This window comes from Lethenteron reissneri, chromosome 25, assembly GCF_015708825.2.
Source record: "Lethenteron reissneri isolate LAM-NWPU_2019-01 chromosome 25, ASM1570882v1, whole genome shotgun sequence".
NCBI lineage: Eukaryota > Metazoa > Chordata > Hyperoartia > Petromyzontiformes > Petromyzontidae > Lethenteron > Lethenteron reissneri.
Window position 1 is genome coordinate 13709529 of NC_083803.1, and position 72089 is coordinate 13781617.

At 46.3% G+C, this 72089-nt stretch overlaps 1 protein-coding gene and 1 long non-coding RNA gene across 2 annotated transcripts; both read left to right on the forward strand.

Moving 5' to 3' along the window:
- Positions 1-11883: 11883 nt before the first annotated feature.
- On the forward strand, positions 11884-16009 carry LOC133347277 (uncharacterized). Its single transcript, XR_009755698.1, has 3 exons — positions 11884-11911; positions 12196-12424; positions 13913-16009. It is a non-coding gene; the product is annotated as an uncharacterized LOC133347277 (long non-coding RNA).
- Positions 16010-19182: 3173 nt separating this feature from the next.
- LOC133347276 (cubilin-like) lies at positions 19183-56410 on the forward strand. The gene is made up of 23 exons (XM_061559407.1): positions 19183-19341; positions 19473-19647; positions 21267-21469; positions 22497-22647; positions 24489-24715; positions 26360-26492; positions 29092-29270; positions 30116-30229; positions 31024-31325; positions 32194-32281; positions 33652-33790; positions 40303-40493; positions 43319-43472; positions 44387-44568; positions 47279-47423; positions 48127-48305; positions 49246-49396; positions 49942-50108; positions 52242-52295; positions 52500-52668; positions 53854-54128; positions 54443-54588; positions 55844-56410. Exons 1-23 carry the CDS (start codon positions 19302-19304, stop codon positions 56006-56008), a joined length of 3729 nt encoding a protein of 1242 aa, XP_061415391.1. The 5' UTR covers positions 19183-19301; the 3' UTR covers positions 56009-56410.
- The last annotated feature ends 15679 nt before the right edge of the window (positions 56411-72089 follow it).

Sequence of the window (72089 nt, forward strand, 5' to 3'; positions counted from 1 at the left end):
ATCACTAACTAGCCAACCAGACCCTAGCTCTATCACTAACTAGCCTACCAGACCCTAGCTCTATCACTAACTAGCCTACCAGACCCTAGCTCTATCACTAACTAGCTAACCAGACCCTAGCTCTATCCCTAACTAGCCAACCAGACCCTAGCTCTACCACTTACTAGCCTACCAGACCCTAGCTCTATCACTAACTAGCTAATCAGACCCTAGCTCTACCACTAACTAGCCAACCAGACCCTAGCTCTATCACTAACTAGCTAACCAGACCCTAGCTCTATCACTAACTAGCTAACCAGACCCCAGCTCTATCACTAACTAGCTAACCAGACCCTAGCTCTATCACTAACTAGCTAACCAGACCCTAGCTCTATCACTAACTAGCTAACCAGACCCTAGCTCTATCACTAACTAGCTAACCAGACCCCAGCTCTATCACTAACTAGCTAACCAGACCCTAGCTCTATCACTAACTAGCTAACCAGACCCCAGCTCTATCACTAACTAGCCTACCAGACCCTAGCTCTATCACTAACTAGCTAATCAGACCCTAGCTCTATCACTAACTAGCTAACCAGACCCCAGCTCTATTACTAACTAGCTAACCAGACCCTAGCTCTATCACTAACTAGCTAACCAGACCCTAGCTCTATCACTAACTAGCTAACCAGACCCTAGCTCTATCACTAACTAGCTAACCAGACCCTAGCTCTATCACTAACTAGCTAACCAGACCCTAGCTCTACCACTAACTAGCTAACCAGACCCTAGCTCTACCACTAACTAGCTAATCAGACCCTAGCTCTATCACTAACTAGCCAACCAGACCCTAGCTCTATCACTAACTAGCCAACCAGACCCTAGCTCTATCACTAACTAGCCAACCAGACCCTAGCTCTATCACTAACTAGCTAATCAGACCCTAGTTCTATCCCTAACTAGCCAACCAGACCCTAGCTCTACCACTAACTAGCCTACCAGACCCTAGCTCTATCACTAACTAGCTAACCAGACCCTAGCTCTACCACTAACTAGCCAACCAGACCCTAGCTCTATCACTAACTAGCTAACCAGACCCTAGCTCTATCACTAACTAGCTAACCAGACACTAGCTCTATCACTAACTAGCTAACCAGACACTAGCTCTATCACTAACTAGCTAACCAGACTCTAGCTCTATCACTAACTAGCTAACCAGACCCTAGCTCTATCACTAACTAGCTAACCAGACCCTAGCTCTATCACTAACTAGCTAACCAGACCCCAGCTCTATCACTAACTAGCTAACCAGACCCTAGCTCTATCACTAACTAGCTAACCAGACCCTAGCTCTATCACTAACTAGCTAACCAGACCCTAGCTCTATCACTAACCAGCTAACCAGACCCTAGCTCTATCACTAACTAGCTAATCAGACCCTAGCTCTATCACTAACTAGCCTACCAGACCCTAGCTCTATCACTAACTAGCTAACCAGACCCTAGCTCTATCACTAACTAGCTAACCAGACCCTAGCTCTATCACTAACTAGCTAACCAGACCCTAGCTCTATCACTAACTAGCTAACCAGACCCCAGCTCTATCACTAACTAGCTAACCAGACCCTAGCTCTATCACTAACTAGCTAACCAGACCCCAGCTCTATCACTAACTAGCCTACCAGACCCTAGCTCTATCACTTACTAGCTAATCAGACCCTAGCTCTATCACTAACTAGCTAACCAGACCCCAGCTCTATCACTAACTAGCTAACCAGACCCTAGCTCTATCACTAACTAGCTAACCAGACCCTAGCTCTATCACTAACTAGCTAACCAGACCCTAGCTCTATCACTAACTAGCTAACCAGACCCTAGCTCTATCACTAACTAGCTAACCAGACCCTAGCTCTACCACTAACTAGCTAACCAGACCCTAGCTCTACCACTAACTAGCTAATCAGACCCTAGCTCTATCACTAACTAGCCAACCAGACCCTAGCTCTATCACTAACTAGCCAACCAGACCCTAGCTCTATCACTAACTAGCCAACCAGACCCTAGCTCTATCACTAACTAGCTAATCAGACCCTAGTTCTATCCCTAACTAGCCAACCAGACCCTAGCTCTACCACTAACTAGCCTACCAGACCCTAGCTCTATCACTAACTAGCTAACCAGACCCTAGCTCTACCACTAACTAGCCAACCAGACCCTAGCTCTATCACTAACTAGCTAACCAGACCCTAGCTCTATCACTAACTAGCTAACCAGACCCTAGCTCTATCACTAACTAGCTAACCAGACACTAGCTCTATCACTAACTAGCTAACCAGACTCTAGCTCTATCACTAACTAGCTAACCAGACCCTAGCTCTATCACTAACTAGCTAACCAGACCCTAGCTCTATCACTAACTAGCTAACCAGACCCCAGCTCTATCACTAACTAGCTAACCAGACCCTAGCTCTATCACTAACTAGCTAACCAGACCCTAGCTCTATCACTAACTAGCTAACCAGACCCTAGCTCTATCACTAACTAGCTAACCAGACCCTAGCTCTATCACTAACTAGCTAATCAGACCCTAGCTCTATCACTAACTAGCCTACCAGACCCTAGCTCTATCACTAACTAGCTAACCAGACCCTAGCTCTATCACTAACTAGCTAACCAGACCCTAGCTCTATCACTAACTAGCTAACCAGACCCTAGCTCTATCACTAACTAGCCAACCAGACCCTAGCTCTATCACTAACTAGCCTACCAGACCCTAGCTCTATCACTAACTAGCTAATCAGACCCTAGCTCTATCACTAACTAGCTAACCAGACCCCAGCTCTATCACTAACTAGCTAACCAGACCCTAGCTCTATCACTAACTAGCTAACCAGACCCTAGCTCTATCACTAACTAGCCTACCAGACCCTAGCTCTATCACTAACTAGCTAACCAGATCCTAGCTCTATCACTAACTAGCTAACCAGACCCTAGCTCTACCACTAACTAGCTAACCAGACCCTAGCTCTACCACTAACTAGCTAATCAGACCCTAGCTCTATCACTAACTAGCCAACCAGACCCTAGCTCTATCACTAACTAGCTAATCAGACCCTAGCTCTATCACTAACTAGCCAACCAGACCCTAGCTCTATCACTAACTAGCTAACCAGACCCTAGCTCTATCACTAACTAGCTAACCAGACCCTAGCTCTATCACTAACTAGCCAACCAGACCCTAGCTCTATCACTAACTAGCCTACCAGACCCTAGCTCTATCACTAACTAGCTAATCAGACCCTAGCTCTATCACTAACTAGCTAACCAGACCCCAGCTCTATCACTAACTAGCTAACCAGACCCTAGCTCTATCACTAACTAGCTAACCAGACCCTAGCTCTATCACTAACTAGCCTACCAGACCCTAGCTCTATCACTAACTAGCTAACCAGACCCTAGCTCTATCACTAACTAGCTAACCGGACCCTAGCTCTACCACTAACTAGCTAACCAGACCCTAGCTCTATCACTAACTAGCTAACCAGACCCTAGCTCTACCACTAACTAGCCAACCAGACCCTAGCTCTATCACTAACTAGCCAACCAGACCCTAGCTCTATCACTAACTAGCCAACCAGACCCTAGCTCTATCACTAACTAGCTAATCAGACCCTAGTTCTATCCCTAACTAGCCAACCAGACCCTAGCTCTACCACTAACTAGCCTACCAGACCCTAGCTCTATCACTAACTAGCTAACCAGACCCTAGCTCTACCACTAACTAGCCAACCAGACCCTAGCTCTATCACTAACTAGCTAACCAGACCCTAGCTCTATCACTAACTAGCTAACCAGACCCTAGCTCTATCACTAACTAGCTAACCAGACCCTAGCTCTATCACTAACTAGCTAACCAGACCCTAGCTCTATCACTAACTAGCTAACCAGACCCTAGCTCTATCACTAACTAGCTAACCAGACCCTAGCTCTACCACTAACTAGCCAACCAGACCCTAGCTCTATCACTAACTAGATAACCAGACCCTAGCTCTATCACTAACTAGCCAACCAGACCCTAGCTCTATTACTAACTAGCCAACCAGACCCTAGCTCTATCACTAACTAGCCAACCAGACCCTAGCTCTATCACTAACTAGCCTACCAGACCCTAGCTCTACCACTAACTAGCCAACCAGACCCTAGCTCTACCACTAACTAGCTAACCAGACCCTAGCTCTATCACTAACTAGCTAACCAGACCCTAGCTCTTCCACTAACTAGCTAACCAGACCCTAGCTCTATCACTAACTAGCTAACCAGACCCTAGCTCTATCACTAACTAGCCAACCAGACCCTAGCTCTATCACTAACTAGCCAACCAGACCCTAGCTCTATCACTAACTAGCTAACCAGACCCTAGCTCTATCACTAACTAGCCAACCAGACCCTAGCTCTATAACTAGCTAACCAGACCCCAGCTCTATCACTAACTAGCTAACCAGACCCTAGCTCTATCACTAACTAGCCAACCAGACCCTAGCTCTACCACTAACTAGCTAACCAGATCCTAGCTCTATCACTAACTAGCTAACCAAACCCTAGCTCTACCACTAACTAGCCAGCCAGACCCTAGCTCTATCACTAACTAGCCAACCAGACCCTAGCTCTATCACTAACTAGCCAACCAGACCCTAGCTCTATCACTAACTAGCTAACCAGACCCTAGCTCTACCACTAACTAGCTAACCAGACCCTAGCTCTATCACTAACTAGCTAACCAGACCCTAGCTCTATCACTAACTAGCCAACCAGACCCTAGCTCTACCACTAACTAGCTAACCAGACCCTAGCTCTATCACTAACTAGCTAACCAGACCCTAGCTCTATCACTAACTAGCTCTATCACTAACTAGCTAACCAGACCCTAGCTCTATCACTACCTAGCCAACCAGACCCTAGCTCTATCACTACCTAGCCAACCAGACCCTAACTCTATCACTAACTAGCCAACCAGACCCTAGCTCTATCACTAACTAGCCAACCAGACCCTATCTCTATCACTAACTAGCTAACCAGACCCTAGCTTTATCACTAACGAGCTAACCAGACCCTAGCTCTATCACTAACTAGCCAACCAGACCCTATCTCTATCACTAACTAGCTAACCAGACCCTAGCTCTATCACTAACTAGCTAAACATACCCTAGCTCTATCACTAACTAGCCAACCAGAGCCTAGCTCTATTAGACATTATTGTAAAAAGTAAATAAAAAGTCCATCCTATGTGTTAGTGATTTTTTTTATATTTTAGGCAGAAAATGGCAGGAAATTCGTTTTCAAATTTAGATTTATTTCTGGGGGGGGGGACCCCAGACCCCCTGGAAGATTTGGTCCCCCCCACAATGCTTCGGTGTGTTGTGTATATGCCCCTTTTTCCAAAAAAATATATAAAAATTAATTCGGCCAATATTTTTTTTTGGTTCACATGACTATAGCGCAAACACCCATTTTACCCATCTCCGCGAGCAGCTGCTCGGACACGCTCGCAACAAAAGGCCATAGGGCAGGAGATGAACCATAAACCCCTCCCCGTACACACAGAGAGACAGAGCGGGGGGGGGGAATCGCAAATGGGGTTTAAACAATCACCTCCACTTCAAAAGGCCCCCACACAATACAGGCAGTAGGCGCCACGAGGCATATATATTAAAAAATGTTTTAACTCCCTTAATAAAACCCTACGAAATACATAGTAATAACAGGCTAAGTCACAAATCTTGAATAAACACAAACCAAATAATAAGTATGAAATATTAGATCAATGATCTAGAAGAATTAAGGGCGAAATAAGTCAGTCATACACCCCAAGATAAATGTATCCCACAAGAGAAATCCTCCCCTTTGTATTCCCGCAGCACGGATAGAAAGATTTGCACACACAAGCAAATAACATCTCCCCATAAAGAAATTAAACCACGATGGAAATACTGTGAACACGGCTACAACCTTGAATCACTTACAATCAAATTAAAGTGAGTCTAATTTTTACTTCCAAACAGAAAACGAAAAACTTAAAAAGTTCTGTGTAACGCCCAGAGCGAGGAAGCCAATTATCACCCCAATAAAATGGAACAACACATACCACTCCCGCTCCACACGGCACGGTAACAATAAAAAAAAATTGGGCTTGTGTGAACAGAGAGAGAGGGGAGTAGACATGTTTCTAAGTACGTACACGAAACACAGAGAGTCAGTCTTGCTCGGGCTTGTGGTGCCGTCGCGAGCGCGCCGGGCACCGTTATGTCTCGCAAATAGCAGTAATGATGGGTGTTTGAGAGTTGGGTTCGGCCCTGATGTGTTAATTGCTAAGCCTTCACAGTTGTTTAAGAGGTGTTTGTATACGAGTCACAAACTACTCAATTGAGTGAGCGCCAGCAACAGCGCCAGAGACCATCAGCTCATCGGAGCTCAGCTCATCACCTCCAACGGAAGAGCTCTCTCATCACCCAGAATGGCGATGAGTAGCGATGTGCCTTAGCACGTCGCTACTCATCGCCATTCTGGCCGAGGTCCCGCGAGTCAACCCAGCAACGAACAAGAGCATCGTTGATGAACAGCCGCGTCGTCCAGAGCCTGAACCAACGCAAGGGCGGGTGTCCGTGTGAAGCTGGCAGCTGCACGATCAAGGAGAGAGCACGGAGAAAATGAGAGAGAGAGAGAGTGACGAGCGACAACAAGCAATCAACCTGGAGAAAAGGGCGGAAATCGCCAAGCATCGACCAAGCGAGCATCAGCAGCGGATGAGCGACGAGAGCAAAGAGCCAGATCGCCCGTGAGGAAGAGGAGAGCGCCATCGAATGTTTAATACACACTCGCTAAGATGTCACGTCTATCTGGTGGCTTTTGGTTTGGATAAAGGTAAACCTGGATTTCCTTTAATTTGGGATTGCAAGTGAAGGTGATGAAGAGATGGGGCGTGGCATATTGGCTGATGTCCGTCATGGCATCCTGAGTCTTCTCCTGCATGTATCTTGGTGGAGCTGCGAAGGATCAAGACAAAATAACTAATCAGCCAACATTGTGACCGTTTGCCTCTCCTTCGGCCTCTCCTTCGGCAATGATGTTCACACGCAGGCAGTTTTGATTAAGTTGAATGTAAAGAAGGCGCACACTCTCAATGTTGGCATACTCATCGACAACATGCTGGTGAAAGAGGTTGGAGCACAATAATACGTGGTTTCTGCCTCTGTCCATGATCACGAAGGAATATACGTTTATTTTATAGGAGACAGTTTTGTGAGGATGTCTTTGTCCTGCAGCTTTGTAATTGACGTGGTACTCATCTTGGCCTTGCGACAGGAAAATGTGTTATTGTAGGGCATCGTTAGGGTCAGGAAATCGTGCGATGGTGTTTTATTGATATGGAAGAGGAGCTGCTCTTGAGTTTCCAAGCACTTGGATGTAGAATGAGCACCAAGGTTCACTACTTACATAGTCACTTGGCCCAGTTTCCAGAGAACATGGGTCACGTGAGCGAAGAGCAAGGTGAACGCTTTCATCAAGACATTCAAGTTATGGAAGAACGTTACCAAGGCCGATGGGACTCAAACATGATGGCAGATTACTGCTGGTCCTTGATGAGAGCCATTCCACAAGCTGTACATCGGAGATCTTCACAATTCAATTCTTACATGGTAATATGCATTCACACACATTGATATGCAGTCAATCTCACACCTTTGTGCTATGGCTCATTAAATGTGTGTTTCATTATTATTGTATCTTATCTTATTCTTGTATGGATGTCTATTTAGATATTCGTATATGAGCATACATTTGCTGTTTTTATTTTATTTAAAAGGTTGGAATACCTTATTCCAGAAAAAGTGTGTTGACCAGTGTTATCTAAACACAACGGGTAACTCTTAACATTAAGAGGTTAACGACATAGGGTGGTAACCACCGTTCCTAACTTAGCTAACACACGGGGATACAACATTTCTGGACTGGAGACCGAGGATCGTAGATAGTGGCTTCATCCCAGACTTGACAATGCAGAACAACCCAGCTCTCCATCCACACCACTCCGGCGTAGCTGGCTCCGCCCCAGGCTACGCCCCCGGCTACGCCCCCCTTCCCGATCCTTCGGGAAGGCCCGAGCCCTCAACCACGTGACCCCCTGTGGGGCTCCTGGCCCCCCTTTATCCGGTCACGTGTCCTGTTGGGTTCACGCAGAGTGTCACGGCCTGACACGACCTCCGTGACACCCGCCTACAGCCCCCATACCGAGCCACAGTAGTTTCGTTCTACTACACTACACATGCAAACAATTATTGTCCTGGATCGAGACGGTCACGTCATGATCAAGTGGCCCGCCCTCCTTTCTCTTTCTTTGATCGGCTAAGCGCTGCTTTCACGTCAGTTCGCTGTTACTTCAGTTCGCTGTTACTCCAGTCTGCTTTTATTTCAGTCCGCTTTTATCGTATTACAGCGCCGTGTCCAGGTGTGCGTCAATCCCTTGATCGCATCAACGGTGACAATTCCTAGCGCTCATTCCGGTGCAGATGGAATCTGCATTGATTCTCCCCTCATACCGATACCAATACCTGTTCAACCCCTTATTAGTACCTACTTTATTGCAGACCAATTCAGACCTTGTTGGTCACCCCGTGCCCTTATAAATCTCAAAGTTAATCCTACAAAGTCCCATCACAAGGGAGAAACACAACCAAATAAACAATTTTATTTTTGCTCGTATTGAAACGTCTGTATGCCGTATGGACCTGAATACTCAGTTTTCTCTGTATAATATGGGTAAACCTATGGGTTGACAGGTATGCGATAACGCGATGCTCATGCTGATCCATAAATCACAGCAGTGGCCCGGCAATCACTCGACTGTTGTGCGTGCAAATCAGGCTTTGTTCGTGCCCACTTTGAACAAAGCCGTAAAAACAACTTACCTTGCCTTCGGCAGGGACGATTATAATAGCACATTCTTAATTGAGGAGAGAGGTTTCCAGGTTCAGCAGGCTATATCAGAATCTGAATATTTACACTGGCGGAATCTGATGAGTTAATGACGTTCTTTTTGATGAAGACTGGTTCATGAGCGTCCATTGATGATGGACGCCTGTGTTGCGCCCGAAACGTCCTGATTTATTATATTTTATACCTACGTGACTTTACCGAAAGAACAAAATAGTATGGATTCCTGCAGTCACGAAAGCTTCAAATCAAGATTGACCTTACAAGTTCCCTTACGAATTGAGATGGCTCTGTGACAATGACAGCGAGAGTAACACCGGCAAATAAAGCTTCACAACAGCAGCAATTTTTCGATTTAAAGCTTTTGTGACTGCAGGGATTCATCTTTTTGGTTCTTTCGGTAAAGTCACGCAGAAGGGAAATAATAAAATAATAAAAATTAAACATAGTATAATAATTCTCACGACGTTTCGGCCACAACGGCTTGCGTTGTGGCTGAAAGAACCAAGAAGATGAACAGCAGCAATGACAATACATATCCAGCATTCCAGACACTCCCAGTCAATTCAAGTGGCATGTCAGTGCTGAGCAGGTTTAGCGTGCTTCAGGTGGCCCTGGTGGAATGATGTTTGTCCGTTCAAAGATTAGACGGATTATGCAATGATAGCCATTCCAGGATTGGAGTGATGCATTTCGTTTCACCGCCATATATAATCGTGAACACAACTAAAACTTGCATGCTTAGGAAGTAGTAGTTTGTATTCCAGTGATTTTTTTTTCATGGCGCTCCTAATTCTCGATAGAGAATTGTCATTTGCCTACGACCAATTCACCGGGAATGGGTCCGATATTGTCAGATCTTCGGAAGCTAAGCTGGGTTGAGAATGAATGGGCAGTACTTGGATGCAAGACGACTATCCACAAGTTGTTATAGGTTGCCAGTTCACGTGGAGTGAGGGCCAGTGCAGAAATATGTAATCCCCTAGTGAAAATGTAAACAGGTTGGTTATAAACTGTTGAGACACAATACAACGTGTACAACTGGGTAATGCATCTTCTGACTCCACTCTACAAAAGGTGTTCGACACGACGTTGTTGCTGAGTCTTATTCTATTCTCAACATCTATGAACACAATAGCGTCAAATTGATCTCGTCATAAAATTTCGACGCCATGCCGACAATATGAGTCACGATAGTCCCGGATCTTCAGAAGACAATGTGCAACTAAAAATACAAGATTACTTTACAACCCCACTCTTAAAACGCATAACACATTCCTGCGGAGGGAGTTGGTAGGAAGGTTGGGTTTATCCTCCATCCTTAAATCATGCGCTGCGCGCGTCAGGGACCGTCCATAAATGACATCACGCACCTGGGGGGGGGGGGGGGGTCAGACATTTCTGACGATGTGTGACGAGGGGGGGGGGGGTGTTTGAAAAATGTGACGTCACATCAAAATGCGCAACTTTAATAAATATGGACAACACGTTCTACTTATTTTAATAAATGTTTCTCCTACAACATCAGAGTGCAGCGCCACATTAAATACGCTCTACAATGACAATAGCTTAAAGGGATTTGAAGCATGTATTATATTTTTTTGGGGGGGGTAGAGCTTTGTGACGTCATATTTGAGAGGGGTCTGACTTTTTGTGGGGGGTCAAAAATCGTCCAAAATCGGGTGATGTCATTTATGGACGGCTCCTCAGTCTTATCCGAATGAGAAGTGCATGTGCATTGACTTAGGTCGGAGAGAGACCGCACTTTTATCTACAGCGTAAAACTGTTTTTATAATGCACATAAAAAGAGATCAAGAATGTTACACACGTACATCAATATTTGTTCGATTGTATACATTTAAACCTATAACACCCTGCCTCTGAGCTCGGTACACGTTAATCCCTTTCTAAATTCTCACGTCGGCACATTCTCTCCATCGCTACACCCAATAGTCCGGCTCGGCCTGCCTCTGCACTCACTGTTTTGCATGTCCCCTCCACGCCACTGGTACTGTTCAAGCCCAGCAGGCATATACGCCCTCTCCCTACACGGCGCTTGCGTCTTCGGCATCGTGATTGAGAGCCCCTTGAACCAGCTTTCTGTCTCTCCGCACCAAGAAACGTGGTCCACGATCATTAGTGCAACTAAAGTGTCTGCACGGGCCTCTGATCTCCATCCTGTTTGGCTCAGATCTTTTTGCTATCTTTTAACATCCTGCCTATCATCTCCCTTGCCTTAGCCCCCTGTGTTGCTGCTTCCCTTTGCAGTCCCTCCAGAAAAACGCGGAGTTTTTTGGTGATTGTTGCGGGCAAAAATCGTTGATTATGCGGCACGTTTTCTTAAAAAATGCGGTGGAATATGCGGGATATTTATGCAATTTTATGCGATTAAATTCCGGGAACTTGCAAAAATTGCGGGAACTTGCAAAAACTGCGGTTTGATGAAAAAGAGAAAAAAAAGTGATTCCCCCAACACCCTATTCACTAGGCTACTACTTTAATGTAAAGAGTCATTTCTTATTACTTCCTATGATAAGCAAGCATACTACATCACAGAAAGTGCTGGGAATATTTAAGTTCTCATCTTGTTTTATTTCAGACCTTAACAAACAGATGGCTCAAACTTACAAAACATTGAGTCGAACAAGTTCTGTAGCTTTACAAAATGAATATGCTACAACTTCTGTAAAAATGAATAAATAAAATATAAAAAAATAAAATGTGTGCTTCCTGTTTTACAGAGGTAGCTATACAAAACAGACATCTTCTGTTAAAATAAGTGTTTTCAGTGCACAGTAACGTAAGCAATACAGTAACAGTACAGTCTTGCAGTAATGTAAATTTACATACTACTAACAAAAAAGTGCAATCTTACAACTGTAATGAGTGACGTCACTTCATAACGTTCCCATTGCAACAGGGGAAATGGCTGCGCTTGTGTGAAGTAAACGCAACATTTTTCAACTTTCTGCTAAGATATATGTGACTTTTTGCAACGAAAATGCGGGGATTATGAAATCATGCAAGCCCGCATATTTTGCGCGCGGAAATCTGCAATTTATGCGGCAAAAGTGCGGCGTATTTGAAAAAACGCGCCCTCCGCATAAATATGCGGACTTTGGCTGATTTTGCGTGGAATCTTGCGATCGCATAATCGCGTTTTTCTGGAGGGACTGCCTTTGGTTGATGCTGCCTCTTGCCCCCCCCCCCCGCCCATACCTCTATTAGCATCACCCTCTCCTGCCTTGGGGGCACCAAAGAAAAAAAAGAGACCCCCCCTCCACCAATGGGTAAAGGTAATACACATACTCTTTGGTTATTTCGGTAACGTCACGTAAGTAGAAATAAAATAAAACAAATCACGACGTTTCGATCGCAACACAAGCAATCTTCATCAGGTGGAACAACCACAGCAAGAAAAATGCTGAAGTAGGCGAGAGAGCTGCCGTGGAAAGAGGTAATACACATGTTATATTATTTATGTTGTTAATACTCAAATGATCATATGAAAGAACAAAGTCATACTTTTCTTAGTAAAAAAATGATTTTAAAAGGTTTTCACCTTGGCCCTGTGTACATGTACACCCCATGTGTTTATCCATTCCTGGATAAGCAACCTCCCCGTGCCGTTTTGTTGATCAGAGTTCTTTCGCCGTACTTCGCCACTGGTCAGTGTGTGGGGTGTGAAGGTGGGGAGCATAGTACTGTACAACAATGTCCCCCGCCCGCCCGCCTTACTCTCTAATGCTCACAGCGTACCCCTGCAGTAGCTGCTGACGCCTGTTCATAGATGGTGGTAGGCGATTGTGGAAATCGCCTTCCTCTCTCCGTTGGGGAATCCCGAGTCAAGTTTAACTTTTCAAAGCACGTCGTAAAACTCACCTATTTGTGCAGGCCTTCCCTATTTACTTAGGATGTCAAAAAAACACAGTACCCAAATTGTATTCATTGGCTTTTCCCGTTGTCTGATTTGATTGCTGTGCTATTATCATTCGCTTTTATCGTAGTTTGATTTTCATTGTCTGCATTTCGAGCCGTCGTTCTTGTTATTATCAGTGGCTTTGTATTTGTCTTTAATTTTATCTATATTCGTGAATAGTTTTTATTATTATTATTTTACGTACAGTACTTTGAGATATGTTGATATGACAGAGGCTTTATAAAATGGTGATTATTATTTTCCAAGCACTCCGGAGGATTGGGTTATAGGATCACACCATGTAGTTTTTGACCTTGACAGTCTGAAAATTGGGCACGTGTTCGGGTGGCAGACCTGGTCTTCACCTGAGGACGGCTGCTTGCGTTGTGGCCGAAACATCGTGAGAATTATTGTATTATGTTTTATTTGTATTGTTTTATTACTTCCCTTCTACGTGACTTTACCGAAAGAACCAAGAAGATGAATCCCTGCAGTCACGAAAGCTTTAAATCGAAAAATAAAAGGAATTGATCTGTACCGAGATCTGGCACCGACATTGTGTTCAACTTTATTTCAGTAGACTGCACCGTTTGCATAGACTTAAGCCAGATCGAGACGTACCTCTGTGATTGGTCTGTGGAAAAGGCTGACACTGTCTATACATAGCGCACTGAAAATGTGGATTGTCAGGTGTATGAAGTAATACGCTGTCGGGGAGAAACCCTGGTGTGGGTGTGGTACAGATTTGCATGACGTTCTACGAGTAAAAATGTCATCAAATAGGCTGCGTTATGCAGTTCTGAGCTGGCAAAATTGCACACTCTCTGGGTCATTCAGTTGTAAGAAATCGTTAATATTCACTAAAAAGTTCATTAGTAGCAGGATGAAAATTCACCGGGATTCCAAAGTAATTCCCACGACTGATATTCACATGCAAAGTTTAGTTTTGTTCACAATTCTATTGATGGCGTTCAGTGGTGGTGGACTGTACACTCGTAAAATACTGATCGCTTCACTGCTTTGCAGGAATGACTGAGGCACAATCAATCTTCACTGCAGTCACAGCTCTTGTCTCAGTGTATGGAGCAAGCTTCATTCTCCACATACCAGCTGGAGCTCGTTCAAGCGGCAATCCATGGATACTGTGGGTGTGAAATTCTCACATCTGCTTTTGTACATTTTTGTTCCATATTTTCGTTAACGACCGTGTTTCTGAGCCGTATGCCATCGCAAGTGATTCTCACCGATGAAACATAAAACGGTCATCTTTTTGATTATTGGTTTGTTACTTTTCATTATCAAGTTACGGTTTCCAAAGGCACTTCATCCCATTCACGTCTGGCTTGATTTCATTAATGCAATGTTGGTTAACTTCAGCGGCTGACCAAGTTTCATATTTTATCTGTTCTGCTTTTGTCAATTTGTTGACTGAGGTCACTCTTACCTTGGCATTTTCTCGTCTGGGAAAAAAAACCTCAAATGTAACCTGGAACTTGACATTTTTTGTGTTCCGCTTTTTAACTCTAATTTTTTTACCGAGTGCTGTTGTATTCGATGTTCAGTTTCACATCGCAGTCTCTTTGTGATACTTATTACTTTCGTCAATATGTATATTGACTTTTGTTCTCTGTTTACTTTCTTATACCACTCCACCCTCCCCCACCCCCTCCCCCCATGTTTATTTTTTAAGCATGTTTGTGTATGGGGCTAGATGTTAACTACCTTGCCTGGTAAGCACGGGGTCGTGGGTTGGATACTAACCCTAACGCATGTATTTTTGGAGTTTGCGTGTTCCCGTGGTCGCGTGGATTTTTTGTCCTGGTCTTTTAGAAACATGCGTTTAGAGTAATTGGCTGCTAAACATTTCCAGATGATAAGCCACTTCGTTGAGCTGTCATTCGTGGTCATGTCGCTTCTGAAAAATACCTTTATGTACTCTTAGTTATTTCGGTAAAGTCCCACCTGATGACGGAGACTTGTGTTGCCTCTGAAACGTCGTGATTTTTATTGTTTTATTTTAATTTTAATTTCATTTTTTACCTACGTGACTTTACCGAAAGAACTAAGAGTATGAATCCTTGCAGTCACGAAAGCTTTAAATCTAGAATTAATACCTATATACTCAGTGGGCCTTACCTGGTAAAATAAAAAATTGTTTCAATATTTTTGGTTTCGTTTGGGAATATTACGTTTCACTGTCAAGTTAAGGTTTTCAAAAGCACCTCAACCCACTGACATTTGCCTCAATTTCATTCATACATTTTTCTGACACTTGTCAATCGCTGTTCTAAGTACATATATGGGTGGTGACGTGGTCGGGCAAACGGTTATTTATGTGCCGCTTGTTGCAGAGATTCGCGCTTCGATTCCGGTTAATACCGCGGGTGTACTGACCATAAACTAAGCACCATCTGGCTCAGTGACATCATTCAACATTAGCAGGCCATTGCGTGCTTACACTGCAGTTAAATTTGCTTTTAATCCCCCACAAATTAATGAATTGGGAGAACACGAAAGAAAAATGTCCCCTAATGTGAAACTACTGCAGCACTGTTGTAACTACATAGCACCTTTCCGATAGGCTTGCGTGAATAGCAAATATAGGAATGATTTAATGTTATGTTCAGTTGTGTTTTACGACTGAGTCCCTCATATAGATTGGTTTGTGACAGCTTGGATGACTTCACCGCACTTGGGTTTAATCTTTTTGTTCAGCGCTGTCCTCTGAGTTTAATTTGAAGTGATATATTTGAACAATTAAGATGCAATGGTGACAATTGCATAAACCGTAGCAACGTTTACAAGTGTGTGGATTTGTGATGTACATTTGCCTTTAACGTGTAATAGCTATAATGAATTAATTAAACGTGCGAATAAAACAATTAAACATGAATGCATTTTTAATAATAAAATAGTAATAAATGATCATAAATTAAATAAGTTATTAAGACTGTTGACTAGTAAATTAATGAACAAGTAATACCTTTCATATCGAGGGCACTAATCTTTCCTACACCTTTTTTTACATCCATTACACTATTGTAATATTACAATTGCAATTATTTAAATTAACACCTTTATTTTTATTATTAATTTCATACATTGACATTTAATAACCTTTCACACGCTAGCATTTTTTTTGCGACCACCCATATATACAACAATTGACTATTTTCAGGAAATAGTCTCCCTGCTCTTCTGCTGGGTCGTCGTGCAAGAACACCAATACAAGGACTCCTCCACTTTCGACAATTCAACTTACGAACTTTCAGAGACCGTCACAGCCAGATTTGCTGCATCAAGTAAAGAGAAGTCCCAAGAGACCCCACCTTATGCAGCAAATCTGGCTGTGACGGTCCCACCTGATGACGGAGACTTGTGTTGCCTCCAAAACGTTGTGATTTTATTGTTTTATTTTTATAAATTTTTATTTCATTTTTTACCTACGTGACTTTACCGAAAGAACTAAGAGTATCATAGCAATACCTGCTTCGGTGTGTAAACATCACCACTGGGGAGACAAAGGCAGCAGGGTGTGGTGCTGGCCACCCCAACCCCTCGTGTGCCGTTGTCAGCCTTCATAAACACTGCTCTCTAACAGTACTTGCCCCAACAGCCTGTTAAGGCTACATGGGGGAATCTTTGTCTTTGTTGTGTGTGTCTGTGCGTGTATACGGGTATTTTGTGCCCATCATACACTCCACCCCCACAACTTTCAATTGGTGATGGGGCAGCTGTGAAGAGAGTGGAGAGTTTGCCATACCTGGGCAGTGTGCTCATGACCGGTTCATTCCGTATCATTTAAGTGACATTATCTTTTCATCGGTTATGTAACGCTGTGTGGTAGCAAACAGATATGTCGCTCCACACTAAGTTCCGGGTCTTCTCGGCCACGGTCATGCCCTCCCTTCTTTACGCTTGCAAAACGTGGGCAACCCGAATGGAACATCTTCAACGACTGAAAACATTTAAGCAAGGACGCTAGGGGCCACCCATTGAGTAGGTACGCCAAAATCTGTCAAAACTTGACTACCCCCCCCCTCCCTCCCTGTACGCACGCGTACTTTTACACCCCCCACCCCCCACCTGCGTACATACGTACGCTTGACGCATCCGAATCCGATAGAACGACCGATATTTAATCCACGCAGAAACGATCAAGGTCCACCGCCGGCTGCATTAAATAAATGAGTTGTGTACCTTTAACAAGTTTGTCTTGTGTCCGCTAGGTTCAAACGCCGACTTAACCCGGTCGAACAGGTGACGTGTTATTCATGATCCTGGCTGAAGTCGACGGACTTGATGCAGCATCGCCAGCCAATATTTTGTGGCAACGCATCAGATGCAGCTGAAATCAATGATTGTAGGTGCTAAAGCTTCAACGTCAGCGGAGGATATCTCAGGCACTTCAAGCGTTGGCGAGCTTCTGCTCGCCAACGCTTGACTTGCTAGATCAGCAGCAACATTTTCATACGTAGTGTCATCCCACTTTATTTTCTCCCATAACCGATTCGTTTATTTTTGTTGTTCTTGTTTACTAGCTTGCGGCCTTGCTTTACACACAGCTTTGTACAAACAGTTATATACTTGACCGTGTTATCCATCCTGACTGGTTATTCAAAAACACGCGTCTATTTTGATCTTCAAACAATTAAAACTCGGTGAACTCGTCTCAATATAAAGTGCGTCGACTGAACATCTGCTGTAAGAGTAGACCGATGTACAGACGAGTGTTAGTACTGAAGTCCAGGCCGCAGCAGCAGCAGCACAGTGGCAGCTAAAATCTTGAGCCAGTGGCAGTCTGCAGTGAGGCCAGATTCAAGGATGTGTGATCCATGGGTCAGGCCGCCAAACTATGTCAGACTCCCTGCTGAGCTGCGTGACAGCTAGCAGTCAGGGGTACGGTGGCGTACAAGTGACACCTCTCCCACAGTCCTACTTCTCCTGAAGAAACTAAACTGTGGCTCATTTGAAGGCCAACGGAGACAAATTATTATCGAGGCTTCACCCCGCCCCCCTATCCGTTTCCTATGCGTACATTGTCCGTAGACACCCCATATGCAAGCGGACGCATTTGGGTTACCTCCCCTCCCCCCTCCATGCGTACGTACTGAATGGATGGCCCCTTACTGGGCAGTTGGAGACAGTCGCCCTCCAGCAACAACGAAGGGCAGAGGAGCGACGCTCACAACAACGAGCGGAACGCCAGGCGGCTAAAACACAGCAGTTGACACGGTCGGGGCACAGGTGGTGCATCAGGCAGTCATCTCAGTTAGTCGACCCATGGCACCTGCTGGGTCTGTCCCGTGACCTCCTGGCAGCGGGCGTTCGACACTTCACGTGGCCTTAACGTGCACATAGCCTGGCACAGGCGTCGTGGAGACGTCACCGCCACTTAGTGGCGAATGGCGGTTGTTGTTCTTGTGTATGGGTACGCGCGTGCCCCGTGTATGTGAGTGCAATTGTGGTGACTTATTGCACCCCTTCCGACTACAATCTATTATCAGAACCCAAGGTAAGTGGGAAAAAAAATCTGTTTTCGTTACTTTAGTTAGTTTTATTTACAATGCAGTTTTTACGTACAGTGTTACATGCAAATGTACAATATTTGTTTTTAATAACGAGTTTATCAATGCTTCTCTATTTGTTGAACCGTAGCACATTTCATAACACCGATCTTTTGGCAATTAAAGTGCATCATTGTGTTCGGGCTTACGAACCGTTCGACTTACGAACGGGCTTAAGAAATCAATGATGTTCGTAAGTCGAGGACCGGCTGTAATGAGTATAAAAAAATCACCCAATATCTATCCACTGTTAGATGAGGGCCTCCCCAATACCTCTTCAGAGGTCTCTGCAAATGAGCTGATTTCATTGCTGCACACCCATGGTGGAAGTCATTGAGGAACATTTAACAACTGAATAAAGAAAGCTGTGAAGGTTGGTCGAAGATGAAACAGCAAAATCAAAGTCAAATACGACACGATTGCTCAAACTGTTGAGCATATATATTTTAAGTATAACTGGAAAGCTTATTAGAGTATATGTAAACCTAGCACAATATTGAAAGGTCAACCGGCATGAGGACAACTCAAATAACAAGGCAGCTGAGAGTAAGTACGCCCACGTTTCGCCAACTGACTTTAATAATAAAAAAGACACGTACTGCTTTTCCTACAGAAGTAATGCGCCTTAAATGAACACAAATGCTCGCACACTCGAGTGTGTGTGTGTGCGCACACACGTGTGATGTGAATGGGCGTGGCGTTTCCGATCGTCAGAAATGTGGTTTGTTGGGTTTTAAGAAATTGTCATGTCATGAGCCACTATAAGAGCCCCGTGCCAGTGGTCAAGGCTCATCGAGAAAGGCGTTGGGGGCTCGCGTGCTACAGGCATAGACAAGAGCGTCGTCACCATGAGGCTCATTGCCAGCCTTCTCACCTGCTTCCTCCTGGGTGAGTCACCGGCACTTTCCAGCTGAAATGTATCATCGCCTGTGCTTTGGGATGCGATGTGGCTTCATTTGAATAATGAAGAATAGAAAATGTGTTCAACTTTACGATTATTTCTTTTGTTTATTTTTCAGTTGGCGATGTGCAGGGCAACTGGGAGGGTTCATTGCAACGGGTGTTGAGCTATCCAGGCACCTGCCACAAACAGCTGCAGGGCTCGGGTTACTTAACCATACCCTACAACGAGAGTTGCCTCTACACGATGAACGTTGACGCAGATGAAGTGGTCAGCCTCTCTCTGAATTACTTGTAAGCAGTGTTACATTTTTGAAATCTCTTGTTTTTATGAAGGGAATTAAGCGGAAGAAGATACGCGCAGTACAACGGAGGAGATGCAGTATGGTATAGTTGGGTGGATAGGCAAATGAGGGGACACATTCAGGAGGGTCGTAATCGTGCAACGCTAAGCCAATGGACCGTGTTTGGTACGGTCAATTTTACTATGCACAGCAGGAGAGTTGTGATAAAGTTAGCATCAGAAACAGCATCAACATATCTTTGTTCATAATCAACGTTTTTGGGTATAAATAAAGCGATCTAAACCCAAAAACCTTGATTATGAATATCTTTGCTATTTATACAATTAAGATACCATCGTGAAGAAGAGACGTGCATGAATGCAGTCAAATCAGACTGTTTTAAATCGTCACAACTGGTGAAATAATAGCCCAAACTGTCAGAGCTGATGGGTAAATGTTGGTTGGGACACGGAAGACTTGGGAATGGTGGGGGGAGGGAGGGGTCAGTGAAGAGGTGTTGAGCTTCTCCCTAGCGATGTGACAGAATAAAATGAATCCGCGACAGAATGAATAATACATCACATTTTCAGGCCCAAATGTGGAGACATTGGGCGTGGCTTTGCCCAGGTAAGGAATATACTGCATCGGGAATTGACGATACAAAGTTGGATTAAACGGGAATCGTCGAGATTGTTAACGATCCAAAGCTCGATCACTGCTCGATAACTTCTCAAAGACAAACCCCTCCCTCCTCCCCATGGACACATGTATTGAACATGTCATAGCTTGATTACTGTTCGATTCCATCGATGCAAGTATTCAAAATTACAAAACTCGATCCATGCTCGAACACATAGACATGTGTATAAAAACCAGGGGCGGTTTCTTCATTAGGGCGATTGGGCGACGCACCACCAATGTCATTCAACCACAGAGTCACGCTAGCCGTGACTGTGCCTCTGGATATAGTCCAATCAGCGTCATGTCAAGTTCTGTGGAGTACCGCCTCTTTTTGGGCGATTTCACTCCGGCTGAGAATCGCCCCGAGTGGCCCCATAGACTTACATTCAAAGATGTTTTGTTTCGAACGGGGGGCGCTGCAATGCATTCTCTATGGCTTCCGGGAGGGCTCGCACTAACGTGCTTACGTCATCATACGTAAGCACGTTTCAGTCAACAATATAATTTGTCGCCACCTAGTGGAATCTTTAATAAAATAAACTTGAGTGGATTGTATTAATAGTGAGTATAGAAACAAACAAGATGTATTGTAAGAGTCACTTTATTTTTCATTAATATTAAAGAAGTGAAGTTGCCTTTATATGCTTAAGCTGTTAATTTATCCATTGCATGGGTGGACCTTATCCTTATCAATCATCCAGACATTTGCCCCCCCTGAGAGATTTTGCAGGAGCCGCCACTGATAAAAACGATGTCATAGCTCGATCACTGTTCAAATATCGCTCGAACACGTAGACACACTCAAGCCATTTTTAAAGAATCAAGATACTGCTGAGCAATACAGACATTGCATCTGAAATATATACCGTCTATACTGGCTAGGTACGGGTGGCAATCTGACACACCACATGGACGTGGAGGGTTATGTTTATATTTTGTTGTCCACAGTTTTCCCTACTGCCTGAACAACACCACTGGAGTGAGCGTGCATGATGGACCAGACAATATGGCACCCATTTTATCCACGTTTTCCTGCGGCTATAATACTGCAGGCCTCGTGTCAACAAACTCAACCCTCTCTGTATACTACTTCCAAAGTAGCAACAATTATTCCTTATCATACGTCTACATCTCATTCTATGCATCACCTGGTGGGTACCACACACACACACACACACTGACACTTGTTGGGTAATGTTATTCAATCATTCATGCTCGAAGTTTGAGTCAGATCAAAGTCCACAAAGATATTTTTAATTAATTAACACTGGAATAAGCCCATTGAAGTCCTGGCAAAAACCTCGTGAAATTAAGTCAATAAAATAATTTACACAACAAGGTGAGAGTGAGTGAAATTTTATTAACTACAGTCAATTCAATGATCTAATTTTGCAAGTGTAAGCCAGACATTATGCTTGTTTACTCAGGAAAACCTCGCTGAGTCTCATTAATCCATTGAGAAGGGTCCTGTAAAGTTTTTTGCATGGGGGGATGATTGCTGTGTAGATTCCAAATGAGTAATTTGCGGAGTACATTTTCAAACTTGTACCATGACGGTGGCACCACAGAATGGCCTACTCTTACGAATAGCATCACTGGATCATTAATGTCCGCTGTGAACCAGACAGGTGTGCATTTTATTGTTAATGCACCCGCAGTAATAACTAGGGTGGCCACTGGAGTCGAACTGTGGATCTCTGCAACAAGCACCGATCACGCTACCACTAGCCCATGGTAATCAAACTTATTTATAGCAGCTTTTAAAAAAGTTCGTATGTTACGCTTGGAATAACACACCTGTTGGCCAATGAGTTGGAGGTATTATTTTTTTTCAGGACATTGTGCATCATTATATGCAAATATGCATAGATTTTTTTCCACAGTTGAACATTTCACGTTTTGAACATAGAGAGTTAATTCGGGGTGTAGGTGTTCTATTGTATGCAAAGGTGTCCGCCAGAATTTTGGTTCTCACCTCGTATCCTTTTGACACACTGATTTTCTGCCAAGTAACATTACCAAACAAAGACAAATCTTAATCATTCGGCATCACCTTACAAGTTTGAAGACTTACGCGTGAGCATTTTCGAGATAAACTTGACAAACATGTGTATATTGGTATAAGAAGTACAGTTTATGTAAGAAGTGTTCCTGCTAACATTGTGCTTTGTTTCTCAGCTTCCTCAAGGTGTGGGGGGAGGCTGGATGCTCAAAATATGATGCTGACATCTCCAAACTACCCACACAACTATGAGTACAACTCCAGTTGCACTTGGGAAGTCTACGCTCCACCCGGATCTGTTATTTATCTATATATCAATGATTTTGAGTGAGTATGGAGTGTGCCATGAGAATATCAATCCTACGGACATTGCAACATAATTATCTGTGGACAATTTGTGCTTTAAAAATAATTCCTGCCACAACTGTGCGATATTTAAAACCGATAAAGATTACGATTCCCTCTTGGCTGATTTGCTCTAACTTGTCACCCTGAATTGTCACAATTGATCAAATTTCAGGGGGCGGATGAGTGAGGGAGAATTGTTGTATGCTCACTTATTTGGCTGGGATGACTTAAATTCTTAAATAAATTACACGACTTTCATGAATCATACTTAGATGCTCAAATGACATTTCAGCAGGGTCATGTTACATTTCGCCACCTCAAAGTTGTTTTGGTATTTTGGGTTTTAGTGTGACATAACTCATGAACATTTTAGCCATCACCATGATGCACATTAAATATATTTAATGGAAATGATGCTTCGCATTCAATGTTGGTCAAATAATAGGGGAAGCTCCCCCATTGTTCAGTCTGCATACTTTCTATCTACAGAAACTCCAATCTTGATTTGAAGCTTTCGTGACTACAGGAATCCATACTCTTTGGTTCTTTCGGTAAAGTCACGTGGGTAGAAAATAAAATAAATCACGACGTTTCGGGCGCAACACAAGCGTCCGTCATCGCTTTCCCACCTGATGACGGACGCTTGTGTTGCGCCCGAAACGTCGTGATTTATTTTATTTTTACCTACGTGACTTTACCGAAAGAACCAAAGAGTAGGCATAAACTCCACCAATACATATAGAATTGAACCAGAATGAACTAAATTGACTAAAAAGGAAGAAACTATTTTCGGAATTGATTCCTAAATGGACAGGGAATTATTGTCGGCTTCCAGCTCCTGCCACTTTGGGTTATATCACTTTCATCTTCTTGGTTCTTTTGGTAAAGTCACGTAGAAGGTAGGTAATAAAATAATAAAACATAATACAATATTTTATTATTTATAAAATAATAAAAATAAAACATAATAAAATATTTTATTATAAATAATAATATTTAATTATAATTAATAAAATATTTTATTATGTTTTATTTTTATTATTTTATAAATAACTAGCAGAAGTACCCGGCGTTGCCCGGGTGAAAAAGATATTTCTTAATAACCTTACATATATACACAGATGGGCTGCTACCCCTGCCCCCCCCCCCAGCCACGATCTCCTCGGCCGCTGTGCAGTAATATGTACGGCCTATAGTGTGGTGGGGTGTCGAGGCCTAGTAGCGTGCAGAGCCTCCGGCCTCGCCTAAATTGCCCACCCGGCTGAGGCTGGGTACGGGTGCCGTCCCCCCCCCCCCCCCCGCGCTACAATAATACTGTCTAATCGCTATAATTTTATTATCTACCGACCCTATAATAGTAATTGCACACATTGGGGTGGGAGAGGAGTGAAGAGGACGTGAAACTTTGATGAATTTACCTCAGTCGCGTGTTAATGCGTGCGCATATTTTTTACGGGAATTAAAAATGGCGTCCACCCCGCAGCGAATGCGTCGCTACCCGTTGCCAGGGGCAACCGCCGTGGAAAACCAAACGGACCAATCGTGTCTCGCAAATCCCTCACATTTCATCCAATGAAACTGCGTATGGTCCGGCGACACACAGACAGACAGACACACACACAGACACACACACAGACAGACAGACAGATTTGCGATTTTATATATATAGATAAAATATTTTCTTATGTTTTATTTTTATTATTTTATTACTTCCCTTCTACGTGACTTTACCGAAAGAACCAAGAAGATGAATCCCTGCAGTCACGAAAGCTTTAAATCGAAAATTATATCACTTTATTGATCAATTTCTTGTCGCTCAGGGTACTGGATGAGCCCGGGGCTGATAGAACTCGCAGTCACAACCGGCAGTGCGACCACGACAGCCTCACCGTCCTGGAGAATGACAAAGGAAGCAGCTCGGTGGTGACTCGTCTTTGTGGGATCCTGCCAGCCAGCCAAGTGTCCACCACTGGCAACATGACCCTGCAATTCACCTCGGATGGCTCGGGGAATGGAAGGGGGTTTAGCCTTAGCTTATACCGTAACGGTAAGAGGCTCGGTGGCTATAGTCTCTAAAATGTTGGCGAGTGCACGGAGGCATTAGGAGACCCTTTATGATCTCCTACTTGGTCTCCGTGAGCGCGATGTGCTTGGCTATTTAGTAAAGAGGGGAGGAGTCTGTGGATGTAGGGTCATATCCCTTTTCTGTAGGTATGTATGTATGTTGAACCTGTTTCGCACTGTATGAAGCCCAACGTGCTAAGTGGAGGTGCGGGCGTATTTTCTAAAATCTTAGTGCTTCAAATACACAAGAGTTGCCTATCTCAACAATGCTTTTTGGGTTCTGTATTTCACCAGCTAATTCTATCCTTTTAAATGGTCTGGTTATCAGCATAGGTAACCGTGCCCCACTAATGGCGTGCAAAAGTGACTCAAAAGAGTAGGGCACGGGCAATATAGGGGTAAAAGTGCACGAGGCTTGAAGTCAACCGGTATCCATCTGTTTAGCTGTTTCACCTGCTGATTCTAAGTCCCGCCACAGCCAGGAAAGTGAGTTAAGGTTGGGCTATTTACAGTGAAAAACTGACCACCACACAATGCTCATCCTGCCCTATTGGAAAAGTGGCAGAGTAAAGTATTGGGAAACTTAACACATAGGTTTTTGCAGCCTATATTATGATTCATGCTTGAATTTTGGGTTAGGGCACGTGATGATTTGGCAAATTATTTGTTAAGACCCTCAGCCCGACACAGCCAAAAAAAACGAGTGATCACACGCACGAGCATTTATTGTGCCAATTATACTTTTTTCAGCTCAACGTTAAATTGAATTCTCACAAGTAAATGTAGAAATTAGATACGGTGTATTTGATACTGCATCAAATATCATCAGGAGAAGATCCAGGATGTCAATACAAATCTAGGAAGTCTGAATTTTTTACTTCGTTGAGTTTTTGTTTTTCTTCCTGACTCTCACTTGCTCGTGGGCTGAAACAATCATAGTTGGTGCGTTAAATGCTCGTACACCACGCGACAATCTCATTGGCTTGGCTGTGGTCGGGTGATGGATGGTCTTAACGACGCAATTTTTTTGTCAGATCATTATCTTGCCCAGCCTGAAAACATCTATTACGGATAAAAGTTTTAGGCAACCTGGAACTGGTGAATATCTCCAAGGCCACAGCTGCACGATTCGCACAAACCTTGACAATGCAGCTGGTGACTTGATGGTGGGGTTGATGATCACCATGATAGTGTGCACTGTATTGCCCATGTAAGCAGTAGAGCAAGGAAGTCACTACTCGAAATGCGGTATGGTGGCCTTACAAATAATGGATGAGATGAAACGGTCAGTCTTGTAGACAGAGTCCTCAACATGGATAGTGGCATCAAGGAGTGACGTTCACGAGCACAGTGATAATGGTGGTGCCGATAGGAGAGTAAGGAGGTGCATAACTGCCAGTAAGTGAATCGAGTGAATCGGTGAGTGATGTTCACGAGAACAGTGACCATGTGACTAGCGATAGCAGAGTGATGAGGTGAATGACGGGAGTACATTTTTAGTGCGTGTGTTCTTGCCGCAGTCTTACTCTTGATAAAAAATCCCAATGAAGGGGTTTTGTTTTTAACTCATTTATCGTTTAATGTTTCTTTCATTCTGTCTGACGCCTCTCGTTGCCCACAAAATCAGAGAACGTCTGTGGAGGAACACTGGAAGGTACTAATGGTACTTTTGGCAGCAACTACAGTTATCAGTCCTGTTATTGGCATATCACTGTCCCCGAAGGAAGCGTCGTCCACATCAATGCATCATCAAATTGCAGGTAAAGATCACTGCCTTAGTAGTCTGTGTGCTTGGCAGATTGTGGAGGAGCGGTCGAGTGGGAAGTGGGGGGGCAGAGGCGGTGTATGTGTCGTTTTTTTAAGTATGGTATAGTGACAGACAGGCGCATGCATGACAGGGCACAACAGTCTGGGCCCCTTCATTCCGACCAAAAGCCAATAAATAAAATCCGTGCCTGCATCCCCTATTTGCTGTATTAATGTAAAGTGCAGTGGAATTATCCGTGTTTTGAGAATTCACGAGCTGAGATTCTACTTGTGGATGTGTGGCATTCTGAATATGGGACATTTACACAAGTTACATCGAATGTGGTTATTGTTACTTATTCCACACTATTCATGATGCTTAAAATGGTTTCAGACTGACAAAGCCATGGCAGTGGAATGAACTGTCTTGCTCGTCGGGAATATAACAAGAAACTTTTATTTCGATCACCAACGTTTGTCCAGTTTCTCCCTCAATCCAATAATCAAATACAGCCATGGCCATCTGTGTCAACAACAACAACAACAACTCTTTGATCAAAATAACAAAAATACACCCACCTCTCTCTCGCTGCCCTCATCCCCCACCCCACACATCCGGCCGGCACCCCCCCCCCCACCCCACCGGATCTCTCTCCAAGGCTGCCCCCCATTTCCATGAGGCTCATCCCAGGCATAAAATATTTAAAAAAATACTCTTAACTTGACTGAGAAAATATTATATCCTCCCCATCCTTCCATTCTCGGTCATTAAATTCTAAACATTTCTACTGGGACTGCAGACTGAGCTGTTGAATTAAACTCACAATATGTCGATGACGCAGGGGATTGTGAAGGGCAGGACGATATTGTTAAGTGTAAATATGGCATTGTGAAGTAAAGAGATCGCATACAAGGTTTGTTCATGTCAAAGCATTGTTTTTTTGCAGTTATGGATCACATTCAGCATCATTAGGCGATTTGCCCGAGTTGAATTGGTGTGTTTGCTCAGGTGACAACTTTATTTAGCTGTCAGGTGGAGGAGGGTAGACAACACACATTGCCATTGCACTTGCGCGACCTGACCCAAAACCCAATTACAATTATAACATTGGTCTCAAAACCTGAGAGTAAAATAACTTATTTCACCTACAAAATTCCTTGATGGCACATATATGTGTGTGTATAAGTATGTGGAGAGTGGTGGCGTAGCGGTGAGTGTGCTGCATTACGAAACCGGCGACCTGAGTCTGATTCCCGCTCATGGCCAACACCAGTGACAATTATTTAAACCAGTTCTGGGCCTATCAGAGGTCAACTCGGCCTAAAACAAGTACCTGGTGCAATGTGTAAACATTGCCACTAGGGAGACAAAGGTGCCTGGGGTGGTGTTGATCGTGTGTATCAGCAGGATTGGATCCTAACTGGTCAGCTCCTTACATGGACAGGGATTGCGCCGTGCAGTCTTGACATTGTGGCAGAATCTACTTGCCCTGCCCCTATTTTAAAATAGTGGGGCACAATAGGAATGGACCACTCTTTTAATGATTTCTTCGTGTAGCAATGGAGTAAAGCGTGGTTTTGTGGAGGTCCTTATGCGCTGTGCAGTACATCATCAATGCACGTGTGTACACCAGCATGCGATACTGAGTCGGGCCTGTAGGTGGCTGGCAGGGCTATTGAGTCACCTGACATGTACACCAGTCACGTGGTTAATGGCGACTCGGTTGAGGATTGCTGTGTGTGACGCACATGCTGGTGCATTTTATAGGCAAAGGACCCAAATGTTGTTTTTTATAGTTATAGAAATGTTCCAGTCCTTAAGCTTGGCTTTGAATTGGTAGTTTGTGATATATTCAATTGGAGGGGGTTTATCACTGTACACGGTAAAATATTACGTACTGTAGTTAATACTGCTAATTCTCTAACCCTAATAGTGTTTATTCTATAACCATGCCCATGCACCCCGAGTATGGCTACTTGCAGTGCTATTAAGAATATAACACATGTACAGTAGTAAGTTGTATAATGGTGACAAGTACAGTTAATATACAATATACATACAGGACATAATGGATGTAAGATATTAAGTAGATGGTATAGATAGACATACAGCTTAGGATTAAAGTAATATTCGAATAGTGAAGTGTAAAGGTTATGATTAAAGACAAAGATGGTTTATGAATAGTGTAATTGGGTTTAAAGGAAACTTATTGAGTAACCTGACCCGTACACCGGTCACGTGGTTAATGGTGACTCGGTTGAGAACTGCTGTTTGCAGCTCTCACAAATGTGTTTGTCCTCGATTTGGAGCACCCGCCCACGTCCTTCATTTCGAGTGTGCAACAATAGTTTGGCATTTGCAAAATATATCAATTGCAATATTTTGGCTTTGTGGAAAGTTTGTGCCAGTGGAAATATCCATAAAACCGAATATTATCTTCATGAACTTAGTCGTGGTATATTAATGTAGCACTAATGATGGCAATGAGTGTCCCACACAGCTCTGTATAGAGATGCATATCATAATCCTGTGTTATGGTTACTTATATCACCTCTTCTGCTGTTGTAAGTGGGTTGATGCCGGATGAATACTGATTCTTATTTCTCTGTCAGTTGGTACAGCTACTATCAATGGGCAATCTACGATGGCGACTCCACGTTTGCACCTATTCTCAGCCAAGGATACAGTTTCTTCTACTGGGGGTGTGCACAATTTTCTGTAAAATCAACGGGGAACAGTGTCTTAATCCGCTACTATGGGGAAGGATTCACAGCTACCTACACAGCAGTCGGTATGTACATTGTACGATGATGTTAATATGCTCGAATGGAGGCCTAAGTGGATGAGAATGTATGTTATATGTATGTTGAACCTGTTTTGTACTGTACGCAGCCAACGGAGATGATAATCGGAGGTGCGAGAATGGATGTCTGTGAGAGTGAGGAAGTGTGGAGACGTCCCTGCCCTTCCTCGTGATCCCCTTGGTTTGATGCCTTGTCTTGATGGATAATGCCAGTCGTGATTGGTATCAATATCTGATATGGGCACCAATTCAGTCAGTTCAGGCTTATAGTGTGAAAATCGTCACCAGGGAGACATAGGCGTGGTGCTGGTGACACAATCAGTAGCACGGGTGCTCACCACGGGTAAAACGCGTGCAACTATTGTGAGGAAATTCAGTTTATTGTAAACAGCAGCTCCCACTGTTGCTGTGGCTCGATTGGCTCGATGTCCCTTTTGGAACTCAAAACATTGTGGGCTTGAAACTTGTCTGGGGAAACATTTTTAAAACGTTTCGACGTTAAATATATTTAATCAGTTATGTTATATATTTTGTATTGTCAGTTGATGGAAAAGCATTTTAGGAAATTCAAAATTAAGCGGTGCGGTTTTTAAGTGTCTTTTAAAAAAGTCGGTGTGGATTGAACGCCGCTGCTGTGATCACGCAAGTGGGATGATCGTGGCCGCAAACCAGTCGGCGGAGGCTGCCATGAAGAGACGACGCCCGGCAGTGACTCACGGTCCCACTTCTTGGTGTAGAGAGGAGGTTGTGAGTCGTGCTGCGGAGAGTTCTATCATGAGCTGTGGTAATCTTGTCATGAATTGTTTACGTATTTACCCATTTGTCTCCAATAGCTGCGGATCAGTCGTTTGACTGTGATTTCAATGGAGGCTTCTGTGGCTGGGGATCCTGGTCTGAAGATGTCTTTCACTGGGACATAGTGGACAGTCGGTTCTATCCATCATATGGTAATGCTTCATAATGAACATATGTTCACAGCTAACACTGCAACATTGTTTTAATACACAGCTATTCGAAGCATTGTTTCTCCTATTTTGTGTAGTTACAGCGAACGTGTAATTTTGCAGATGGCATTACCCTCATGTACTTTCCAACTGATCTGCTACACCTGTCATCAATGAATTCAGGACGTTAAATGTATATTGTGGCATTATTTGCAAGAGTAAGCCATTGTGAGTCATTGAAATGTTTTACTTAAAATCACGCAATTGGGATTATGCTTAGCAATTATCGCTCCCTACTGTGAAAACTTGACAGGAACCTCCTGCTTAAAAGAGTCACGATACAAGCACAGAAATAATACATCAACACAATTATTGAGGTACTTGTGTTTTTTTGTAACAATAATTTCCATGGAAATGGTCCTGGTGAATGCATAGCCTGTACTATTCAATAAATAATTTGCAAAGGGCAATGAATGAAACATTCTTTCTCAACATAATACATTACTAACCTTTATTTTCATGCATATTTTTAACATCCCATATTTTTTTCTGAATTGGGGAGTTCAGCTTTAGGCGTAGCAGTAATCTGATCGCAGTGACATCTGTAACCATTAGATAAGGATTCGCTATAAAACAATGTATATGATAAGAGACGAGTGGCTCGCACGTTCATCTATTGCTTAAATCTCCATCTGTGTGACAATTCTTATAAGCACACTTATTATTTGTACAACACACACACACACCTTTTCATGGATTGCCTGTTCAGTCGCAGTCTCAATTGTGTCTGTGCGCAGATGGGAGTTCCTTCACTGGAGTACGCATAAGATCTCAACCCAGGAACGGCGCGCAATTGAAAAGCCATCTGCTGAGCCCCGTCTTGCAGCCTTTCAATGGAACTCGCTGCCTTCGCTTTAAATTTGGACCTTACAACAGTGCCAGTCTCACGCTCCGCGATGCATCGGGCCGCGGGGGCATGGTGGGGGACGGGAATCTTCCCCTGCTGTGGAGGCCCAGTCTGTTAAACATAGCGGACGTGGGCGGTGACCAGCAGCAGTGGTCGCAGGCGTTCGTGAACATCTCCGCGGACGTCACTCAGGTGCCCTTGTTTGAATTTTGTCTCAGTGACCTCCTGGCAGGGAGCATACCGCACTTCACGTGACGGCCTCAAAGTGCACCTATCCTTTGCACAGACGCTGTGGTGATGTCACCGCGATTTCATGGCGTTTGAAGGCTGCTGCTGTTGTCTTTGAAGCTTGCCAGATTAGCAAGATTTTTAATTCCATCAAAATATAATCAATGTTAATTGATATATCTTATTGTCAACGTTTAATCCATGATTGCAAAGTGTGCTTTTATACTGGAATAAAGTTTTATATGCAAATTCTGCTTATTGATGAAAACATTTGTCTTCACGTCAAAATATTGTCATCATGGGACATTTGTATGGACTCAGTTGATGCGATTGTAATTATGACCACGTATGAACACGGGTTGAAGTACACAGCCTATAGTTTAGTAACTAATACATATAGACTAGAGTATGGGAAAATGCAGTCTTGACCAGTCTAAAACAGTGGTTTTCAGCCTCATTGTTATGGCGGCCCCCCAAATCAAGACGACTCGTCCCCCCAAATCAAGACGACTCGTCCCCCCAAATCAAGACGACTCGTCCCCCTCCCCAGCCGCTGCATCCACTCCCCCTTGGTTACCAAGGCCACAAGACACGGATCACGTGTCCGTGCCTTTAATCAACACGGTGTTAGTAAGGCATTCGTTGTACTTTCTCCATTTTTCAATCATCGCTCTTCACTTATGTTGGCTGTGTCCAGGAATCGAACTTGAATATTTGGGTTGATAGTGCAGTGCGCAAATAACTGCACCCAGCATTTTTGTTGCATGTTGTTGTTTTGCGGATTGTTTGTAATAACTGCAGGGCGCTTGTTCATTGCACCTTCTGCATGCAGGTGCTGTTTGAGACAACCAGTAGTGTAATCGAGACTCTGGCTGCGATCGACAACGTGGAGTTGAATCCAGAAGCCTGCCCGAGTGACGGTAATACAAATCATCTGCATTGATTCAACATGATATTTCATCTTCAGGTGTGACTGTGTGACCTCATCACCAAATGTTGCTTAACTGCCCCCTCACCACCCAGTCTCTGTAGACCACTTTAGCAAACAACGGATTAACGGTTGGAGTTTAATGAGTGGCGACGATCATGATGTTAATATTGCGTTTGGCAATATGTTCACGAGCCAATACGCCAATGTCGAGGTCTGCTAGCCACGAGAGGGCTTGAGGAGAGAGGGTTTGTGTATTTTTTGCTGCTATTCCTCCACTGAAGGAGCACAGACTACGGTGGTTTACTATATTGTCCATAGTTTTGGTTGCATGGCCACAATCGCACTGTGGCTGGTATTTAATGACCCATTTATGAATGAGATGTGCACATCAGCCTGTTGATGTTCCGATGCAGTCGATGGTTAAAGCAGTGCCTTTGAGGAATGCCGAAGCCAAGAACTGCGATGTTTGGGTCTCAAATGAGGAATTTGTTCTGCACGCCCACGTTGTTTCAACTCTCTGGCATTCTTCTCGGCGAGATTCTGGGCCAGAAATAAATTGTAGAGCGTAGTTAAGGCGATGTGAATGAGGCTACATCAGGGATCTGCATCGTGAGGTCCACTGCTATTTATAATAGGTCTTTACACGTAAACAATTGAGGGGAGGGTGTCATATTTATAGTTGCCGAGCACAGGCCAAAGTTCCGAATACGTCTAGCGTCCAGCAACAAACTGCACTGTCACAGACGTACCGTAATAGGCGTGAACACGTTTAATTTAGCAAGGTTTTAAGAGCTTAGGATAATTGATGACGATCGATCAGATGGAATTCCAAATTGGAGCAGTGCGAGGGAAGAAATAGAAGTGAAGTAACCTGAAGTGTGGTGAGTGAGTGGGTGAGTGGGTTGGTGAATGAGAGTTGTTGGGACCTAGAGTGTTGTTGTAAAACACGGTATGGATGATATTAAACTGTCATTCTGGTGAGACCTCAACATGCGTGGAGGAATCAAGGATAGAAGTTCATGAGAACGGTGACCATTATAGTGGTTGTAATATAGTGACAGGTAAGTGACAGAATGACGTTGAGACGGCGTAGTAGCGACAGAAGAGTGATGAGGATGCGACTGACCATAGGAATTCGTAAGCTCTGGATTAGTGCTTACTGATTATATTGAATTCTATCAGAGCACCATGTATCCTTTGGCTGGCCCTTGTACGTATGATGATGATAAACCTCATTATCATCGTCATGAGGATGATTGGCTTTGTTTCATGTCACTATAAGCGGCGAGTGAAGCCTAGCACTTGAGCTAGTGCTGGATGCATGATTCCTCATGCTCTGTTCTCCCGTCTCCACATCAGATGTGTGTTACGAGGCGGTCAATGCTGACGATGGTGTCATCGTGGCCAATCCTTCTGATGGCAATGTGACCTCATCGTGCATCTGGGAAATAACGGTCTCCACGGGAAAAATCATTCAGCTTCAACTGAACCTAAATCTGTAAGTGAACGGTGCCATAGAGAAGGGGTCACTTGGTCAGGAGCCTCTTTCTCTGGAGGGACTCATCATGTACATTTCATAAACCTGAGGCAGAACTTATAGATGCTTTCTTTAAGTGCTATATCCAAGTGTCTCTCTCAGATGTGTTTACATTCACCGTCAGAAAACTTGTCAAATTCTGGGTTCAAGCACTGAGTTGTCAGCAAACAGCTGCCCCCTTCTCTCTGGCTTCCTCTCTCATCACATCCAACCCTGTTTTCCATAGCACGACATAATCATGAGCGTCATTGAGTACATAATCTGTCCCTTCACATAAACACATTTAAAGCAGTATTCACACAATCAGCCACACAGCCACCTGATGAGATGCTGAATGTTGAAACCCGTGCAGCGTTTGTTTGTCTTAAACCAATGTTGCTGAAGTTATGCACTCCCAGAAGGTTGTATGTGTAAAAAAAAGGGGTTCTATTTGTGAAAGAGGCATATCGTCCGGTTTTTTTTCGTCTGTTATAAATAGCAGTGGACTTCATGTTTGCGGATCCCTGCTGTAGCTTCATTGACATCAACCCTAACGAGTTGCTCTGATTTCTCCAGTCCTCCCTCCCTCCACAGACCCCAATAATAGAAGTCTTTGGGTTAGATTGCTTTCTCCACATTCTAAAAGAATTGTGACACAAATGGCTGGACACAGCCAGTTCAGAAATCTTAGCAAATCTGCTACTCTACTGTAAATTCCCCCCCGCCCCCTTGAGCGTGACATGGGACTGCCACTGCTATTAAACTTGTGCTTTGACTCTCAGATATATGACTTTCTTTGGCCCATGCAGCTCTTGATAACCCATGATTAAAACACACTCGTTGTGACGATATTATTTTTACCATGACGTATTTGTTATTCATGTGCTTGTGAGACTGTGCATGTTCTGCCATCATGAATCATGTTTTACAACAGCCATTTCCTGTTACACATGAATACATATATTGAATGCAATTAAATTAAGATTTTAAGTTGTATAATTAATTGTGACTTTCTTAACCATTGTTAGTGCTGATCATTTACATTTTTAGCCATCCTTTAATAAGGAATTTATAGCTATGCCTCTACATATGTGTAATAAAAAGACTCAGACACTTCTTTCTGTCTCCGTGTCCTTTATTTGGGGTTCGCGTTCTCCTTCCCACACGGCACTCCTCCTGAGACTCTCTCCCTGGCAGCCCCACATCTGCCTTCGCTCCCGTAGCCTTCCACGCTCCTGCAGCTCCGCTGCAGGCTCTTGGTGCAGCCCTCTGGCTGCTCCCCCAGCAGCTCCATCGCTGCTCCCTGTTCCTCCGTGCGTGGCGATCTCGCCACCTCCCAATGTCAGCCCTTCGTGGCCTCTATGGCTATCTCGCCATTTCCTACCTCAGCCCTTCGTGGCCTCTGTGGCTATCTCGCCACTTCCTACCTCAGCCCTTCGTGGCCTCTGTGGCTATCTCGCCATCTCCAACCTCAATCCTCCACTCTCTCTTCCACCCCGCTGGCTGGCGCCGTCATGAGCCCCTCAGCCACCAGGCTGAGGCACGGCGACCACCCAACGTGTTCACCACCCTTCACTCCCCCGACTGACCCTGATAGCTTCCTGTCTCCCCGCTATAACTTCTCCCCCACGTCACCCTGACTCCTCCCTCTCGGATCGTCATATCCGCCCCGCCCATTTACGCCCGCATTACACTACCCTCCCCCGTAGAGAAAATCCCAGCCGTCCTCGGCTGAAACAGAACAAAATAATGCGGGCGAAGGCATCACAATCAGGAGTCCCCCAGACACAACGGAGATTATAAGAACAACAACACAAACAACGAAAGGGGAGGTATCAGGAACTGGAACAGAACACCGGCCTGTCCTCCGCGCAACATCAACAAGAATAAGAATGGCACAATGAACAAAAACGGCAACTGACACGCAAGAACGGCCAACGCGCACAACCCAGAAATGTGATGTTTTAGTGCGTGTCCATGTTGCAGTTCCATCCGCTCGGCTCAAGTCCAACGTCAAGAGCAAGTGGTAGAGCAGAATGACGAACGGCGCTCAATTGCTCCTTCAAGTCCTCATCCAGCTAGCACACCAGGTACCACCCAGTGCGACGGGAGCTGAAGAATCTGTGACGAGAAGGAGAATCCAATCCCCTGAGGCACAGCACAACAACGCACATCCGCATGTCGTACACGACAGCCACCCGGCCTCAGGGTAGTGGAGATGATGTAAATCCAGCCCGCTTAAAAAAAACTCCCCATAAATACCCAAAATAACGCAATGGATGCCCCAGTATTTACATTTTAACAACAATATTATTTACACGTGACAACAACAACAACAACATTTCCTGCTCTTACCCACCAGCAGTCCTCCCTTGAGGACCAGCACAGACATCGCACGTACACAGCATGTACCCACGGTCACTCTCAGCAACCTAACAAAACACCTAATCGCACACCCTCGCGTGGAGAGAGCCACGCTCCCCAGCGGTAACGTTTAACTCGCCCTAACCCCCACCGTGGTCGTCAACCCACAGCAACATCCACTGACCATACTCTCAGCTAGTGCAATTTCGGGGATGAGCAGCAACTCGGCCATGCTCCTCCCTTACTATCCCATCAGAGATGGACACACACCAGCCTCGTATAGTCCGATGCTTTATAGCCCAGGGAAGGTTCATCCCCCGGCAATGCCAGACCCCATGTACTCCCCCCACGGGGCAGTGTTCTCTTATAGAGACAATAACACCCTAACCCAGATCCCGTGAGCCCCCGGCACACCAGGTTCAGTCTGCCACCGCACAACTGAACCATGACTCCCCGAGCCATATGAGCACATGGCCCATTAGTTTAAGACATACCACGGAGGTTTCGCCTCCGGGCTGTCAGGTCAGCCATCAGCCATAGGCCGATGTGACCACAACTCGTGCATCACCCAATCAACAATGGCAGGCATAACAGATGGAATATTTGCCCCACCGCGGTTTTTCCCGCGCGCTCAAAATGGCGTCCCCCTTCGCCCAGCGCGTTCGCGCAATATCTCGCGCGCACTCAAAATGGCGGCCCTTTCCGCAAAGCGCATCGTCGCCATACCCCGCGTGCGCGCAAAATGGCGGCCCAACGTGCGAACACGTGGCCAGTTTTCTCCATTCGTGCACCCCAGCTTCCCTTAGCTGGGGGTCACAAGACGCATCCCCCGTCACGTTATAACAACCCCACCAACGATAGACGCACAGCCCCAGCTTGCTGCGCACAGCTGTCATATCGTGGAATTTTTAACCAATATTTTACCAACCACATTGGTTACACAACCCAACTCGCCAAGCAACTCGTGGTTGCATGCGATCAACCGAATACGCGACGCCACTTGGCGCCAATTTACGGTCCCATTAGCATTAACCTTTGAGACACCCACAACGGCGTCATCACGCACCCTCAAAGCGCGCTCTCTCTCTCAAAAAGCGCAATTACCCATAATATACACGAAATCTCGTGTGCACAACACCCATACAACCAATTTTTTAGGTCCCCCTCTATAATATACACGCAATCTCGTGTGCACAACACCAATACAACCGAATTTTAGGGTCCCCCTCTATAATATACACGCAATCTCGTGTGCACAACAACCATACAACCAATTATTTGGGTCCCCCTCGAATTTGTTACCAATTTCCAACAGATACGCACAATATAATAACAATCCCAATTCCAATAATCAACCACTGCATCGCACCCCATAACCATACAGAACAATATAACAGCACATACAATCAGCATATCGCGATCACACGCGTACATTTAAGCACAATAGCAAGCAGATCTGCAGGCAACCAACACACCATTAATCCTGTCGTAACTTTGCAGCAACAACACAATTATTCTCTCTCTTGCAACAATCGCATCGCACACAGCACCTCGCAGCACAATACACCAAAAAAATATATATATTTTTTTCCAATTAAGCCCATCACACAAGGTAACCCACAAATAATACAGCGCAAGATACCCGACGCTCCCAAGTTAATAATTAACTTCACCATCAAGATAACAACTCCACGCAGCAGCGCACACACACAATTTGACACTCAGCAAATACAGCAGACTCTCCGTCCATTCTCAACACACGCACACACTTTAATTAACACCAAGCAACAAGCAGATAGCGCATTAATCGTTATTACACACACATACACACAATCCGAACCGCGCTCCGCACAATCGAGTCATGAGAGAAAACCAAAATCGCCCCCCGGCCCTCGAAAGATGAGTGAGGTGTGTGTGTTAAGGCCGGGTGCGTATCGTTATGACTCGCCCGGGGCTGCAGCAAGAAGAGGACGGCAGGGTGGCAACTTGAGACGCCTCGCAGAACTCGTTCGGCGACTTGACGGCTCCGTTGTCACGCACCCGCCCCAGCAGCTGCAGCATCGGCGTCTTCTCCTCGCAGCACCCCCCGAAAAACAGCAGCTCACAGCAGGCTGCTCACCCCGCGGCACCTCCAGATGGCAGCGCAAGGCTGCCTCTCCGCCGCGATGTTGAAGATGGCGGCGTCCTCCCGCCGCGGTGAAGACAAGATGGCGGCTTCCCGCCGTTTCTCCCCTGCCACGCCCAAGATGGCGTCTTCGTGTCACGTGGCAATGGCGCTGGCAGCGCAGGAAAGGCAGAGGCCTGCGGATCACCACCGGGCCTCCCCGACGTCGTCCTCGGCGTGGTGAACTCGCACAGTCGCGCCAGCACGATTTTCAAGGTCCCCATCTGCATCACCATCTGTCTCCATCGTAAGTTGGCGTCCTCCGGCACAGACAGATCCACCGACGCGGCGACACCTTGCTCACCCGGACCCGTACTCGTTCCAGAACGGATCTCCTCTTCCATCGCAGGCAGCTCCACCGTCTGAGGAAGGTCGTCGTCGTCGGATGATGTAGCAGGATATTCTTTTTCTTTTTTCTTCTTTCTCTCAGTTGTTTTGAGATGCCGTTTCACTTCTGACTCCAGTGTAATAAAAAGACTCAGACACTTCTTTCTGTCTCCGTGTCCTTTATTTGGGGTTCGCGTTCTCCTTCCCACACGGCACTCCTCCTGAGACTCTCTCCCTGGCAGCCCCACATCTGCCTTCGCTCCCGTAGCCTTCCACGCTCCTGCAGCTCCGCTGCAGGCTCTTGGTGCAGCCCTCTGGCTGCTCCCCCAGCAGCTCCATCGCTGCTCCCTGTTCCTCCGTGCGTGGCGATCTCGCCACCTCCCAATGTCAGCCCTTCGTGGCCTCTATGGCTATCTCGCCATTTCCTACCTCAGCCCTTCGTGGCCTCTGTGGCTATCTCGCCACTTCCTACCTCAGCCCTTCGTGGCCTCTGTGGCTATCTCGCCATCTCCAACCTCAATCCTCCACTCTCTCTTCCACCCCGCTGGCTGGCGCCGTCATGAGCCCCTCAGCCACCAGGCTGAGGCACGGCGACCACCCAACGTGTTCACCACCCTTCACTCCCCCGACTGACCCTGATAGCTTCCTGTCTCCCTGCTATAACTTCTCCCCCACGTCACCCTGACTCCTCCCTCTCGGATCGTCATATCCGCCCCGCCCATTTACGCCCGCATTACATATGTACAAAAACTAGTCATGTGCATCTTCAGCACACCATCCTCACAATGATCTGCCTCTCTCTGTCTCATTGTTTGTATCTATCTCTATCTCTGTGTTTGGATTTATGTATTTCTGTGGCCGCTGTGCTTGTCATTGTCTGTGCCTCTGTCTGTGCATTTGCAAATCTCAGTGTCTTTCTGTGTTTGTAATTGTCCGTGTCTCTGTTTGTGTGTCTGTCTGCCACTGCAATTCTCTGTGTCTCGGTGTTGGTCTCTAGGTCTCATATTTGCCTCATCTACACAGAGCTCCATGAAGCATTGGGTCTTTTTCAACGGTTTTACTTAACTTGACACCTATGTTTGTCGTGGTCAAATCTTGTAACCAAAATTTAGTCGACTTCCTGTTGTCCAATGAATTCCAAATGTTGCACACGTACTCATTTCCGGTGACAATGCATGCCTGTATCAAAATCGGCATCAATTAATCAAGTAATTGACTCTTTTTAAGAAATTAACATCTTGTATGGACAGCTTATTAATAAAATATTAATTTGGGTAGGTCAAAAACGCCGCGGTCCCTAAACTCTGGAATCGCCTCACCCAAGAAGCAGGCGCCACGTGTCTCTTGTCATCAAGATGTCGTCCACTTCCCGTTGTTCAATCGAGTTATTTATTCTTTAGTGTACTTTAAAATGAAACCGTTGTTTTAAAAACTTTTTTAAAGGAGTTTACTTTGTATATAGACCTGGATGTAAACACTCAATACACATCAGTTTGCTTAAATATGTGTTCCTGCATAATTAAAAGTGGCTCCATATTACAGTAACTAATAATGATTAGCCAATAAAAACACTGCTGAATGTCTTGCTCGTTATTATACGGACTGTGCTGTCGTACATTAATTGATGTTTTTCTTTCAGGATCTATAACTCGTACTGTGCATCTATTAACAACGTTAAAAATGGGTCGTTGAGCCAAATTAATCCGTCCTATTATAACTCAAATCCATATCAATATTACTCTTCGGAAAATCAGCTCATCGTCAGATTTAACAAAGGGTGCTCAAATCATTCAAGTTATATTATTGGGAACTTCACTGCTATAAACCCAAGTAAGTACTTGAGTGTCAGATGTTTGTGAATACAGTATATTCAAATATTTCATCGGCAAAAAAAATCAGCATGCATTGGTATGTCAAGATGGCATCTCCATGCTGCACACAAAGGGTTTCCGCCTGTCTGGTTTGACTCCTACAATCCGGGGAATTTACATATGTGCTCGGGTAGCAGGAATTTATTTTGTACTAAAATCTAATACTGGTGTAGTGCATTCAACTGAGTCGCAGACGTAGCCTTGGAGGCAACACATTTATTTAACTCCAACACACGGGGTAACTTCCCCTTCACAGAATAACAACCTATGGTGGTGACCACCAGGCTAACTACACTAATTACAGTGTAACTGCTACTACGGACCGGGACCACAGCTCGGGTCCAGGTCCACGTGTTTGAGACTCGTTGAACGTAGAACGTAGACGAAGGTTTCTTCCAGGATGAACAACAACTACCCTGGTCCCTCTCGGGACCCGGCTCATATTCTCTGCGGCGTGGCTGGCTCCGCTCTTGGCCACGACCACCTGCCAGAATCCTCGGGAAGGATCTGGATCCCAACCACGTGACCCCCCCCCTAGCCCCCACTTGGGGCCCCTTTGTAGACTTAACTGGTCACGTGTCCTCTTGGGTCAACCAGAGTGCCATGGCCTTTAGTAACCTCATTCCTACGGCCGGCACTCCCCCACCTTGTCCTGTAGGGCTGGCACTGCACGCCAAGCGTGTTGCTATCTAGCGCGATCAATCAGCACTCACCGGGCCCCTCTAGGGCTGGTACTACACCCACACCACGTGGTGTCCGCGATGTCGCTACACCGCACGCCGTGCCTCTCTAGGGCCGGCACTGCACAGTGACATCCCGCGATGTCACCATATCGGTACTGTGAACTTTATGATAATTTATTGCATAGTGATTATAAACGTTGGCCGAAAAGGTGGCAACCCTATGCACAGCTCAAAAGAGTTGAGATTATGGTATTTCTTGAATTAGGTTATTTTGCCAATAGGCTGGTGCCAAATTGTCCCCACAGTGCAGGGATGAGGCTGCTCAACATTAAGCCCCTCCAGCGCTAATGACAACAGTAGGCATTGGGTGGGCATATGAGTGGTGTTCAGAGGACATTGGGCGCAACAAACTTGACATGGAGCTGGTTTAATTGTCAATTTATAATTGCAATCTGGTGGAAATTGCAATAATAGGGCATCACCAGACGAGAGTGCGGTCTAGTGATGAAACCAGGACGGATTTCTCAGTCAACCTAGGTCTATGAAAACTATGCAGAATGTATGGACTAAAGTTCAACAAAATACCACCTCATCTTGGTACAAATCAATTCGTCACCCTGAACACAGATGCCAGTTCATAGACTGTCCAAAAAGGTTACACCAGACCAGTTTTTTTTTTATGGGGAGCAGTAGCATTGATTGCCTGCACAAACGAAGCTACTGCATTAATCAAGTTCACCTATTCAGTCAAACCACCTGCATGTGTTGTCTGGAACTAGGGAAGTAAAGGTATAGCCACGAGCTGCCACCTAAATTTAAAATGAAAATCTTTTTTGAATGTCAAGCATGATAAATGTGCGTGTGCTCATGTGAATGCCACTGAATATGGAATATACATGGGATCGCACACCGATATACAACAACAGCCACTTTCTTGGTTCTTTCGGTAAAGTCACGTAGAAGGGAAATAATAAAATAAAACATAATAAAACAATTCTCACGACGTTTCGGCTACAACGCAAGCAGCCGTCCTCAGGTGAAAACCAGGTCTGTCGAGGCGACAGCGTCTGAATGAAACAGCACACGTGCTTGGAGCATATATATAAGCTGGGTTGGAAGTGGGGAAAAAGGGCGCCTTGACAAAAGAATATGCATATCAAGAGGAATTTAGCATATTTATGGGAAATGCAGGTATGTGATTAGTACTACTTATGCCCGTGCATTATTCAGGATTAGCAGCATCAAAGGGAGGGGATATGGGAAATGCAGGTATGTGATTAGTACTACTTATGCCCGTGCATTATGCAGGATTAGCAGCATCAAAGGGAAGGGATAGGGGTAGCATTAAGTAGTACTAATCACATACCTGCATTTCCCATAAATATGCATATTCTTTTGTCAAGGCGCCCTTTTTCCCCCCTTCCAACCCAGCTTATATATATGCTCCAAGCACGTGTGCTGTTTCATCCAGACGCTGTCGCCTCGACAGACCTGGTTTTCATCTGAGGACGGCTGCTTGCGTTGTAGCCGAAACGTCGTGAGAATAGTTTTATGTTTTATTTTTATTATTTTATTACTTCCCTTCTACGTGACTTTACCGAAAGAACCAAGAAGATGAATCCCAGCAGTCATGAAAGCTTTAAATCGAAATTTAACAGCCACTTTGCTCTTATTTTATTTTTGAGTTCTGTTTTATTTCACCTGCGTAGTGAAATATGGCAAAACAACCCCCATAACCGACAGCAGTGTAATGACATAGGGGCTGTAATGTTTTTATTTTATTTGTTATTTATTGGTGATATTTACAATCATGGAAATTTCACGTGTTTAATGTTGGAGGCCACATTTTTCATAGGACACCACTGATGTTTTTTCCCAGAAAGTGGTACTGATTTTATTGACCCCAGATGGATGATGGACGACTATACCACTACCAGGATGTGAACACGCAACTTTATGATTAAGTGCTATTCAAAGTGCCCTTCCTTGCAATTAACACAGCTTACATAAATATATGTGCGTAGCAACAATTCAATATCGTAGCCTTTGAACTTTGAAGACTTGTCTATATCCTGCCTAAAACATATTTCCTCCTAATTAGATGAGATATTTGGATGTGGAGGGATTTTGAACAACACCTATGGATGGATATCTTCCCCAAACTACCCAAATGACTACAGCTACAATCTGCATTGCGAGTGGAGATTCGAGGCACCAGATGACGCAGAAATTTACGTGACTTTCTACATAACTGAGTAAGTACTGGTGGATCATGGTTACATCATTCAAAGAAATTCAGGAGTGTGCAAAGCATGCATTGATATGCACGCAATGATATTTTTATTTCTTTAATCAAAATGTTTTCCTGGAAGAAAAAAAACCTGAGATGGAACGCTTTGTATGACAGAGGTAACTAGGATACACATTGCATCAGAATCAGTCAAAACTATTTTAATTTCTAAATTGTTGATTACTTCTGCCATATAAAACTTGGCCAAGATTAATTTGATCTCTAACAAAGTGTTTCTCGTGAGAATGCTCTGAAACGCGTGTGACATCATTCCAGTCAGACAGCTGTGGGATCCAAGTAGACTCAGACCACTAAGCAAATCATTAATCACGAGATAATTTTAGCCAATCACAGAACCAAGTCACCTCATCAATACCAACTAAATAATAATAATGAAGTCCTTTATAAACAGGTGAGAGTACATACTGGATCGATATACAAGTCTACATACACATTGAAAAATGCAACATTGCCCGATGGCAAATCGCCCGATGATGCTGGATGTAATTATCAGCGAAATGTATTCAAATTGTAATTGTTGTGGATTTACTCTCCCAACACACCGATGGGCTGAAGTAGTAACTAATTGGCACGTTTTGTTTATGTGACAAACATTACTGGCTGTGTCGGGTGGTGGAGGGTAACGACACATTTATACTTACGCGATCTAACCCAACAACCTTTATTGTGAATAATGTTGGTCGCAAAAGGCCGACGTGTTTAAATGGTTTCGGTGTTTGGGCTGTTTTTAAAGCAGCACTGTTTCTGGCTGTCCACATTCCAATATCATTTCAAGACATCTGTTTTAAGCACTTAGTGGCATTATTGTTGAAAGTCACTAATTACCTGTATATGATGATAACCCTATTTTACCCACAGCATTGAGGAATCCGATGGATGCACCGCAGACAGTCTCCAGATTTACAATGAAAGCACCACGGTGTCCGACAGGCTTTGCGGGACCTATGTATACAGGAGAGTCACATTGACTGCACCAGCGAGGATTGTGTTCACGTCTGACGGGCAAAACGAAGGTCGTGGGTTTGAAATGTACTACAGAGGTATGGTCCAAGTTCCTCTGCGTACAATCACGACCTAGTCGAATATGCATTGCTTTTCATGTGTGTGTGTGTTGTATGTATATGATGAGTGTAGGCAAACCGTCAGACCTGTAATTGTGGCCGTTTCATGAAGCATAACATGCTGACCTTGTTTTGAGTGTTGCTGCGATGATCACGAGGCTGGATTTTCAAATTGGCTTATGTAGATGAACAATCCAAACAGAGGTGGTTAGGTGGCTCAACTGATTCCACTGAAATCTTCTTCAAATCTGTGGTGAAACCAGATTCTCTAATGGAATGAATTGTTAAATGTATCGTGACTGCATAAAAGGATCACCATATGTTGTTGGAAGAAAGAGTCATACTTGAGTGATTCCCAATGTTTGCAAACATCACCTATTGGAGATGTTCCCTGAAATGGTGTGGTACCCTGCAATTACATTTCCCAGATGGAAGTTTCCATCTCTTGCGTCATGATGCCAAGAACATAGTGGCATTATAATTATGGATAAATGAAACATAAATTACAGCTAACCGCGGGACCGAGCAGGCATTACTGCAGAGACATGTGAAAGTGCAGCATAGGGTAGGAGGTTGATGTCCCCTTCCCATTATTCGTAAATGTGTATGTGTGCTGGCCTCAAACGGCCCTTGCATGCCATGCCGAGATCATGCAGACCAAATGGGGTAGAGTTGGGTGAAGTTTTGTCTCTGTGCATGTATGTCCACTTCTGAAACGTGTGTAATGTGCACCGTGCCGTGGTCCCAGAAACGTCGGTTCCATTCAGACATTGCACATCAGCGGCAGGTGGTATCTGAACCTATACATGAGTACTTGGTGCAGTGTGTAAATATTAGCATTTGGATGACACCATCTAAGAGAGACGGGGAGTGTAATTCTGTCGTGACCCATACACATTTCCTCTATTTTATGCAGCTGAGAGCCTATTGAGACGAACCGTCCCTTTGCATGGGAGACCTGTGTGACAATTCAATACTATGCAACATGTGAACAAATGGCAAATACATCTGATATTATAATAATATCAACCTTTTCCACAATGTTAAACACAAAACACATTCCTGCGGAGAGAGCTGGTAGGAACGTTCGGTTGCTCGGCGTAGTGTATTCCTCAAATATGGCCGAATGTGAGGGCGGGCACAAGCCGGCGTGAGTAGGTTAAACGTTGAGTTTTATAAGGGCACCACGGGGTGACCAGCCCCTCCCCACCCAGCCCCTCCCCACCCTCCCCTCCCCACCCAGCCCCTCCCCACCCTCCCCACCCAGCCCCTCCCCACCCTCCCCTCTCCACCCAGCCCCACCCCTCTCATTTTTGGATGCACGACGGACGGACACAATAATCCCCTGTGGGCTGGTGTAACAAGAAGGTTCCTACCAGTATAACAATACATTGACAATCATGCAGAATACATTCGGCAAAATACAACTGAATTTTCTGCAAGATATATTTTTTTCTTGATGGGTACTCCTAGGAAGTAATTCAATGGTATTCAAAGGAATTCAGTAGTTATCACTTTTAGGGAGTTCATTCACCTTACAGCAATCTGAGGAATTGAAAGTGATTGGTTTTTTAAATTCAGGAAAATTACACTGTGGCATTTTGGTCATCGTAATACAATACAACTGCAGACTATTTAGCACAATAATGAGGAAAGTGTAACCATTGAACAAGTATAACCCGTAAAAACAAAGTTTTTCACTATAAATCCTTTATATGCGTGGCGGCTAGAGTCCTCTCGTCCTCTGGCTTGAGATGGCTGCCACCTATGGGTCAGATGATTGCATTGCACCATTAAGCAATTGGTAATTAAATATAATATTTTTGTCCTAAAAAGTGTAAAATTTTGGAAAAAAAAATTCACAGACATTAATTGTCACGCACAACGAGTCTGTGTGGAAAATGTCAGCTCGATTGGATCACGGGAAGTGGGTTAAAAAACGACCGAAAGATTTGCACGGTCGTAAGCAAGCAAGCGAACTTAATATAAAGGATTTAAAAAGTAACAGTTTTTGACGGTTGTGGCGCATGAGGCAAAGATGACGCTACATGATGACACGTACCAGGACGTTGCTCGCATATAATATAATCAATGGGCCCAGGTAAGATGGGCTATGCCCATCTATGATATGATTTAAAAATGGTGCTCGTGCAGCTTATTGCAAATGGTAGAACTGACGAGCAGTGCCAGAGCTGATTGGCTAAATTGACGTTATTTCATCAATGGTAATGTTTTTTTTATATAAACTGCACAGACTTTCAAATTACACCTCATCGAAATTACTGAAATTATTCAAACATAAATTATCCACATAGTAATTCGTTAAAAAACAATTACAGTTCAGACAGTGATCCAGGTTTTATTTCTGGTCATGCATAGCACTAGTGAGCACCCGGCTAGGGAGTAGAATACACTGTTCTAGAATTAGTAGGTTTTCACTAACATTGCTTGTTTCATCAAAATCATTTCAGATACATGTGAGATTTGTGTGTGTGTGTATGTACATGTCACATGTGACATTGTGTAATATAAGCATGATTATGTGGACGTTCAGTGTATATGTATGATCATTAGATTCCTCCGGTCAAAATAAAGATTCTGATACGTACGTTGAAAGAAGCAAATAGCTTATCTCAACCATATATGGAACTAGATTCATAGTCTTATGTTTTGTTCTCTTCGTCATCAGTTTCCGTGCCATGTGGGGGGAACATGTCTGGGTGGCAAGGTTCAATTTCGACCCCGTATAATGGTGGTGTGTACAACCAGTACTGTGTCTGGACAATAGACACGCCACCCAACACCATCATCAAGCTTTCCTTCCAACAATTCAGGTAATAATTGTATAACATTCCTTGTAAATATTTTGTGTGTGTGTGTTTTTAAAGATTATTGCAAAGTTTTGCTTAAGATTTTAAGCTGTGGCGGGTGAATTAGGTAGCTTGAGTGCCCAGAGAAAACTCACATTATGGGATATAAACAAAGTTGTTATTGACTTTCGATTTAAAGCTTTCGTGACTGCAGGGATTCATCTTCTTGGTTCTTTCAGTAAAGTCACGTAGAAGGGAAATAATACAATAATTTATTATGTTTTATTTTTATTATAATAATATATTTTATTATGTTTTATTTTTATCATTTTTTAATTTCCCTTCTACGTGACTTTACCGAAAGAACCAAGAAGATGAATCCCTGCAGTCACGAAAGCTTTAAATCGAAATAAACAAAGTTGTTATTGACTTTCGATTTAAAGCTTTCATGACTGCAGGGATTCATCTTCTTGGTTCTTTCGGTAAAGTCACGTAGAAAGGAAATAATAAAATAATAAAAATAAAACATAATAAAATGATTCTCAGGACGTTTCGGCCACAACGCAAGCAGCCGTCCTCAGGTGAAGAACAGGTCTGTCGGAAAGACAGCGTCTTTATTTTATTATGTTTTATTTTTGTTATTTTATTATTTCCCTTCTACGTGACTTTACCGAAAGAACCACGAAGGTTGTTGTTATTGACTCTTCTTTCTTGTTGTTGTCTGCAGCATTCCATACGAGTACAAAATTGACATTTACGATGGAGCAACTCAGGAGGCTCCTTACCTTGGCCGATTCAGTGGAGACATTGTTCCACCTCCAATTCTGTCCACGGGGAATTCTCTCTACCTCTATTTTTACAGCCCGAGTAGCTACTACTATCCAACATTCAATATCTTCTATGAAGGTACGACTAAGGCAATACTTTTGCTGAACCTATTGAACTATGGTTAAATCGAGCGTGAAGTATAGGACCAAGAACCGATCCTTTTATATAGAAGAGCTCTGCAATGATTACATCAGGGATAATTTTCTCAGAAGCTGATACGACATAATCTACTTCAGTAGCTGTCTCTTTCGTGGGTTTCCCACAATATAAATGCTAGAAAGCAACACATACATGGTGCCTTGCCTGTTCTTCAGCTGTCTGGGAAAATGACAAGGATATATCTATATATCCTCAACAGACTATATCTTGTTTGGTTATATGGTTGTTGTTTCCGGAGAGTTTAAGCTCATGTTTGAGTGTATTTTGTGAGGACTCAAACGATTAGGAGAGTCTCGTTTAGTGAGAATGACCTTGGTCACCAAAATAAGCAATAGCATGAACAAAATACAACAATCATAGGAGTTTTTCTTAGGTTAGATCGCGTAAATATATAAATGTGTCGTTAAAACCCACCACCACCCGACAGCCAACTAGGAAGGTTTGTCACGTAAACAGAACGTGGCCAATTCGTCACTAGTACAGTACACCGGTGTGTTGGAGAGCCAAGCCACACCGGTGTGCTGTACTAGTGACGAATTGGCACGTTCTGGAATTCAATCGTGCAAACGATTGTTAAATGATTAGCATGTAGCAGGCCACTCTTTTAAGAATATGCTAAAGAAAAGTGTTTTGGTTTTGTCATCTTCCATGGCCATTTCATGCCACAATGTGAAGTTATGCTCTCTGTATGACACCTGCAAAGCCACATTGGGAGTTGGGGCAACATTTGTAACAACATTTTTAACTTATGTTAGAATCTTTTTTTAAAGTTAAAAGTCGGAGTGTGATTCTAATAACATGATGGTTGACTAAGCACATGCTCACTGTTTTCATATCACCCGCTGTGTGGATAAAACAGCGATGAAGATCGAAACGGTTGCCGTGCTGCAGTCTCCCGGGAGAATCTCGTCCGGTGGCGTGACCCCGTTCTACAACGACACCTTGTTCTTCGTGTGGGAAGTGAACGCCGGCCCAGGCCTCAACGTCAAACTCAATTTCTCATTGCTTAGGTGAGGCATACATTCTGTCTGAGACGCACATTTATGCGGGTGTTGACTTTCCTATCCCTTTCATCAACCAGCTCTGACCAGCATGGAGAAGTATGGCCAAACAGCCCCCATGACCAACGTGGTTAGGCCTTCGTCCAGGAGTTGATTGACAAAGGGCTGTACATTTGTGAATTTCAGCACTTGAGAAAAATGTGGCCAATAGTATAAGAAGGATTAACAGCATTGGGGATGTTGTCGTGTGGTGTAGCGGTTCGTGCCCTGTGCTACGAACTTGGCGACCCAGGTTCGAGTCCCGCTCACGGGCAGCACCAGTGACGATTATCTGGACCGGTCCTAGGCATCCCCTAGGTCGACTCAGCCTCAAATGAGTGCCTGGTGCGGTGTGTAAACATCGTCGCCGGGGAGACAAAGGCGGCCGGACGTGGTGTTGGCCACCTCGTGTGCTGTGCCGGCCTTCATAGGTGATCGCTAACAGCACTTGCCCCAACAGTCTGTTAAGGCTACACAGGGGATCTTTGTTTTTGTCTTTTTGTGTGTGTGTTTAGACTGGAGGACGACCCCCTGTGTCTCAATGAGAGCCTCACCGTCTATGACGGGTGGAGGTCTCCAAACACCAGCCTTGGCTCCTTCTGTGGGTCCAGGCTGCCCCCATCCGTGCGATCGACATCTTCTAGCCTCCAGCTGCTCCTCCGCCTCCGAAACAATCAGCCCTGTGCGTGGGAAGCCCAGCCAATGTTGTCATCTTCCAACTTCTTCTCTACCTCATGTATTTTCATCTCATCCAATTTCTCATTTTCCTCCACATCTCATCTCCACCTTTGTCTCACCTCTCCTTCCACATCGCTGCAAACCAACTCGTAGCCTTTTGACTTTGAGTCACGCATGCTGATATAGCACCACCTGGGTAAGCTAGTTTTCAAGTATGAAATAATACGCAGTCAATTAGTAGGCTACACCATGGAAGCGAATGCCTGTTGTACCACTTTCTAAGATAGAAATCGCATGCTGGTTCAGTTTGTCAATTTTTTTCGTGTAAATCCCAACCTTTTGTTTATAAAAAGTGTCTGTGCTTATTGAGACTGAGAATGTGAATGTAAAAAAAAATCATCTCACTTTACGTTCCTGCCCGCTGTCTGTATGTTAATGCTTTGCTGACTCTTTCTGTTCCCCCTCCTCCATGCGCACAGCCTCGGCTTCACTCGTTCCCTCTCCTCGCCCCCCTTCACCGGAATCAACTGCCCTTTCCACCTTCCGCTCTTCTCTTAAAACTCAATTATAATTGTCTCGTGCCCACCCCTCCTTCCCTATCCCGATCTCCCCATGGTCGCTCACCCATCATCGATCCACTCATCTCATTACCATCTTCCTTTATTCCACGCATCGTCGTCACCACCACCTCATTTTACATATATCCCATCCACTCATCTTGCTTCATCTTGTCAACCATCTTGTATTATAGTTATATCACTGTACAGTGCCTTGGTTGAGGCGCTATATACATGTTAGATAAGATCATATTAATTAATGTGCGTCAACTTAAAGGGTAGTTTCCAATGAACGTCACTTTTGATACAAAGTGACGCTCATTGGAAGAGTGGAAGGATATTAACACACTAAGTTTAGCGTGGAACAATGGACGAGCTCTTTCCCCTCTCACAGATATTTGAGGGGTCATGGGAGTATGCTTCTCCAGTCTACCTCTGCTTTGTAGACTTGGAGAAGGCATATGACCATGTTCCCCACAATGTCTTGTGGGAGGTGCTGCGGGAGTATGATGTACCGGTGCCGCTTTTGTGCGTTAACCGGTCCCTCTATTCCCAGAGTGAGAGGTGTGTCCGTATTCTTGGTGTTAAATCAAAGTCGTTCACTGTGGGTGTTGAACTAGGCCAAGGGTGCGTCTTGTCTCCACTCCTGTTTGTGATTGTCATTAACAGGATATCAAGGCGCAGCCTAGGTATGGAGAGTATCCAGTACAGGGGCAATGGAGGTGACGTCGCTGCTTTTTCAGACGACGTTGTCTTCTTTGCCTCGCCAGTCTGTGATCTCCAGCTTGCACTTGAACGATTTGATGCCGAGTGCGAAGCGACTGGGATGAGGATTAGCACCTCCAAATTTGAGGTCATGGTTCACTCCCAGCAGATGGTAGAGTGTGCTCTCCAGGTGAGGGGGAAGAGCTGCCCTTAGTGGAGGAGTTTAAGTACCTCAGGGTCTCTTTCATGAGTGATGGTAGGTGGGAGTGGGAGATCGGGCGGCGGATCAGTGCGGCGTCCGCAATGATGCGGGCGCTGTACCGTTCCGTGGAAGTGAAGCGGGAGCTGAGTTCTCTAACAAAGCTCTCGGTTTACAGGTCGATCTGCATTCCCACCCTCACATATGGTCATGAGCTTTGGGTAATGACCGAAAGGATGAGATCGCGGGTACAAAAAGCCAAAATGAGGTTTCTTTGCAAGGTTGCTGGGTTCACTCTCCGTGATTGGGTGAGGAGCTTGTTTATCCGGAAGAGCCTTCGAGTCGAGCCGCTGCTCTTCCGGATCGAGAGGAGCCAGTTGAGGTGGTTTGGGCATCTGGTAAGGAGGACCCCCAGTAGACTCCCCCTGGAACTCTACCTGAAGACCGAAGACCCCGGGACTGGCCCAGGACACGCTGGTGGGACTTTGTCGCCCGGCTGGCCTTGGAACGCCTGGGAATTCCTCAGAAAGAGCTTGAGTCCGTTGCCAAGGAAAGGGAAGTCTGGACAGCTCTGCTCAACATGGTGCCGCCACAAACCCCCTCCATGACAAGCGGATTGAAAAAGGAATGAATGATGCTTCTTAGTCATGTTAAAGCTCCCTATTTTTTGTTGCAGGGAAAGGGTTCGACCTGAGCTTTCTTGAAACTTCGCAGGTGCCATCTATGAAAGGTCAGTGGTGAATTCATTACCAAGATGGAAATTATAATGCTATTGCAATATGATGTTAAGTTATCGATTAGACACAACTGAGGTTGAATGGCAGTGAATGACGGTGAAAATGTGAACAATTTATGAGTTTGGCAGAATTACGATTCTCATGACACTCGTCCCTTGGAGCTCATTTGCTGTCTTGTTCTCCCTGTGCGTGCCCAGGATGCGGCGTCCAATACTCTGCGGGTGGTAGGGACCGCATTGTTGGGGGGACGCCCGCCACGAGTGGCAAGTGGCCCTGGCAGGCAAGCCTCCGCAATTACGGGAGCCACGTGTGTGGCGCCAGTCTCATATCCGAGCGCTGGCTCGTAGCGGCTGCTCACTGCTTCATGTGAGTTGTCTCGACCTCACTGTGCGCTGCGTTGCACCACTATCCGAGTAGATAAACTCGCATTCAATAAACCTTCAGAGCCAGGGTGAACATCTGACTCCAAACGTATAACATGAATTGAACTAGGTAAAACTGATGGAAAAACACAGCACAAAATACAACATCTGTTAATACTGAATAGCTATACAAGAGAATAAGCTACTGTGTTAAATAAGGGCACATCGTGTAATCACCATACTGCAGCCTAAATGTACAGCACTGCACATAATACTGAACTGTGGATGAGATATTTCATCATCCTTGCTCTCAAGATCGCAATAATGTTACATGGGTACAAGTCTGACTCGACTTATTCAATTACAAGTAATATTCCCAATAATGCAAGTGGCAGGCTTCATTGTTAGCTAGGCCTCATATGTATCATAACAATTTAACAGCATTATAAAGGCATTTACCGCATTATAACAGCCATTATAACATTATAACAACATCCCCAGTATTATAAGAACATAAACGAACTTACAGACAATGCTTCTTAAAGTTCCACAATGAACCTGTCTTCACTGAGACGCTATTTGTGCCTCCATTTTGTTCTCTGTGTAATGGCTGACACCCTGCCGCGTGGCTTAGAGAATGTCAAATCGTAACTTCCTGGTCACGTGACCAAACTCAACATCAATACAGGAAATTCCTGTGTACGCACACACCCACACCTGCCGTGAGGCAGAACATTCGTCCTGCTGCATCGTCGGGGCAGGGCTTCTTTCGTTGTCGAAAAAAATTACAGGAAGCATTGAGACATTTGCTAAATAAATGCACAACATGGACCCCCAAAGCGTTATGGAACCACAGAGCCATTTCTCACTGTCAGTGAATGTCAAAACTGAAATATCGACACATTTATATTTACGCGATCTAACCCAAAAAAAACCTTTGTTATGGATGATATTGGTTGCGAAATCCTACGTGTTAAACCAAAACTGAAACAAGTTCCTTTAAATTAAATTGAAACATAACTGAAAATATTTTGAATTCTAAGCTGCTGAAGTTAAGGAGTTATTTGTAAGGAATTATATTGGGACCAGGTTGAGATAATTAACTTTGCTACACTTGGCGGCTCGCGACAGAACTCTGCATCGGGCCGCGTCCACATCACCACGTGTCAATGTGGCGTCCCCCTAACAGGTACAACAGCGACGTCTACGAGTGGCAGGTGTACCTGGGCATCACGTACATCTACGACAGCGCTAACGCAGTGATAGTGAACGTGGCTCAGATCATCACTCACGAGCGTTTCAACATCAGCACCATTGACTACGACATTGCCCTGGTGCAGCTGAGTGACCCCGTCTCTTTCAACCACCGCGTCTCACCGATCTGCCTGCCACCGAGCACCAGCCATTTCCCACAGCCCGGCAAGACCTGCTTCATCTCGGGCTGGGGACGGACATCATTGGCCGGTGAGGCAAGCAAGGCCGGGTTTGACTGGTTTAGAGATGTGTATGCAGGTCGAGTGTTTTTTGGTCCCAAAAGGTTAAAATTCGAGAGTGTAGGTCTGATTAACAAAAAGCCCTGGTGCTTATTGGGGCCTCTTGGTATTGGGCGTTCTTATTGGCAACGTTAGGTCACTGAGGGCGTGGACAAGGTACTGGTTGGCTTGTTGCATCGCAGGACCATGAAGGATGGCCTTCATTCAGCAGTGGATTAATCATGGCTGATGATGGAAGGTTGTGGGATATCTTGTATCTCATTGCCTGTGACTCGTCTGTTGCAGAGAGCGGCATACACTATGACCTCCTGGAAGCTCCCATGCAGATCTTCAGCCATGAAGCCTGCTCGTCGAACCTGATGAACGGGGACTTAATCACGACACGCATGATCTGCATCGGACACCCTGCCGGTGCAATAAGCTCCTGCCAGGTATGAATTTCACAGCAGCCAATAAGGCACTGATTCAAATGTTTCTTCTTGAGGTGCCTTTGTTATTAACATTGGTTTTCCAAAAGTGTTCCATGCTGCCCTTTGTTGCTTTATATCTTTTTTTTTTTATCTCAGACTGCTTTCAATAATTGGTCTTTAGTACACAGACTCTGATGCTTTTCCAGTTGTGCTCCTCCCACAGACTTGCTTCGTGAACTGTTGCAGGACTTTTGTTTTGCTCGCATTTATCGAGCTAAACTTTGTGGCCTTTATTTTTCTTCTATCACTTCCCATAGTATATTCACATCAAAATGCTCTGATGACCATTTTCAAAACAAAAGCTGACAAGCATGCAAATAAAAACAGAGAGATCAGTGCTCGATATTACGTTGCGCAACAAAAGAAAACATAAGCAGATAAAAAACGCAAGTGTGACTCTCACTAAAAAGTAAGCGGTCTTGGACGTCACTAGAAGTGGTAATTTCCAGTGGTCGAGACTAATGACAGAGTGGAAGGAAGCCAAAGGAGGGAACACGCCCTAGAGGGGCCGTCCACCACAGGAACCGAGTTGTTAAGATTGTTACATCGCAGGGAGAGGGCGATGTCTTCGTACACGGTTGATGATGATGGGCAATGAAAAGACAGCGTCGTGCATTATTTGTGACAGCCCGTTAGACATAATATAGGTTGTGGTTATATATGGTTTTGTCGACAAGCAAAACTAAGGAAATCATGGTAGATTGCAGATCAGTGATGGTTAAACGTTAAACCTTGAGATCTCTGGTTATTTCTTATAGGTGAGGAAATTTAATAATATCATTAATTGTATGTGCGGAATGGAAGATGTTCACACCAAATCAAACATTATTTTCCAACAATGTATTTGTAGTGGTGCAGGAGCACAAATAAAAAACAACATCGACACATTCGTCAATAACACTACCTTAACAGAATGTATAATAGGTGACGTTTCAGGCAATGGCCCTTATTCATATATGAAAGAACATTTGAGGTCCGTTCACACACCCACGAATGTATAACCAGGTGAGAGTCCACGGAGGTCTCTGTTCGTTACAAACGACTCGGGCCACAGGACAATGAACAAACACTCCTCAAAAAAGTCAACAAGATGAGAACAAATGAACCAAAGACTTATGTCTGACACGAAGCGCCAATGGGTACTGAGACGCGCGGGCATTTACTCCGTGACGCTTTGCGATATATCGACGCCCGATCGCTGTCTCTGCGGCTGCAGGGAGACTCGGGGGGCCCCCTCGCCTGCCAGGGCACAGACAAGGCCTGGTATCTGAGCGGTGTCACCAGCTGGGGCTTTGGCTGCGCTCTCCCCATGAAACCCGCCGTCTATACCAAGACCAGCAAGTTCCTGCCGTGGATCAAGCGGTACACAGACCTGCCCTGAGGACGGATGAACGATGCACACGGGCGGTAGTTCTACAATGTTCATTGCTCGTCAGGGCCACCAGATGGCGCTCTAGACGAGTGGTTTGCCGCTTGCGTTTGAATTTAATTTTAACAAGCCCCAAAGTTACTGTACGTGATATCTCAGCAAAGTTCGAAAAACGTCATGTTTTGAGGCTCAAAGCTCATCATTGCTAACTTGACTTTGTGTTTCCCAATCTGAAATCAGTTTCTTTTCGTACATCGTTGGGTTAAGGAAAATAAGCGAAATTATTCGATCAGGGAAGTATATTTTACTTTGATTTAGGGAAAATAGATCTTTTTTTTAGACAGATATGTTTTAACTGTCTTGGGTGTATTTGTCATAACTGGAAAAGGAAATAAATATGTTGCTTTGCACGTTTACCGTTGTACTTATTTCCTGTTCAAGTACTGATATGTCATTCATTTGCCGAAGTGTTCTAATGGTTGCACCGGTTTCACCTCCAGCTACTTAACACCAGGCCCGCAATTAAACATACACAAAGTTTTAGGCAGGCATGATTATTGTGGTATAACGATAAGACAAAGCTCCCCCCTTGTTGGGGTAAGTGCTGTTAGCGAGCACCGATGAAGACCAGCATGGCGATGTTTACACACCACACCAGGTACTCATTGAAGGCTGAGTCGACCTAGGGAAGGCCCAGGACCAATTCAGATAATAGTCGCTGCTGTCGGCCGTGAGCGGGAATCGAACTCGAGTCCCCGGGTTCGTAGCGCTGCGCGCCAACCGCTATACCACCGTTCCCCCACAGCCCACATACTGTCACACCAGGATGGCGATTGCACAACATGGAAAGAGCTGGAGAGCAGAAACTGAAAAGGAAATAGTTGACACGGGGATGCGTGCAGAGAAGCAGAGGAGAGCAAAGGGGGATGGGGGGCGCTCAGGAGAGAGAGTTTGTGAGAGGAGCAGTAGGGACGGGGAAGAGGAGTTGTGGAGGAGCCAAGGAGAGACGTTTAGGATAGGATCTGGGGCCAGCTGACCACGTGGGTTGCCGCCATAGTTCACGTTGACGAGCATTCGCAGCAATTCAAATGGAGCGGTGCCGCATAATTGCTTGAGGCCGACCTAAATGATCGGCTTGGCCAAATGGGAGCATGGGAGGAAACCGGAGAACTCGCAAGAAACTCTTGCAGAATTTTTGGAAGAAAAAAAATTCCCGGAATCAAACCCAGGGCGTTCTGCCCGTGAGGTCCATTCGTCCAGCGTTATCCTCGTCATTTGCTGGCGGACCTTCATGGTCCGCTCCCGGCACAGAATCGGAGGGAAACGCGGCAGAAAATGTTTCAGAAGGCGCAAGAACCCGTAAAGTACGCGCATTTATTCCCTGGCGTCGGCATTGTGCAGTTTGCGCAGTTTGCGCAGTTTGCGCAGTTTGCGCAGTTAGCGCAGTTTGCGCAGTTTGCGCAGTTTTCGAAGTTGCGCAGTTTGTGCAGTTTGCGCAGTTTGCGAAGTTTGCACAGTTTGCGCAGTTTGCGGAGTTTGCGCAGTTTGCGCAGTTTGCGGAGATTGCGGAGTTTGCGGAGTTTGCGCAGTTTGCGGAGTTTGCGCGGTTTGCGAAGTGGCGCAGTTTGTGCAGTTTGCGCAGTTTGTGCAGTTTGCTCAGTTTGCGAAGTTGCGCAGTTTGTGCAGTTCGCGCAGTTTGCGATGTTTGCGCAGTTTGCGGAGTTTGCGCAGTTTGCGAAGTTGCGCAGTTTGTGCAGTTTGCGCAGTTTGCGATGTTTGCGCAGTTTGCGCAGTTTAGCGCAGTTTGCGAAGTTTGCGCAGTTTGCGGAGTTTGCGGAGTTTGCTGAGTTTGCGCAGTTTGCGCAGTTTGCGCAGTTTGCGGAGTTGGTGGAAGGACCCCCACTAGAGGGAGCTCTAGAAGGTGCTGGCCAGACGTCTTGGGAGAAGTGGCAGATGCCGGCGATGCAAGTTGCGGAAGGTGAGCGAGGAGCGAGGCTGAGTGAATATGTGCTGAACGCATTAATTTTAAAAAGCAGGCCGTCGGTCTCAATGAGTTGTGGCGTGGTTACAAATAAATGGTGATATCTCAACCAGTTCCCCCCCCCCCGCTCACCAGCGCGATTGAGTATCGACACGGAGATATAGCGATACGATCAGATCGTGCACAGCAGCGAGATGGACCACGAATCAGTGGGCTGGAAGAATACGATGAAGCTCTTTTTTAAAGATGTCCATGAGTCGTGGCGTCGGCGTGGGGAGGCCTTCATCCAGCAGTGGGTAGACCATGGCTGATGATAATGATGACGTTTCAGTGACTACTCACATGACGATAAGATACGAGCTGCGTTATGTCCAGTTCTCTCGTTTCCTCGCAACATGATGCCAAACACTCGCCTACTGGAATGAGCCAAACATCCCAATGCAGGACCCTCTTGAGAACGCGTGTTGAGGCTCACGCCGAGGCTGTACTGGTTAAATATAGAAAAACAATTGCAATACAATTAGAGTGAAAAAGTACTAACAGTTCTCGATTAAACTTTATACCGTATGTAATTATGCAAATATCCAGACAGCTCAGTGACAGAGCAAGCGGCTCACAATCTGGTGGCGAGATGTTTACTACCTCGCCTGGTATACAGGAGTTCGTGAGTTCGATCCCGACCCTGACGTCTGTGTATTTAGAGTTTGCGTGTTCTCCCCATGGTCGTGTGGATTTTTCTCCAGGTCCTCCGGTTTTTACATCCACATTTAGAAACACGCATTTCGAGTATACATTTCCACGTGAGAAGCTTGCTTCTGAAAAAGAGCTGTATATAGCCTAACCTTGTAAAAACAAATCGATTAATAGGTAAATCGATTCGGTATCTGATTTCAAATCCTGTAGTTGGGAGTTGATTCAACCCATCATCCCTCCAGGGTTGATGCAGTTTAGTCCCAACTTTGTGGGGAAGTCAACAGTGGTTGTCTTATATGGATAGACTGACTCGCCCGCCACAGTAATGTGGAATGGTCCAAGACTGGCTCAGGGCTGTGAAGAGGAGATAAGCACAGATGCCTCAATGCTCATTGAAGCAAGACATCACTTTGACTTTGTAAATAATGTAGCACCACCAGAGCGCAATGACAGTGCGCTTTTAATAATAAAAGATTGTTTTCTTATTAACCACGATAACAACAAAAGTATAAACAAACAGAGCGAACAATCAAGGAGTGAAAAGCCCAAAACAAAACTGTAGCGTTTTTTTTCCTGTAGCCTCAGCCATTCATGGATCTACAATGCCTGCGGGTCACATGTCAACATTTTATAATGACGACAATAGTTTATATGTATACGGTTGACTTTTTTTATAGTGACACAACCACTCTAAAATACAACTTGTAAAGTGAAGGGAACACTACCTGGATTTATGGTTAAACATTTTAATAAAAACCCATACACATAAATGCAAACGTGTTCGGACAAATCTCTTCTGTAAAAACTCAATTTTTTGTAACTTTCTGGGAAAATAAGAAAACTTGTCCGACCGGCTCTGGATTTGTACTTTCGTCCGACCTGCCGTCTGAGATAAGAGGCCCTTGCAGGTTCGGTCCTGCCTGTCTGTCCCAGCCAGCGCTATCGCTACCTCGCCCGATCCCTGACAGCATCCCAAACACCCCATGCACGCGAGCCAGGGGTTGACGGATCACAGAGACGGGAGCCGTCATCCACCCACCCGCAGCGAGCAAGTACAGCAAGTAGGTGGAAATGAGTATGCGTGGAGTTTGAGTGTGCCGTAATTATCGTCGACGTCATTACCATCATAATGAGCTCTGCTCTATCCACTACTGGATGAGAAAGCCTCTCTCTCTCTCTTTCTCTCTACGCCATCGCCATCCCTCACAATCCTGCGAATGAGTTTGATCTCACGGTGCCATCTGTCATCCTATGAAATCATCGACATCGCAGGAGAGTGAAAGATGGCTTGGAGGGAGGCCCTCATCCAGCAGTGGATATATCGTGGTTATGATTGTTCTGCCGTGACAAGAGGCTCTGAGGACAGGTAGTCACAATGCTACTGCGAATAAAAAAAAAACAATTTCAAACACGCGGTTGCAACGCATAGACATGGCGTGCGTGACGCTACTCCGTTATCACGCCCTGCCCGACCTCGACTCGCTTCGCTGCAGGTGAAGGGGCCGAGCGGGTGAGTGGCAGTGCCCAATCAGCGCGCTGCGGGGACGGAGATCTGCGTGGTCCCTGGTCGAGCCCCTGATGGGGTTCACTGCCGTCGATGGTAGCAATACTATAAATAATATCCATAGTGCCGCAACATGGCAATGCATTACAATGAGACACACACTCGGAACCACACCGTTTACGCATAGCCCTTTCCCAATCTATCAACTAGTTTGAATAAGAATCTAAGTGTAATACTAACCATTGAAAAATACATTATAATAATGCACAGCCCATTGTCAAGCTATAGCGTTCTCTGGTGTGACACTGGTGAACGAGGCCCTAAAGAAGGCTTCTGTCTCAATTCAGTTTCAAAGACAATGCATCATATATTATCAGAGCGTGTTTGTCTGCATGTTCACCACAAGTACGTGTGGTTAATGCGAACTGGATTCCTTGCAAAAGGTTTCTATTTTGTGTGTGAACATCTGTGGCTCTTCTTTGGGTGCTTCCCTTCGCATGCATCGTGAGTTTGCTTCTGCTACTTCGATTTCCTTTCGTACAAAGCAAAGTCCCGTCTTACCGGGAGTTTACCAAACTATACACACGTACACATACATGTAAATATAGTCTCGAGACGACGCCTCTATGCATAACAACGTCACGTTACTTTTTTGCACTTACAGCGCTTCGTCACGCCTCTGCTGGATGAAAGCCTGAATGCCGCTCCGGTGACGGGGCCTGGTCAGCCGCTCGTCGCGGTTCGGAATCCAGCGGCGGACCTGGTTAATACTGCCGGGTGTATCAACCAGAAACAAAAAAAGATCTACAAGGGGCGGGGGGGGGGGGGGACACCCAACAAAAGGTGGTGGCAGTCATCCAATCCAAGTACTAACCAAGACTTACAAATCCCTGCTTGGCTTCCGAGACCCCTTAAGATCGAGCACTTTGGAGGCGATCTTGTGATAAGAGATAAGAGCTGCTGATGGGAGGGGGTGGTGGGTGGTTTCGCGTTGTGTTTTTTTTTGGAGCGGTGCACCGTAAGAGAGGCCCCTTCCAACATTGTTCCCCGTCACTCTTGTTGTCAAGTCCGCAAGGCGAGCCGGGACTTATCCCTGCCTCCCCGTCGCTTTCCCTCGGGGTAACCGCACGCCCATCGGCACCCAGGAGCCCCCCCCCACCACGAACACCGCCCTCACCATCCCCGCAACCGCGGCACGCGACCCAAACCTCCTCCAGGCTTTCGTCGGGATGATAATAAAAAATATTTAACAACTTTGGTAGGGGAGCGGTGGCGCGGTGGTGAGCGCACCGCGCTCTGAATAGCGCTACTTAGAAGGGAAGTAATAAAATAATAAAAATAAAAAAACAATAATTTTATTCTTATTTTATTATTTCCCTTCTACGTGACTTTGCCGAAATAAACAATAATATGAATCCCTGCAGTTACGAAAGCTTTAAATCTAAATTCATCTCACCTAGCTCACTTCAAGAAACGCTTATCAACCTTAATAATACTAAATACCCCCCCCCCCATACCCCGCTATGTTACAGGTGTGCACCATCATCTGCTATGGTCTTGTTCTGGTTATGATGACTTAAGAACACGCCCAGAATCTGTGTCTCGTGATCTCTGTGCTTTGACGTGGGAGGCATCGAACACCCGTTGCTGGAGTACCGCTCGCCACCAGCTGTGTCCACCCTCTCTTCGACTCTCGTGATCGCTCTCCCTTCTCTGTCAACCCCCCTCTCCCTTCTCATCTTCCTTTACATTGCCAATGCCTATGACCAAATCGATACCGCCAGATATCGGCAGCCAAGCAGGTATCGAGCCCGCATGAGTGCTCGGATGGAGAGCGCCCCGACCCGAGTTCGATTCCCGCTCGCGGCCAACACCCGTGGCGATTATTTGAACCGGTCCTGGGTCTCCCCTAGATCGACTCGGCATCAAATGAGTACCCGCTGCGGTGGAGATCATCGTCACACTGGAGACGCACGCGGTATCATCAGAGGTGTTGGCCACCCCCCGTGTGCCATGACGGCCTTCGTAGGCGCTGCTATAGCTAACAGCACTTGCCCCAACAGTCGGTCAAGGCTACACGGGCGGGCTGCAGTCTCGTTATCTTCTGGAACGCGGGCGCGGGTTTCCTAGAAAGGCTCCTCTCAGCTCCCTCCTCCTCCTCCTGCTGCTGCTCGCGTGAGAGCTGCTCGGAGAGGGAGCGTCTGGGAATGTGCAGGAGACAGGAGGAACGTGAGCAGGAGGGGGAGAGACGGGGGAGGGGGGTGATGCGGCGGTGACGGCGCGCAGAGAGACAGGGACCGGGTTGGGGATATGGGAGGACGCATTCCCCCCCCCCCCGCTCGTGAATCGTCGTCGTCGTCTTCTTCTTATTGTTGTTGTCATCTTCGTGTGATTGCTATCTTCTTGTTATCTTCTTGTTATTGTTAGCGGCACGGTTGCTGAGCCACAGGTCCAAAGGGGTCCCAGCGACCAGCAAGACACGAGTTACGTGAACTCGGGAAAGAGACGATGGGAGGGGATTCCAAAAAGAAATCAGAAAAAGAAGCGTATATTTGTATTATTCTGTATGAACAACGGTGGCGTATTCGTATATTTCTGGGGAGATAAAGACGGCCGATTGTAGATTCCCATCGATTCCAACATCGATGGAAATCTGTGACATTTAAAACCTAAAACGGAAGACAAATCTGGACCCCACTCGAGCGGTGGAGATTCTAGTTGTTGAGGGCGGTGGGTGGTGAACACCATCGCTCGGCCGCCTTTGTCTCCCCGGTGGCAATGTTTACGCGTAGCAGCAGGTACTCATTTGAGGCTGAGTCGACCGAGGGGAGGTCCAGGACCGGTTCAGACAATCGTCACTGGGTGTTGGCCGTGAGCGGGAATCGACCACGGGTCGCAGGGTTCGTATACTAACGCCGCCACCGACAGACACCGATACACAGACGACAGATACAGACACCGAGACCCATAAACACAGACGACAGACAGATAGACACAGACAACACACACACATTTTTCGGCTCTTTCGGTAAAGTCACGTTGATAGGTTCAAAGAAAATAACAAAAAACTACGACGTTTCGATCGCAACACAAGCGTTCGTCATCAGGAACGCTTGTGTTGCGATCGAAACGCCGTAGTTTTTTTGTTATTTTCTTTGAACCTATCTACGTGACTTTACCGAAAGACCCGAATAATATGAATTCCTGCAGTCACGAAAGCTTTAAGTCAAGATTCAACACACACACATAGACAGACAGAGAGACACCGAGACGCACAGACACAGACCCAGTCCCCGTCTCGCCTAGGAACTCTCCAGTTGTATCAAGCGCCGACATCACCGATGTTGATGAGATTTGACGCGCACCGCAAACACCTCGCAGTGTAACTCTCTGCACCATTCTCGTGGACCAGCCATCCCCAACACCCGCGTCGTCTGGACCCTGGCTGGGTCTCTCACCTGTCGGTTGACCGAGCGGCGCGACTTTTTTTTCTCTTTGTTTCTGACTTGCTTATCCGCAAGCTGCACTCCACGCGCCCGTCATGTGCGTCTTGTGCGCCGCAGAAATGGTACCGCGTAGACGAGGTGCGTGATGTCGATGATACACGTTGCAAATGCATCTCGATACAAATTACAAATGGGATGAAAGTACATACAGGGCGTCTACAATGGCGGAGCCAGGATTTTCAGGTAGAGGGGGGCAACCCATCCAGCAATGAAAAATGATAGAGGAGTTGTTAGTGAGTGAGGAGTTGTTAGTAAGTAAGGAGTTGTCCCTTGCTTTTTTTTCGACGCGTGTGCGGCGATGGCGCAGCGATCGATCGAGGGTCGAATTCGAACCGTGTTGTGTGATCGGCATCGCGCTCGCTGAAGGTCAATTCTGTGAGTCACTTATAACCGCTTTGCCGTTACTTCTTGCCAATTATGGACTCAGACTATGGTCCTATCATCTCATAGAGTCCCTGGCACGTAATAATATGCTACACAGTGGCAGTGGGGGTCGCAGAATGCCTATTTATCACGAATAAACCCCAATGATCCGATCGAAATTAGGGATTTAGATCGGATCATCCATATAGTCCCAATCTATCTTGTTTGAAATCAAAGGTAAATTATGCAATAATACAATCAGATGTATATTTATTAATAACACTTAAGGATAGGATTCTTCACGAGAAAAAAAAATCTCTGCACATCTCAAATCTGTCCGCTACATTGCAGGAACACATTTTTGCGGCATTTGTGGAGTTATTTTTTCGCAACTCCCGCCCCCTATACGACCTCGTAAACCTTGCAGAACTCTAACTCCTTTGTGTGATATCCACCTCTAACTCGATCAAGCCCCGTGCGAAGCAATCCAGACGGCGTTAAATCCCGCAGATGGAGCTGTCCAGTGCCGGTTGCCGCCACGTCCGACGTTTCGCGTAACGGCAAAGAGCCCCCCTGCCCCCCCGTCTCCTTGAAGGTGTTACTACCATCACACATTCTTGTACACCATTCACATTCATAGGGTTCTGCAAATAAGCATATATATATACCATTGCTTCAATTGAAACATAGATAGGGACGTTATGGACACCCCTTGTATCTAAATGACGTGCCATGTAGATGCTGCCCATCTCTCTTCCACGTGGATCCTGCAGCGGTTGGAGAACGAGGAGCAAAGACGCGAAAAGACGAGAAGATTTGGAAGGGGGGGGGGCGGCTGGGGGGAGGGGAGGGGTGGTTGGAGGGTGGGGTGGTTGGAGGGGGTGGGCAGTTTGGGGGAGGGGTGGGGTGGTTGGAGAGTGGGGTGGGGCGGCTGGGGGAGGGGTGGGGCGGCTGGGGGAGGGGTGGGGCGGCTGGGGGGAGGGGTGGGGCGGCTGGGGGGAGGGGGGGGTGGGGTGGTTGGAGGGTAGGGTGGGGCGGCTGGGGGGAGGGGTGGGGCGGTTGGCGGGAGGGGTGGGGTGGTTGGAGGGGGGGGGCAGTTGGGGGGAGGGGGCGGTTGGGGGAGGGGTGGGGCTGTTGGGGGAGGGGTGGGGGCTGTTGGGGGGAAGGGGAGGGGTGGGGCGATTGGGGGGAGGGGTGGTTGGGGGGTGGGGTGGGGTGGTTGGGGGGAGGGGTGGGGTGGTTGGGGGGAGTGGTGGGGCGACTGGGGGGAGGGGTGGGGCGACTGGGGGGAGGGGTGAGGCGGTTGGGGGGAGGGGTGGGGTGGTTGGGGGGTGGGGTGGTTGGAGGGGGGGGCAGTTGGGGGGAGGGGGCTTTTGGGGGGAGGGGTTGTTGGGGGGAAGGGGAGGGGTGGGGCGATTAGGGGGAGGGGTGGGGCTGTTGGGGGGAGGGGTGGTTGGGGGGTGGGGTGGGGCTGTTGGGGGCAGCCGAGGGCTGGGGGAGTTGATTGAGAAGTCGCGGCGAGAAGGGGGGGGGGCAGTGACAGAAAGAGACGGGAGGTGGGGGTCACCCCCCACCCACCCACCGCCCCCGCTCCCACCACCTTACTGGAGTTCTTATCTCTCATCATCAATGGCGAGGGTGTGGGGTGGGTGGCGCGGTGCTCGTGTTTACATTGTGGGGGGGGGTTCGCGTGGAGTGGGGGCGCGGGCATTGAAACGCGTTCCCAACGTGGATTACGACCTTTGCTAAATATGGAGTCTTCGCGTGATCATTGAGCAGCGCCGCGCGTCCGGGCCGCTTCATTATTCTGCTTTTATTACTTTCTGTATTCGCTAATGGCGAGGTTGAAAGGGGGGCGGGGGGGGGGTGCGAGCAGTGGGGGGCGGCTGCTGGGTTGGGGTGGGAGGGTGCCGCGCCGGGAGGTCAGTGTGGGGGAGCGGTGTCTGCTCTGCGCGTGCGATTGAAGTTGAGATGAAAGTGCCCCACTCCCCGCACCCCTCCACCCCTCTCCCCCTGCTGTCTTTCTAACGCTTTCCAACTAAGGTGGAAAGCGTTAGCGCATTAAACTCCGTTCCGTCTCTAAGCCGTCTGTCACGGAGGGCCAGGGGGCCTGAAGAACAACTCTCGCAAAGACGATCCGACGGCAGTGAAACTTTGGGGTGAAGTTGCTTTGCCATTAAAGGACTTTGTAAAAACAAAAACAAAAAACGCAAGGGCCACATTAGTCAAAGGATCGCCAGAAAACGTGGCCCCGTTAAACAACCAGCGCTAAGTGTATTTGTACTGTCGGTCATTGCGTGTGACATCATCTCGCTCTTCGGCTCGGTAGTTAACGTTGGTGTTGAACCTTCCGTGCGACCGAGAACACGATGTTACAGAATCCACGCAACACTTATATCTTGTCTTGTTTAACCCAAAACAATAGATATCTAACGTGCTAAATTTGTATTACAAAATGTCCTATCGGTGTCATGTCGTTAGATTGCGGCCAGATCGCTTCTGAAAAAAAAGCTATATAGTCTTACCTGGTAAATTAACAAAAAAAGTTTTAGTTTAGTAATCGATGGGATATGGATGTAGGAACTCTTGGAAATATCTCCGATGGCATGCACGCACGTATACATTTTGTTTTAAAACAGTCAGTATCATTGCAAAAAGCAGGTTCGGTCCAAAAGGTTTAATACAAAATGTCGCATCCGAAAAATTCCGTAAACGTGTCACGTACGAAAAGGCATATTCAAAAAGTTGCATCCAAAACCAGTCACATTTTTAAAACGTTCCCATTCTAAGAGTGTCGTCAAAACCAGGCGCATCGCGTTCACAAAGTTTCAACCAAAAAAATGTTGGCCGCACTGCCCGTGACCCGGAGTAAGCATACGGCAAGACACACATGAACTCAGCCTCTCTCGCACACGCACACATACACAGATACGCCTACAAAGATAGACACGGCACGCACGCAGACACGGGCGCCGCGGCTGCGCACGTACACACTTGCGCAGTGCGTGTAAGCAGGCACCGGTCTTTGAGATCCTTCGCACGCAAACTCAACAAAAAAAACCCTCCCCCCATCGCCACGCCACCCCCATCCCCTGAGCCCCGAGCATCCCTCTACTTCCTCCATCTCCCTCCTCCTCCTTCGCCCCTTGCGCCCTTACCCCCGGGGTGTCCTCTTTTCCCGACACAGTGTGCTCGCGTTTGAAGTTTGATTGGCGTTTCTTGAAGCCCGTGGCTTGAGCATTCTTGTAATTTAATACCCTGTGTCATATCCCCCCTATCATCATCATCACAATCACCATCATGATTATTATAATGATTATTATCATCATCTACGCGCCTACTGTTGGGTTCAGGGTTTTTTTTATTTATTGTCATATAACCGCAGCCGCACATCAGGTGCGAGGCGCAGGAGTATTTTTGCGTGAGAGAAGGCCACGCGGCTTGGAGAGGGAGGCCTTCATCCAGCAGCGGATTGACCGTGACTGCTGCTGATGATTTACGCCGAATAGCCGCGTTCCGTAAACCCTAACCAAACCTTTCGGGGCAGTTGACGGACAACTCGGCAATTCGAGGAGTCGAAAAGGTCACTTTGCGTGGACTTTTAAGGCAGGTGACATTAACATCGGAGGGATTTTTTATCTCTCGATACATTTTTTGTTCTTGTTTTTTGCGTGGAGTTTTGATTGTTCTGAACCAATGCGGCTGCAATGATGCGCCCCCAGAAGGCCGTGCGGCCGATGGGTTCTGTAAATACTTGAAGAACGAAAACAAAATAATGTCGAGAGACAGATAGAGAGACATCTATCCTCGACAACGACGCGAATGGTAATGGCTGCGTTGTCTGAACGCGACGAGAGCGAATTTCACGTGAACGTCTGCAGAGCGTGGCCATCCACACTGCACGCACTCTGCGTGACCAAATCATTCGGAATGTGCCCGCGATCTGCGTGACAATCTCCTAAGCCAAGCCGGTGTGAGCCTGGATGGTGCTCGCATTTCTGAGCGCCACCTACGCAGCGGTTGTTGGTAGCTCGGCTTCGGTTATAGACCAGCAGAAAGGGTCGCTTGGTGCTACAAACTCCATTGTTGTCATGTGCTTCGATGCTTCCCCGCCTTCACCAACCCGCGCTGATCGTAGCAGCTTGTTGTCCTTCCCGCGCACATCCTGATTCGCATGGTTGGCTACGTACGGTGCGAAAGAAGTGAACGTACGCACATCACATACGTGGTGAAGTATGGTCAAATGTACCGGCGCGACCGACTCGTGCGGCGCTACCTACGTGTGTGTCGCAGCACACACACACGTGGGTACATGCGTGCGTGCGTGTGTGCGCGCACACACACAGTACTTTATTATTACATGCGTGAAGGGCACGTGACGGGCAGCCTAGCAGAGTAAACGTGCAGAGGGAGAGATATTCGGTAGCAGAAACAATTTCAACGAACGAAAAACACTTTTCGACGACAAAAAAACCGACTCTCTCGACGTGCGAATACAATCCCTACCTCCCGTCTCTTTCTGTCACTGCCCGCCCCCCTTCTTGCCGCGACTTCTCAATCAGATCCCCCAGCCCTCGGCTGCCCCCAACAACATTTCTGAGCGATGCTCTTTATACGAAATCGACACACGCCCACGGGCGCGCGCGCACGTGAACCGCGCGCATTGCGGTGGCGCGACTGTGTGAGGTGCACGCAGAGTACGCGCGGACGAAAGCGCCGTCATGCCAACAACGATGGCTGGCAAGGCATGGGCTTGACATGTGTGTATGTGTGTGTGTTCACGTGTATGGGGAGCGGTGGTGCAGCGGTTAGCGCTACGCTGCGCTACGAACCTGGCGACCCGGGTTCGATTCCCGCTCACGGCCAACACCGGTGACGATTATCTGAACTGGTCATGGGCCTCCCCTAGGTCGACTCAGTCTCAGATGAGTACCTGGTGCGATGTGTGAACATCGCCACTAGAGAGACAAAGGCGGCCGGGTGTGGTGCTTGCCACCCGCCCCTTCGTATACCGTGCCGGCCTTCATAGGTGCTCGCTAACAGCACTTGCCCTCACAGTCTGTTAAGGCTATACGGAGGATTTTTGTCTTTGCCTGAGTGTGGGGAGCGGTAGTGCAGCGGTTAGCGCGCTGCGCTCCAAAACCAGGGAACCCGATGTCGATTCCCGCTCACGGCCAACATCCGTTAGACCTCCCCCTAGGGCGACTCAGCCTCAAACGTCGCCACTGGGGAGACAAAGGCGGTCGGGTGTGGTGCTTGGCAGCCGCCCCTTCCGTACCGGCCTTCATATGTTCTCGCTAACAGCACTTTATACGCGTTGGATCTTTGTCCTTGGGGAGCGCTAGTGTAGTGGCGAGCTCGTCGCGCTACGGACTCGATTCCCCTTCACGGCCAACACCGGTGACGATTATCTGAACTCTGTCATGGGCCTCCCTTCTCGATCCGCTCAGCCTTAAATGAGTAACGACTGCGGTGTCTAAACATCAGCCGGGACGTGTTGCTGGTCACCTAAGCCTTGCGTGCGCCGCGTCGGCCTTCGTCGGTGCGACTCGCTCACAGCAACTTGCCGCCGACGGTTCGTTAAGGCTACACGGGGGATCTTTGCCTTTGTCGCGTCGAGTCGGTCGGATTTCCATCTCGACTCTGGCAAAACATCGGGATCATCGCTATCGCGGGATCGCCGCTGTGGAGCCCGTCCGCGTGTTCGCTGTCGCATTCACATTCCTCTGCCGAAGAGAGGCTGAGGTCACCCTCCTGCTGCACCAAGCATGCCCTGCCGCAGCTCCGTGTTGGTTTCACGCGTTACACGCGGCACATTTTACACGCGTGTCGAAAATTACGAACTGTTTGAAAGTCGGTCGCGGGTGGAGCAGAGGTTCGGAGCGCGAAAGAAGCACATATCCACCCATATAGCCTTAACAGACTGTTGGGGCAATTGCTGTTAGCGAGTAGCACCTATGAAGGCCGGCACGGCACACGAGTGGGTGGGTGGCCAGCACCACGCCCGGCCGCCTTTGTCTCCCTAGTGGCGATATTCACACATCGCACCAGATACTCATTTGAGGCTGAGTCGACCTAGGGGAGGCCCAGGTACCGGTTCAGATAATCGTCACTTGGTGTTGGCCGTGAGCGGGAGTCGAACCCGGGTCGCCAGGTTCGTAGCGCAGCGCGCTCACCGCTACACTCCCGTCGGTCGGGTGGAGCAGAGGCTCCGAGCACGGATGGCTACGTACTGGTGCGAAAGAAGTCCAACAGACGTGCGTACACGTGCAGAGGTGGTCACCGCTGACAATCTGGGTTCGAAAGGCCGCCTGCGACAATTGGAGCAGGTGCGGCGAGTTGATGGGTCTCAGCCTGATACGCGAATTAAACAAATAAAAATGACCACGTACTAATTTTGGTTCTGCGCTTAACCGGGCTACATCCCAGCGACGTGAATTCGAAGTTGACGTCGTCGCTTTCATTTGCAGAGCGAGTGGGGAGAGCGCTGCCCCTCTGTCGTGTTGACTTTCGCGGGGCCTTCCCCTTGACACGAACGATCGCGCTGCTCTGAGAGGTGCGAATGCGTTCTCCGTCCTCGTGAAATGACGCCGATGGTGCTAGTCGGGTTCGACTCGATGTTAAACAACGTGTCACCTATTGCTTGTTAATCCGGGAAAGCCACGCCGAGTCCTAGGACTCTCTTCTTGTTGTTGATGTTTTTTTTTATTACAGCACGTGGCACGCACAACACATAACACTCACAACACGCAACACGCACAACACGCAACACGCACAGCACGCACAACACGCACCACGCACAACACGCACAACACTCAACACGCACAGCATGCACAACACGCACCACGCACAACACGCACAACACGCAACACGCACAGCATGCACAACACGCACCACGCACAACACGCAACACGCACAACACGCACAACACGCACCACGCACAACACGCACAACACGCACAACACGCAACACGCACAGCACGCACAACACGCACCACTCACAACACGCACAACATGCACCACTCACAACACGCACAACACGCAACACGCACAACACGCAACACGCACAACACGCACCACTCACAACACGCACAACACGCAACACGCACAACACGCACAACACGCACAACACGCAACACGCACAACACGCAACACTCGCAGCACGCGGCACCCGGCAGAAGGAGAGAATCCCAGGGCGCCTGGCACGAGCTGCAGGCCGTGGTGTTCCCATGCGATGTTATCTGGCGCTCAGCATCTTCGAGAGAGAGAAAAATGCGCCCTTGTTTTAATCTGCGCCACTGGAGGTCCCGAGATGGCAACGCGATAGTACTATTATTATTATTGTTTTACTGCAGAATATTTTTTTTTACTTTAGAATACTTTTTTTTACTGTAGAATATTTTGTTTTTTTACTGTAGAATTTTTTTTTTAACGGAGGTTGCTCGGCGCATGCGAGCACGGTTCAAGAATTCACGTGACAACACCGAAGCGATAAGCGGAGCTGTCACCGTCGTCAGTAAATTGTGTAAAAATAAAATAATAACGGATTGTGAAAAGAAAGAAAAACATCAGAAGGGGCTCAGAAACAATGTCCGCCGCTGGAGGTTGAAAATAGCGTGAATTTAAGGGCATTTCTTGATGGTAAATTCCCCAGATGGAGAGAGGACACACGAGCAGAGAGCATTGGGAGTTCACCATCTCATCTGTGTGGACACATTGTGCTCCCCTCCCTCATGTGTGCGTTGAGAATCAGTACAGAATGTCGGCATCTGCACACACTACCTACACAGTAGTAGCATTGACTCGTTATCCACTCTGGTGTATCTATTCAGGGCGCCACGGTGGCTAGGAGATGTTAATTACCTCGCCTGGCGTACAGGAGGTCGTGGAGTTCGATCCCGACTCTGACGCCTGCTGCTGTATATTTGGAGTTTGCACGTTCTCCCCTTGGTCGCGTGTATTTGTGTCCGGGTCCTCCAGGATTTCCCTCCACATTTAGAAACGTGCGTTTAGAGTATTTGGCTGCTATAAATGTCCACGTGATCAG

What these genes read in the sequence shown, in the direction of transcription:
- LOC133347276 (XM_061559407.1), top strand. Translation starts at nt 19,302, where the DNA reads ATGAGGCTCATTGCCAGCCTTCTCACCTGCTTCCTCCTGG. An exon ending in TCTCACCTGCTTCCTCCTGG is followed by an intron (nt 19,342 to 19,472) that starts GTGAGTCACCGG and finishes TTTATTTTTCAG; the next exon opens with TTGGCGATGTGCAGGGCAAC. An exon ending in GTTTGAAATGTACTACAGAG is followed by an intron (nt 44,569 to 47,278) that starts GTATGGTCCAAG and finishes CTTCGTCATCAG; the next exon opens with TTTCCGTGCCATGTGGGGGG.